We start from the raw sequence: 54,558 nt of genomic DNA, 5'->3' as shown, positions 1-54,558 counted from the left end.
ATACTATCTGTCTGTTTCAAACTCACACTGAGCTTGCGTAGCTCACCCCTTAGTTTTCCCTTCAGGTACTACCGCATTCTGAAGCTGGACTCGGCATGCTGGACGTCTCGGAATGATACGTTTTAAATCAAGCTAATAAAATGTTTCTTGAAATTTTAAAATTTGTAAACTGCTTTGGACTGTAAGTATTTATAAGGATTCTAGTATAACTTTAGTGTGGGTTTTCGTAAATTGATTTTGGACCGAATTTTAGAAACTGTAGAATTATATTTCTGAATGTTTTTAATGTAACTTAAATTTTCTGTTTTGAATCCAAAACAGTTTTGTTCGATTTTAGCAAACTGTGTTCGTAATGAGATTTTAACAATTCATTTTGTAAAATTGCTTTTAGATCACTTCGGTGGTTAATGTAACCTCCAGGATTTGGTCTAAACTTCTAGGCCGAGTTTTGGAGTGTTACATAGAGGGATTAAATCTGCACAAATCAATAAATGCAGGGACTAAACTTAGAATTTAACCTTTTAAAAATAATAAAAAAGTTGATGATTGTTTTTTGGTATAATAACTTATTTGGCCTTCTAACTTTATAAAAAAATTCATTTTAGCCCTCAATTTAATTTTTTTACTTCTTTTATCCTTTGAACTCACATTATTTGTCAAATCATCCCAAAATGGATGAAAAAGTTAACGAGAGTTAACTTTGCTGATGTGACATTCATGTGATAGTCCATATGTATGTCATGTTTGCAATTGATTAATTTTTAAATTTTTTTATAGTTTTTATACCTTTTTAATAATTTTTACTTTTTAAATAAATTTTATAATTTTTTGAACTTTTAAATTTAAAAATATAATTAATTATTGATGTGGTATCCATGCGGCAATCCACGTGTATGTTATGTTAGTAAAGTTAATAGATGTAAGCTTTTCCATCCATTTTTGGGTGATTTGACAAATAACGTGATGTGAGCTTGCTCCCATTATGTGAATCATCAACTAAACTTCTTCTTCAAGTTCTAAAAAGGCCAAGCTTTCCTAGTTCAATTTTAAGTATGCAACTGATTTTGATCAAGCCATTGGTCATTGGGCCATTTTCAAAGGCCAAGGATTCAATTCAAGCGTCAATGAATTAGTCTACAAGTGGGCCTATTTCAATTGGGTCAGCTCCAGGCCATTTCCAAGCTTAAAAAACCTTTACAAACGTCGGGTGAGTCGCTCACAAGTGCTAGGGCTAAATGGCCTAAAAAGGCCATCCACGGGATGCCCCAAGAAGATTGGGTCGAACGTGAGAAGCCCACTTCTAAGAAGACCAAGAAAAATGCGACATTCTAGATGTGGCCATTCAAATCCTAACATTTGGCCACTTAGTTTTCAAGATTCAGTCCGTTTACTTAATGCATTTATAAGTGTTTCAATGTCTTTATGTTTTGTTTATGTTTTCATGTCTCACTATTATATGTCTTAATGCTCTATTGTCTTAATATTTTATGTTTTAATGAAGTCTTTTAATATATCTTAGATACATCTCTATGGTTGGCCATACAAGGACATGCACCAAAGATCAATTGGCTTCCATTGATACAATGCAGCATGTGAATCCATGCACCACCGACTCTTCACCTTCATTGGGTTCAAGGTATGGCTAGTATGCATGAAAGACCAAGTATCTACCTTTAAGATTCAATGCATGTTTAGCCAAGCCAAGGAATATACATGCATGGCCGAATATTAATTTACAAGTACATTGCATGAGTGTTCAAATTAAATGCACATGGTATATTGAATGGATGGCAAGGAGGGGAGCATGTACATTTATGAAAGACTTTCCATGAACCTAAGATACATGTATGGACAACTAAAGGTGGATGAATGTGACTCTTCAACAATCTATTGAATGTTAAGGTTCATGTATTTCATTAACGGCCGAATTGCCCATTTCCATTCTTGTGGGACTTTTTTCATGTATAAATATCCAACCATAAGGTTATGCAAAAGACTAATGAATATTGATTAAATTAAGAGTTATTTCTTTGGTTTTTTTAAGAACTTTATCTGAGCTTATCAAGAATTATTTCTTGTGGCGTTCAACCTTTCAATCTTCCACTCACCTTCTACTTATCTTGAGTGTGGCGACTACCTTATACCTTTGGTTTTTATCTTTTTAGATAACGAGTCGGGGTCCTTCTTATACTATTGGTTCGTAACTTGTAATAGAAATTGGGTCAAGGTACTTATACCTCTGGTTCATTTTTTGATATAGCTATTGGGTCAAAGTCCTATTTTTTATTTATTTCGAACTTGTTTTAGACTATCATACAATAAATTATGCTCCAATAATTTGAGTTTGGGTCTCGTTGTTCTTTTTTAGGTTCAACACGATTAAAGGGTCATATCAAAATGTAAATTTAAAGGCTAAAAGAAGCTAAAAATTAAATGGAGGGTTAAAATGACCTTTTCTACAAAGTTGAAGAACTAAATAAATCATTGTGCCTTATTTTTAATACTTGTTATGTATTAGCACAACTTAAATTCAGTAGTGGGGTTTTCTTTCCTCCCATTCGAAGACGTATTTATATTTCAATGCTAAATTGATAGTACTGAGTCAAATAACATCTAATTCAATCATAATATTTATAATAATATATAAAAATAATTATAAAGTGATGTATTCTTATTATTATTATAGTTATATATGAGTATGGATAGATACTAATATGAAATACTATGAAAAAGGTAAAAAAGATAATCGTATTCATATAATACATTCTTGAGGATCAAAAAGAGGTAGAAGATGGAGGATGTCGATTTACATGGTGACTGTAACACCCTATTCTCGAATACGGTGTACTCGAATACTAAGGCGCTACATTAGGTCACCAGAGTAACCCGACCAAATTTTTAAATAATTTTAAAAATTGAAATACATTTTATATAAGAGAAAATACCATACATAGTTATACTGAAAATAGCAATAAAAGTAGTTATACAAAATATATAGAGCTCCAATATCATCGTATATCAAAATAGTCAAAATAAAAAAAATGATAAATGAGTTACAGACCTACAAAAAAAAATACAAGGCCTTAGGAATACAATGCCCATTAATTGATAAGGTACTATACTCTGAATACGTGATACTAGGAGTCTCTCGTTGATGATGTTCCTCGGACACAGACAAAAGTCTACAAATCTGAACATTAAGACAATTCGAAGGCTGAGCTTTACAAGCTCAGTGGCACACAAAAAATCTACCATACTTCAAGCAATTCATAAATAAAGCATGCAAATCAAATGTATATACAGAAACTTGACATGAGTATTGTCGAAACCCTTTTTTATTTTGAAAACAATGGGGATCGAATTTTGAAAACAAAAAAAATGTGGAGCCGCTACCAATCTCTTGATTTAGGTGTGATTGGGCCACCTATTATTCATGAAAAATCAAAAAAATGGGTTCGGGAGTCGGTTACGCATGAGGAAGGGTGCGCCCAAAAATTGGTACCTAATTGATTTGATGCTGTCCTTATACCAAAAGGTCTTAAAAGAAAAGATTTTCAAAGTATGATTTTTTTTAAAATGCTTGAACAGTTCAAATTAGTAGTCAAAAATATCTCGTTTCAAAGATATGCAGTATCATACCCAGCACGATTGGATACGATCCCCTATACCTTTAAAAACGCGATTAATTTTCGACTCTTATGTTTTAATGAAGTTTTTTAATATATTTTAGATACATCTCTATGGTTGGCCATACAAGGACATGCACCAAAGATCAATCGGCTTCCATTGATACAATGCAGCATGTGAATCCATGCACCACCGACTCTTCACCTTCATTGGGTTCAAGGTATGGCTAGTATGCATGAAAGACCAAGTATCTACCTTTAAGATTCAATGCATGTTTAGCCAAGCCAAGGAATATACATGCATGGCCGAATAGTAATTTACAAGTACATTGCATGAGTGTTCAAATTAAATGCACATAGTATATTGAATGGATGGTAAGGAGGGGAGCATGTACATTTATGAAAGACTTTCCATGAACCTAAGATACATGTATGGACAACTAAATGTGGATGAATGTGACTCTTCAACAATCCATTGAATGTTAAGGTTCATGTATTTCATTAACGGCCGAATTGCCCATTTCCATTCTTGTGGGACTTGTTTCATGTACAAATATCCAACCATAAGGTTATGCAAAAGACTAATGAATATTGATTAAATTAAGAGTTATTTCTTTAGTTTTTTTGAGAACTTTATCCGAGCTTATCAAGAATTATTTCTTGTGGCGTTCAACCTTTCAATCTTCCACTCACCTTCTACTTATCTTGAGTGTGGTGACTACCTTATACCTTTGGTTTTTATCTTTTTAGATAACGAGTCAGGGTCCTTCTTATACTATTGGTTCGTAACTTGTAATAGAAATTGGGTCAAGATCCTTATACCTCTGGTTCGTTTTTTGATATAGCTATTAGGTCAAAGTCCTATTTTTTTTATTTCGAACTTGTTTTATACTATCATACAATAAATTGTGCTCCAATAATTTGAGTTTGGGTCTTGTTGTTCTTTTTTAGGTTCAACACGATTAAAGGGTCATATCAAAATGTAAATTTAAAGGCTAAAAGAAGCTAAAAATTAAATGGAGGGTTAAAATGACTTTTTCTACAAAGTTGAAGAACTAAATAAATCATTGTGCCTTATTTTTAATACTTGTTATATATTAGCACAACTTAAATTCAGTAGTGGGGTTTTCTTTCCTCCCATTCGAAGACGTATTTATATTTCAATGCTAAATTGATAGTACTGAGTCAAATAACATCTAATTCAATCACAATATTTATAATAATATATAAAAATAATTATAAAGTGATGTATTCTTATTATTATTATAGTTATATATGAGTATGGATAGATACAAATATGAAATACTATGAAAAAGGTAAAAAAGATAATCGTATTCATATAATACATTCTTGAGGATCAAAAAGAGGTAGAAGATGGAGGATGTCGATTTACATGGTGACTGTAACACCCTATTCTCGAATACGGAGTACTCGAATACTAAGGCGCTACATTAGGTCACCAGAGTAACCCGACCAAATTTTTAAATAATTTTAAAAATTGAAATACATTTTATATAAGAGAAAATACCATACATAGTTATACTGAAAATAGCAATAAAAGTAGTTATACAAAATATATAGAGCTCCAATATCATCGTATATCAAAATAGTCAAAATAAAAAAAATGATAAATGAGTTACAAACCTACAAAAAAAATACAAGGCCTTAGGAATACAATGCCCATTAATTGATAAGGTACTGTCCTCTGAATACGTGATGCTAGGAGTCTCTCGTTGATGATGTTCCTCGGACACAGACAAAAGTCTACAAATCTGAACATTAAGACAATTCGAAGGCTGAGCTTTACAAGCTCAATGGCACACAACAAATCTACCATGCTTCAAGCAATTCATAAATAAAGCATGCAAATCAAATGTATATACAGAAACTTGACATGAGTATTGTCGAAACCCTTTTTTATTTTGAAAACAATGGGGATCAACTTTTGAAAACAAAAAAAATGTGGAGTCGCCACCAATCTCTTGATTTAGGTGTGATTGAGCCACCTATTATTCATGAAAAATAAAAAAAGTGAGTTCGGGAGTCGGTTACGCATGAGGAAGGGTTAGCACCCTCATGACGCCCAAAAATTGGTACCTAATTGATTTGATGTTGTCCTTATACCAAAAGGTCTTAAAAGAAAAGATTTTTCAAAGTATTATTTTTTTAAAATGCTTGAACAGTTCAAATTAGTAGTCAAAAATCTCTCGTTTCAAATATATGCAGTATCATACCCAGCACGATTGGATACGATCCCTTATACCCTTAAAAACGCGATTAATTTTCGACTTTTGAAAACTCATACATTAAAATTATAAAAGGTTATCCAAATATTTGGTTCACCGGAAAAGTTATACCCAGTACGATTGAGCACGACTTTCCGAATTCCCTAAATATTAGATATTGCCTTATTTCAGAATTTTTGAATGATAAAGGAAATTAGAAATTTGCTCAAAAACACGTTTATTTGTTTTAAAATAAATGAAATACTTAATGCATTGTAACAAGACATATATATATATATATAAAAGGGTTGATGAATATGAAATAATATACACAAAGTACAATAAACCTCACTTAATACATCTAACAATTATATACAATCATTCTAAGTATAATGTAACCAAAAATTCTTTAAGCATGGATATTGAATAATTAATACAAAAATAATATAGACGATAATTAACATGACACAAAATCAAATGATGCACAAAAAATATGTATGAAACAAAATGGAATTGGAAATCAATATAAGACATTTTTAACATAATGATGAATTAATGATCACATAGTATATATATAAGTTGACAAATTTGCATAAAAACTTGGGATACATGTTTATTGAAATAGTTATTATAAAATAAAAAGTTCAAATCAAATTGTATATGAAATATTTAAAACACAAATTCATTCAAAAATTGATAATTCACATGATAACTTAAATAATGTATTAAATATGAAGGAATGACAATACATGATATAAAATAATATATATAATAAATTTATGAAACATGTATATACAAGTAAAATTGGGTATAATTACTTGTAAAAAAATGAAATTAATAATGTATGAAAGAAACAAAGTAAATATATAAGTTATATATATGTAACAAAAATTTCTAAAAGACAAGGTCATATACAAAAGGCAAAACTATATTTACACACAAATTTAGTGATATATATATTTATAAGATTATATTTATAAAGGGAATTTGGAAGCAAATAATATATAATTTTACATGTAACAAATTGATTTAGAGTGATGGAATATATGAATAATACATACATAAGGATAATATGAGAGTATTCAATAAATAAATTATATAATTTAAAATATAATTCTTACAAGAAATGCAGTATACATATAAATAATTTCTAAAGAAAAATGTATATACATAGGGAAGAAAAAAATATTTACGTAAGGTTTTATGAAAATAATAATATGCACTAAAAAAATAATTTAATATGGGTAATGTATATATGGAGATATTTTAAAAATAATTGTATGTCAGAATATCATTAAGTTAAAATATGAATTTTAAGAACTTAATATTAACATAAATTATATATGTAACGAATTTAAAACATAATTATGTACAAATCTATTAAAAATTATATGAATAAAAACAATATGGCTTCAATAATGCATGAAAGTACTAAATATACGTTTAATAACAATTTAAATGAACATTAAAATATAAATATTAAAATATGCGAATAAAAATTTTTTAGGAAAGAATAAAATAACATAGAATTAACAGCATACATAAACTAAAATAAATTTTACCACCAATAACACACCAATTATTAAAATAATAGAATAAATAAAAAGATCATTATAATGTTTTTTTTTTAAAACGAAATTCAATTACCAAAGCAACAAAATATCACAATCAATAATCTAGCATGTAAAAGAAATTTTATGTGCAGTAAATGAAATAATGAGGATAAGACTTAATTGAAATAAAGTTAAAATAGGAGAAACAATTTACAAATAAATAATTGCAAAATAGGGTCAATGTGTTATGCGCACAAATATGCGGGGACTGGAATTGTAAATATCTCGCGCCCACACAATACTGCAGTGAACCGCAGATCAAAATGAAACAACACACAAATTAGAAGGCCAAATTTTAAAACATAAGGTAAGCAAATTGGGCGTCAATTGAATATTGTGCGCAAGGGAAAGGACCCGCCACCAAAATTCCCCATTTTTGAGTGATAATGCGCAGACTGGGCCTGTCAAATGAGTTGACACGTGGGCCTTTATTTATGCAAACATCACTGCTTTGTTAAAAGGTTATTTAAAACCTTTCCTTCCCCATTTCCCATCTCAAACGCAGGCCCATTTTTTAGCCGAAAATCATAGCCTTGAAAGTAAATTTCTAGGGTTTCTTTTGCTAGCAGCCAAACCACCATTGTTTTGGTGATCAACAGCATGCAGATAGTACCCATCCTCTTCATTGAAGGCGCTCGACCATGCCTAGAGAAATTTGGTAAGTATTTCTTCCTCCCTTTTTTATTTAAAAAAAAAACTTCAAATCTCACATTATTTTTTTAAAAAAAACGAAGATAGGTTCATAAAGCAAAGATTCAACACTATTTGTTCCCTCGCCTTTACCTCAGTATTTCTGAAGTATTCGGGCTTTCATTGGGATTGACTCACATACTAAAAAAAATCCGAACCAAATGAAAAAAAATAAACTAAAAAAAGAAATCATAAGAGAGGACAAAAGAAGGCTTGAAATCACCTTTGCTAATCTTAAATTGCTTTTTCTCTATTCTCTGTGCGTGTGTACAGATACAGTATGCGTAAGTCCTTTTGGAGTACAATCATCGGCTTTTATAGCCAAATTTATAGAGTAAAAATAAAAAATAAAATACATTTTATTTGTTGTCATCTGTTGTATTCTGTTAGCATTTCTTCTCGTGTATTCTAATGCAGGGATGGCCGTACGGAGGAGATGAGCCCGGGTGACGTGGAGTCTGAGCGCGAGGGTCTCTCGTGTGAAGCTGACCCTCTAGTTTATTCCAGAATATTTTAGCATTCTCTAGCTGCTAACATTACTTTTGGGTGTATTGGTCCTAGGGCAATGGGTTATTTGGGCTAATTTTTATTGGGTTTGGGGATTTGGAATTTGGGTAGAAAATGTATTTGGGCTACTTTTTTTTTCTTGGCCTGATGGTGTGTAAAATTTGGACATTTATTATAAATATTTAGACTTTAATTTTATTTTGTGTTTGTTGTTTTTCTTTTTTAATTTTTTTGGTGTAAGCCCGGATAAAAATTGGGCCTTACAAGTATCGAATAATTAAATCATGAGTCATTAAATCTACATAACCAAATCGCTTGCATATCAAACTTGTCATACTTGTTAGATTGCACATGCTGCTCAAATAATTGGGTATCCGGATGGCCCCGTGCCACTCATGGCCACTAGTTAGGTTAGAGCTCGAAGGCTGAGTGCAAACAAAGCATCAAACATATAATCATTAAAAAAATACATCCATGACATTCAAGCCTCATACTCGTTTCAACTTGCTTATCATTCCAGCTAAAATATTAACTAATGAGATGTGACAGTCTACTACCTTGACATTCTGACATTTTCTCATTCAAAAATTAATAACTATTAATATATACTCTAAATCGAGCACTTTTTGTTTTAAATTAAACTAGACTTCTATAAAGTTATAAAGATATAAGGCTCACTTCCTATTTTATCTTGTGAAATTTTTGGTGATTTTTCAAAGTCACTGCTAAATCTGGTTTATAAGAATTCTGCTGCCAAATTTTTATGACCTTTCAACACTCAAAAATTCATATATTTTAAAATACAAAACGAAATTGATCGCTGTTTGTTCTAAATGAAACTAGACTGACTCACGATTACAATAATATATAGATCACTTCTTAATTATTTTTACAAAATTTATGGTAAATTTTAAAACTTACTATTCATGTAATAATATGTTTCTAGCAGATTTCACAACTAAGTTTTTAGCTTCATTTTAAATCACCCAAAGACATATAACATGCATGTATTATCATACAAGCATCATATTTATGACTTATTAAGAAGTATAAGAGAGTTAGAGGGTACCACATTGATGGAAGAACACCAACAAAGTGACTTGCCTAGCTCTCCACCACTTTGTCTTTACCCTTTAGAAGATTCACCACCCTTTTTAACTAATAGCCATGTAAAACACAAGATTTCCCACAAAAAAAATAAAAAAAATAAGAGTTGATAGTATGTAAAAATACATACTTTAAATAAATAAATAAATAAAATATGAGAAGATGGGTAGAGACTTCCTCAAACTCAAACCCTTCCAGACACCCAAAAACCTCCACCTTCATCCTTGATGAACATAGATATATATATTTTTTCTTCCATGGAACTTTAAAAAAAAAATAGATCAAGACCCTTACCTTTTTTGAGAATTGGAAGATAAAAAAAATGGTGAGAACTCACTCAAATCTCTCTCCCTCTACATGACTTGTTAAGGAAAAATAGATGGGTGATTATAATAGATGAGGAAATGTAAAAAGAAAAAAAAAGCAATAGGGTGATTATAATATAATGAAAAATAGGGACAAATCCACTTTATCCTTTACCTTAATCTAGCAACCCATCTTTTCTCATTAATTGGGAGAAGATTTTTATTCAAAAATGGTAAAATCACCATATTAGCCATCCATCTTCCCTCTACTTCACACAAGCTTCCCAAAATCTTTAATTTCTTATAAAAAGGTCCAAAATTCACCCAAATTAATTCCAACAAAATCTAATTTGAAAATAAATTTATCCACCGCCAACCCAAGTCAACACTCGATCATTGACTCAAGAATTTGGGGCCGTTACAACTCTCCCTTCCTTAAAAGAAATTTTGTCCTCGAAATCTACCTAAATAAAAAATGTGCAGATACTGTAATTTCATGGACTCCTTTGGCTCTCATGTCGCCTCCTCAACTCTGTGATTCCTTCACAGGACCTTTACTAAGGGGATCTTCTTGTTCCTAAGTTCTTTAATATTTCGGGCCAAAATCTGAATTAGCTCTTCTTCATATGACAAGTCTGGGCTCACTTCAATCTACTCAAGTGATAAGATATGGGAAGGATCGAACGATACCTCCTAAGCGTGGACACGTGGAGCACATTATGAATACGCTCTAACTGTGGTGGTAAGGCTAACTGATATGCCACTAGTCCAACTCTTTCTAGAACTACATAAGGTCCAATAAACCTATTGTAATAACCCAAATTTGACCGGGCCTTGAAACCGAAAACCAAAATTAAAAAATAATAAACAAATGTTTATTTATTTAACAGTCCAGGTTACAAAGCCCAAATCATAGGCCCAAAACCAAAACAATTCAGCTAAGCCCGTTTACATCTTACCTAGATACATTAAACTAGCCCATATATACGGACCCAATACCCAACGGGCCCAGACCTAAACTAGACCCAATTGACCCAAGCTCTCAGAGGCCCAAAACCTAACACCATCAGCTGGGGTTTCTAACCCTAGCTCTCTCCCTACAGCGCCGCAACAGCTTCTGGAAGCTTCAGGGAGCGTCGGTTCAACTCCCCAGATCGAGGCCATCAAAGCGCCATCAATGCGTTCGTCCCTCTCGCGATCATCCAGTACCGCGATCTCAGGCTTCCCCTCTGGCCTTGGTACCACCGTTAACGCCGAGATCGTCGGAGTACCTGCAAAATAGAAAAGGAAACTCAGCAAATAATGGCCAAAGATACAGTAGACAAGAAATAGAAAGAAATCGGAGATTTTTTTCCTTATGTAACAAATCAATGGCTATAAAAAGCCCTTTGTAACCCTTAAAAAAGATACGCAGATAGAAATAAAAAAGGGATACAAACAGTTTCAAAGGTGATTCTTATTTTTATATTTTTGTCTTTCATTTCTCTATTTTCAGTATAGAAGCATATGAATATTTATATATATATGTACACAAAAATAACTTAAAAATAAAAAAAGGGTAACCTGACGGATGGCACGAAAAAGGAGAGGTTTTTCGAACCCTGGCTACCGTATACGGTGGTCCTAGGGAAGCGCGTGGGCGCGTGGGCGAAGTGTGACCAACAGAGGCCAAAGCCTAGAGCTCCCTTCCTCTCTCTTTCTTTCAGAGAGATTTTTTAGTTTTTTTTTTTAAAACGGGCTTCAAATGAACTAAAGGCTGAGGAATTGGCTTTTATAGCCTTGACAAAATGGCATCGTTTTGTGACCCCAAGGATCCGCTCGTTGACCCGATTGCCCGAGTAGGATCCGCACTTTTTTGCAAAATGGATTAATTATCCAATCGGTCCTCTCAACTTTTAATTTCTCATGATTTCACTTTATTTTTTTAATTTTACCCAAATATTCTAATTTTAATTCAATTGAGTCCCGATGGCTATTAAATTGTATTCTGGAAAACGTTGCCGTTTGGGAATAGGGCAATTTGCCCAGTGAGTCCCTTTAATTTTGCGCGCGTTTTAAATAGGTCCTTAATTCAGTTTTATTCCTTTCAAAATTTGCCCCATAATTTTGTTAAACTTTAAATTTAGTCCTATATTTATTATATTATTCTACATATATATATTTTATTTGTTTTATTCTAATTTTACTTTTATATTATTTATTATAAATTATTTTGTTATAAGTATTATTTTAATTATATATTATTATTACTTATTATATATTATTTTTCTTAAATTATTATTTTACATCTCTTTTATATATTATTATATTTTCATATATTATGTTTATTAATTACTTATATCTATATTGTTTATATGTTACTTCATATTATATCTATTATTTTTTTTCTTATATGTTTATATTACATTTTATTATATAATATTTATTATGTTTCATTTTTATATTATCTATTTGTTTTTTTTATATATATGTTATGTATATCATGTATCGCAAATTATATTGTTTTATATATAAAAATGTAAATTATTATTATTAAATCATATTTTTTTAACTCACATTATATACACATTTCATTTTTTATTTATTTACTATACATATATTATTTCATTTTAAACCAATATTGTTATATTATGAAATCTCTTACATACTTTCAAACCAATATATTATTATATAATTATTATTCTTTTATTCTTGTTACTATGTTATTGTATTATATATTAAATACTATTGATAGGAAATGTCTTGTTTTTAATTGTATGTATATTTTGTTAGCAATCAATCATTTTTTATTAGTTCTTCTATATGTTTTGTATTGTATGTATCATGTATGTGTTAATTTTTTTATTTATTTATAATTATATGCATATTAACATTACATTTATTCTATTTGTATATTATGCATTATTTGATTATGTTTGTTTTTATATCACGCATCATTTAAATATTATCTCATATGTTTATATATCTTGTTTATTCGTTCTCAATACATGCTATATATCTTTGTTTGCATTTTTTTGCTTTATATGTATTATTCTTTATATCGTAGTATTCATTTTTTATCTACCTAGTTCAATAATATATTATTACGATTTAATACAATTCTCCGCACATCATCTTTAAAAAGACAAGGCTCCAAAATTTCCAAAAATATAAAGGCAATGCTTGGTGTTTGGAAATTTCAGAAAAGTAGTGCCCTAACTTATTGGGTTGCAACTTTTCTCGTTAAGTTCGAATAGTTAAGTACCCTTCTAAGTTTTAAAGGTTTTCAAAATATAAGTGACTGTCTTGGAATTGCGAAGTGATATGTCCTAACTTATTGGATATAGCATTTTGTTGTTTCGAGATAGAGATTTCTAAAAAGGCTAACTTATAGACAATACTTTGATACAAGTGAACCCAAAATTTTCAAATACTTTAAAGAGGATTACATCTTAAAGTTTTTCAGATTTCTGACATTAAAGACATTTGATAATCAATTTGGTACCAATTCTTGCGCGTTACGAGGATGCTAATCCTTCATCGTACGTAACTGACTCCTGAACCCGTTCTTTTATTTCGTAGACCAAAACTAATGATCTTAAAACAAAATGTTTTAAAGGTGATCCAATCACACCTAAAAAGATTGGTGGCGACTCCCGTTTTCGTTTCTTTCGATTCCCATTTTTCAAAACTCGATTTTAAAAATGGTTTCGACAACTTGGCGACTCCGCTGGGGACTTTGAGAGAGTCAAGCAGTGTAATTGATTATCTCTTGTCTTAATGTCGGAAATTTAAAAAATTTTAAGATTTAATCCTCTTTGCATTACATGTGTTTGTATTATTGCATGTGTTGCTATATTGTAATACGCATTGCATTTGCATGACCGTTGTGGTCACACCCTTAAGTAGGAGTGAGAAGCTATGCCTTTGTGAGGTTTTCGCCTCCGTGCAGGATAGTGGATCACTTTCGGGATACATCCGTACCTATGGTTTCGTGAGATTTTCATCTCCGTGTAGCCATAGGGAAATGTATTCCCCTGAACTGAACTCGATTGAAATGAGCCTATAATGGGTGAGGATTGAGGAATCTGCTGGTTCAGGTACCTCAAACTTTAGAACCAACCTCATATAGAAAAAACTGTAAGAGCCCAACTTAGTTAGAGTTGAACTTTAAATATTACCCTTATAAATTATTGTTGAGATTTATTGATATCATATGATACTGACTATTTCTCTTCTTTTGTTTGCATGACATTTTGCATTTACAAAGGTATCGATTCACGGTAAGTGTCTAAATTAGAGAGTTTTATTATGGAGAACGGACTTCTTGATAGAGTGGAGGGCAACGCCAACGTCCATAGATGGTCTGAGCAAACTCAGTTAGAAAAGGGAGATAGTATAGCTGCGGGATATATGTCGGAGCTGTCAGGATATACTCGTATCAGTGTTACGCAGAATAATCTCCAAGAGCTTAAGGAGATTTGGGATCAATGGGGCAACGAGACTAAACAGTTATTCTACGGTAATTACGGAGACTTACCTTACTTGCTCGATGTTCAAATAGATGAGCACTTGTTCTGAGCCCTCGCTCAGTTTTGGAATCCAGCATACAATTGTTTTACTTTCGGGGAGGTAGACTTGGTGCCTACCGTAGAGGAGTACACTGCCTTGTTACGTTGTCCCAGGTTCTAGGTAGATAGAATCTATTCTCGAGCTGTTAATGTCCCTACCTTTTGGAAGAAATTGATGGCTATTACAGGGATAAGCGAGCAGTGGATTACTGCCATAATTAAAGAGAAGGGCGAGTGCAAGTGCATTTCATGGGATGCTTTGAAGGATCTGATTTTGACACACCCTGATGAAGAAAAGAGGGTAGATGTTTTTGCCTTAAGTTTGTACGGATTGATGGTGTTCCCTAGGGCTTTGGGATATGTGGATGAGGCAACCACAGATCTTTTTCATAGACTCAGTAAGAGGGTCACCTCTGTCCCTGCAATTTTGGCAGAGACATTCAGGTCCTTAGGCACATGTAGGAAAGCTGGTGCAGGCAGGTTTGTTGGTTGTGCACAATTGCTTCTAGCTTGGTTCTATAGTCATTTTCGGTTGATAGATAAGGTCGTTTGTTGGGTTTTCTTCGAGGATTACTCACCGCTGAAGGACATAGTCGCTTCAACTAGGAGAGTTGATGTTTCAGAGGAGAATTGGATGGCACTACTTCAAAATCTTCAGTCGAAAGATGTTGAGTGGAGAGCTCCGTGGATGATTCCTGGTGAGATTCTTTACCGTTGCGGCAGTTTCGATTGGGTCCCTTTATTGGGAATTTGGGGTGCCATTGGTTATGCCCCATTGCTCGTGTTAAGGCAATTCGGTTTGAGGTAGTTCATGCCAGCAACTCATGGGCTAACTCAAAGTGAGTTTGCATATAGAGGAGCCGATTACAAGAAAAGGGTCGGTGAGATCTCTAGCGCTTGGAACAAGACGTGTCGGTTGAAAGGGGTAGCTATTGGCCCTGCTACGACACCAGAATATGTTGAATGGAGAGGTAGAAGGATTAATGATAATATTCCCGAGCCAAATATGGAAAGAGCTCGACCGATGGAGGAATATCTGCAAGTGATGCCCTCGGAGTTAGAAATTATGAAGCAAGAATTTGAGAGGAAAAATCTGGAGCTCGAGGAAAGGATAGCAAAGCTTGAAGAAGAAAAGATGTACTTGAGTTTAGATATTGATGTCCAGAAGATGGAGGTCGAAAAAGAAAGAAAGGAAAAGAGGAAGATTGAAGAGGATAGAGATGACTTGAAGGAACATTACAAAAAGGCACAGGTATCCTTGAGAAGAGCGAAAGTAGGAGGATCTTCAGATCAGTTGCAGAAAGAGGTCCAAGAAGGCAAGGCTAGAGCTGAGTACTGGGAGAAGAAGTTTCAGGAGATGCAATCACGGAATTTGGCATTAGAAGAAGAGAATAAAGGGTTGAAGTCTAAAATAACTGAGCTTGGAAGATCCCTTCGTTGGTATCGCAACCATGATTCTACGGACGAGTTAAAAGAGCTAAAGAGTAAAGTTGAAGATTTGGAAGCAGCATTGCAGGAAGGTAAACTTCAGATCGAGCAACTCGAGACACAAGGAGATTATCTAAAGGGAGAGCTTCATCAGTCTAAAGGGTAGATTAGAGAAAGGGATCATGTCATGAGAGAAGCCATAGCTCAGATTTGAGAGGTTGCTGAATATGTGTAGGACTTGGCAGTACGAGCCGATGTATTGAGTATGATGTGTGGGTCGTCGTCAGACATAGGAAGAGAGTTAGCCCTTTTATTAGATAGAGTTAAAACTTTGGGCATTAGGGCGAAAGCGTACTTGTAATCCATTTATATGTAAATATATTCTTTTTCTAAATAAAGTTTTCTAAATGAGATTGAATCGAGATTGATGCCTTTACTGCATTCATACATTTGCATTACATCATATCATATACATTCAAGGTTATAGAAAGACCCTAATTAGTTAAGGTTTCTTTATAGAGGTAGAAAAGAAAAACTGGAAATCACACATCCTTACAGCACTCGCACTAAAACTAAGAACATGGATCAAAGGTTTGAGCAGTTGCAAAAGGATATGCAAGACCAGTTGCAAGAGCAGTTGGTTAAAATGCAGAATGAGATGAGGGAGAAAATGATGGAAGCTCAGAGGAATATAATGGCCAAAATGGCTCAGTTACTGAGGGCCACTGATAAAGGAAAGACTCCTATGGCCATCACTGAAGAGGAAAATGAGGGTCCTCCTCTAGGTTTTACACCGCCGCATGTATCATTGCAAACTGAGGCACCTCCTAGAAGGCCATCTACTACTGTGAGGCCTCAGCATGGGCCAATTGATGCTGGTGTCCATGTGAATTTTTCGGTTGGTTCAGGGCTTAATATGGGTGACAATCTTACTAATCCTCTTGTTCCCGATCTAGATATGGTGGAAAAGGAGGATTTGAAGGCCGAAGCTGCAAGGCAATTGGATGAACGCTGTAGGTGGTTAGAAGAAAAGTTCAAGGCTTTGGAAGGCACTGGCAATAATCATGGGGTTGATGCCAAGGACTTAAGTCTGGTCCCAAACCTAGTGTTACCTCACAAATTCAAAATGCCAGAATTTGAAAAGTACAATGGCACTACTTGCCCAGAGGCCTATATCACAATGTTTTGTAGAAGGATGACGGGGTATGTAAACAATGATCAGCTGTTGATCCATTGTTTTCAAGATAGTTTGATAGGAGTGGCAGCTAGATGGTACAATCAGTTGAGCCGGGCTAGAATAAGTTCATGGAGGGATCTTGCACAAGCCTTCATGCAACAGTACAATCATGTAACAGATATGACCCCTGACATGATTACCTTGCAAAACATGGAGAAGAAGCCTAATGAGAATTTTAGGCAATATGCACAGAGGTGGAGAGAGGTAGCGATGCAGGTTCAACCACCACTGTTGGAGAAGGAGACCACTATGTTATTTATTAATACTCTGAAAGCCCCATTTATTACTCATATGATTGGAAGCACTACTAAAAGTTTTGCAGACATAGTTATGGCAGGAGAGATGATAGAGAATGCCATAAGAGGAGGAAGAATTAAGGGGGAAGTAGTCAAAAGATCAGCCCCAATAAGAAAAGACAATGAGGTAAACAATACAAGTGGTTTTAATTCAAAAGCAGTCACAGTTAGCCAGCCCAAAGTAGCCACAATTGGGCAACAAGACTCTCAAAAGCAGGAATCCAACACTAGGCATGAGAGGATGCAATTTACACCTATACTTGTGACGTATAGGAAGCTCTATCAAAATCTATATGATGCGCATGCTATAGCCCCTTTCCATTTAAAACCATTACAACCTCCGTATCCTAAATGGTATGATGTAAATTCTAGATGTGAGTATCATGCTGAAATATCGGGGCACTCAATCGAGAATTGTACTGGATTCAAGAAAGCCGTAGAGAGGTTGATCAAGAATGGGGTTTTGAAATTTGAGAGTACCCCAAATACTGAGAATCCTTTGCCGAACCATGACAATCAGGGAGTAAATGCCATTGGTGAAGCCGGTGAAAAAAGGGAAAAGGAAAATGTTGATGAGATAAGGATGCCTATGAGGGTAATCTGGGAGGAGATGATGGAGAGAGGTATGTTGACCTCTAAAAATACGAAAGAAAGAACGTGGGACTTCGGTGAGTTCCATGAAGATTGCAATGAATTCAAGGCCTTGGTGCAAGGCTTCATAGACAACAAAGAGCTACAGGTTTATGAAGGTAGCTCTAGTGAAAAACAAGTATGTGTGCTGGAAAATGAACAGTAAAGAACTGGTAGACCAAGGATCATTATCTCCCTGCCAGGGAATAATGAAATGGGGACACCAACAGCGCCCAAGGTTATTATCCATACACCTACTCCTTTCCCTTACAAGGATAGCAAAAAAGTACCATGGAGTTATGACTATAGCGTGACGGTGCCGGGAGAAGGAAACATAGCCAGCGCATCTAAGGATGTACGAGATGAAGGTTCCCATACGCGGAGTGGGAAGCGTTATGATATGGGGGACGTCAGAGTGGAGCCCACAAAACCCAAGAATGTTGAAATTGAGAAAAAGAGTGAAGTATCTGTTAACGAGCCAGTGAGGGAGGAGGAAGCTAAGGAATTTCTAAAGTTCCTTAAGCATAGTGAGTACAGTGTGGTCGAGCAGTTGCGTAAGCAACTAGCACACATATCAGTTTTAGCCTTACTGCTAAGCTCTGAAGTGCATCGAGAAGCGTTGTTAAAGGTACTCAACGAGACATATGTCACTCATGATATATCTGTCAATAAGTTGGACCGGTTGATAAATAACATCAGTGCTGATAATTTCATCTACTTCAATGATGATGAAATTCCACCTGGGGGCATAGGGTCAACTAAGGCTTTGCACATCACCACTCATTGCAAAGGATACACGCTTTCAAGTGTACTCATTGATAATAGGTCTGCTTTGAATGTTCTTCCATTATCTACATTGAACAGATTACCCATGACAGTTCGCACATGAAGACATGTCATAATGTGGTAAGAGCCTTTGACGGAACTGAAAGGAAAGTAATGGGACGAATTGACATCCCTCTAGAGATTGGACCAAATACATATGAAGTTGACTTCCTGGTAATGGATATCAAGCCCTCCTATAATTGTTTGTTGGGGAGGCCATGGATACACTCGGCAGGAGCGGTGCCTTCTTCACTACACCAAAAATTGAAGTTGGTGACAGATGGACGCTTGATAACCATCAATGCAGAGGAGGACATCATAGCAGCTATCACCAGTAAAGCCCCTTATGTGGAGACAAATGAGGAGGCTATCGAGTGTTCTTTTCGTTCCTTGGAAATTGTTAATGCTACCTTCATTTCGAAGGGAAGCGAGGTGCCGGTTCCCAGAATATCTAGAGCAACAAGGATGGCCCTGCGAATAGTGATGGGGAAAGGAGCATTGCCAGAAAAAGGACTAGGAAAACAGTTGCAATGAGGGATTCAAGTCCCAAAATTGATGGAGAAGAAGGATCATTTTGGTTTGGGTTTTAAGCCAGACCATAAACAAAAGAGACAGGAGATGGAAAAGCGTCAAGCAAGAAGGAAGGCGCGTTTGAACAGAGGAGAAGTAGAGTGGGAACTGATGACATTCCCACCTATATCCAAAACCTTTAAGTCAGGAGGGTTACTAGTAGAAGAGAGTCATCAAATCGATGTTGTACATAGTGAGTGGTTTGGACAGGAAAACCTCGAGGGTATTCGCCCTTACGAACCGGGGAGCTCTCTAAACAATTGGACTGCGGAGGATCTTCCTGTAGTCTTTAGAAATTTTTCAGAGTAATGCTCGAAACATGTTTATTACTCTAGGGCCTAGGAGTAGTAAGATTTCATTTGTGAAAATAGGCTTGTGTTCATCTATTATTATTCAAATAAAACATAACTTTTACCAATTTAAAAGAGTATTGCCTCATTTTTATCAACCAATATTCCTTTAAATTCTAACAACTCTTATTCTTTTATTCATAGCACATAAACGATCATTCTTAAACTCATTCATTCTTTATATATTCTTTCATACCCCTCACAGGTCTCTAGATATCAATGATATGAGCGCTAATATTGCCGCTCCTGATTTCTCTTGTGAGCAAGACGTGTTTGGAGGAGCCTTAGGATTTTGAAGATGTTCAAGATTGTGGCGTATCTCTCGATCTATTAAGAATGGTAAAACAAGAGGAGAAACAAATCATGCCACATGAAAAAGAGGCAATAGAGAATATAGCCCTAGAGGAAGGGAAGGAGGTGAAAATTGGAACACTGATCACTAATGACACAAGGCGTAGCTTGATTGAGTTGCTTCAGAAATTTAAGGATATCTTTGCATGGTCTTATCAAGATATGCCCGAATTGAGTACTGACATTGTAGTACATCGTCTTCCGATAAGACAAGAATGTAGACCGGTCCAACAGAAGTTGCGAAGGATGCGGCCAGACATTGTCCTGAAAATAAAAGATGAGGTCAAGAAGCAATTTGATGCAGGATTTTTGCAGGAAGTGAAGTACTCTGAATGGGTAGCTAATATTGTACCTGTCTCTAAGAAAGACGGGAAGGTACGAATGTGCGTTGATTACAGAGATCTAAACAAAGCAAGCCCAAAGGATAATTTTCCTCTGCCACACATCGACACTTTAGTAGACAACACAGCGGGATATTCGTTGTTCTCCTTCATGGACAGCTTCTCAGGATACAATCAGATAAAGATGCATCCAGAGGATATGGATAAAACTACTTTCATAACATTGTGGGACACCTTTTGTTATAAAGTGATGCCGTTTGGGTTGAAGAACGCAGGGGCAACATACCAATGAGCCATGGTAAACTTGTTTCACGACATGATGCATAAGGATATTGAGGTATACGTTGGTGATATGATCGCCAAGTCGCGAACAGAAAAAGAACACATTGAGGTCTTGAGAAGATTGTTCTTAAGGGTGAGAAAATTTCAGTCGAAGCTCAATCCAGCAAAGTGCACCTTTGGAGCCAGATCGGGGAAGTTATTAGGCTTCATATTCAGTGAAAAGGGAATTGAAGTTGACTCAGACAAGGTCAGAGCCATACGAGAGTTGTCTCCACCACGTACTTAAAAATAAGTTCGAGGATTCCTAGGAAGGTTGAATTACATTGCTCGGTTCATTTCACAATTGACTGATAAATGTGATTCTATCTTTCGTCTCCTCAGAAAGCACAATCAAGGTGTTTGGGATGAAGAATGCCAGAATGCTTTTGAGAAAGTCAAGCAGTATTTGTTGAATGCTCCAGTGTTATCTCCGCCTAGTCCAGATAAACCGTTAATACTATACTTGTCAGTGTTCAGCAATTCTATGGGATGTGTGCTTGGTCAGCATGACGAGTCAGGGAAAAGGGAAAAGACAATTTATTATCTCAGTGAGAAATTCACTGACTGTGAAATGAGATATTCGCCAATCGAAAAGTTGTGTTGTGCGTTGATTTGGACCACACGGAGATTAAGACAGTACATGCTATATCATACTACTTGGCTCATCTCAAAATTAGATCCATTAAAATACATGATGGAATCAACGGCTCTAAATGGAAGAATGGCGAGATGGAAAATTTTGCTTTCGAGTTCGATATAGTCTATGTAAGTCAGAAGGCTATCAAAGGAAGTGCGGTGGCAGACTTCTTGGCCAGTAGAGCTTTGGAGGATTACGAGCCATTGAATTTTGATTTTTCAAATAAGGAGCTAATGTGTATAGCAGCAACTGAAGATTCTCCATGGAAGCTAAATTTTGATGGGGCTTCTAATGCAGTCGGAAATGGAATTGGGGCAGTCTTGGTATCCCCGAATGGCGACCATTACATGTTCACGTGCAAGTTGGATTTTGACTGTACAAATAATATGGCTGAATACGAAGCATGCATCATGGGGCTCCAAGGAGCCATAGAAAGAGGCATAAAAACCCTAGAAGTATATGGAGATTCTGGATTGGTAATCTATCAGCTAAGAGGTGAATGGGAGACAAGAGACCCTAAATTGATCAATTATCGAATGGTAGTTTTGGGGTTACTAAGAGAGTTCGATGACATCACCTTCAACTATCTCCCACGAGATGAGAATCAGATGGCAGATGCTTTAGCAACCTCGGCTTCAATGATTAAGGCAAACAAAGAGGAAGAGATGAGACCAATTCAAATGAGTGTCTATGAATTTCCAGCTAGCTGTTGTAACATTGAAGAGGAAGAAAAGGATGACAATCCTTGGTATCAGGATATATTGCGATATGTAAGAGATCGTAAATATCCAGCACAGGTATCCGAAAATGACAAACGAACCCTGAGAAGATTAGCTTGTGACTATGTTTTGGACGGGGATGTTCTGTACAAGAAAAGGAAAGACCAAGTACTTTTGAGATGTGTCGATGCTGTGGAAGCCAAGCTAATTCTAGAAGAGGTTCATGAAGGTGTATGTGGTACGCATGCAAATGGGTTCACAATGGCAAGACAAATCATGAGGTTGGCTATTATTGGGCCACTATGGAAGGAGACTGTATCAACTACGCCAAAAAATGCCATAAGTGTCAGATTTATGGGGACAAAATTCATGTACCACCCTCACCTTTACATGTCATGACGTCTCCATGGCCATTTTCAATGTGGGGCATGGATGTCATCGGACCAATATCGCCGAAAGCTTCGAATGGACATCGGTTTATTTTCGTAGTGATTGACTACTTTACAAAATGGGAAGAGGCTACTTCTTACGTAAATGTTACCAAGTCAGCAGTAAGTCAATTTTTGAAGAAGGAAATCATTTGTCGGTATGGAATGCCTGAGAGGATCATATCCGACAATGCATTGAATTTGAACAACAAAACGATAGCAGAGGTTTGCGACCAGTTCAAAATCAAGCATCACGACTCTTCACCCTATCGTCCAAAGATGAATGGGGCAGTGGAGGCTGCCAATAAGAACATTAAGAAAATAGTGGGAAAGATGACTGAGACTTATAGGGATTGGCATGAAAAGCTACCGTTTGCACTATTGGCTTATCGAACATCTGTTAGAACTTCTACTGGGGCAACTCCGTTCTCGTTAGTTTACGGGATGAAAGCAGTTTTACCTATTGAAGTGGAAATACCTTCTCTCCGAATTTTAACAGAGATAAGGTTAGATGAAGCTGAATGGGTTCAGTCTCGATATGACCAGCTAAACTTGATTGAGAAAAAGAGGCTGAAGGCTATCCGACATGGTCAGATGTACCAGAAGCGTATGATGGAGCTTATGATAAAAAGGTTCGTCCAAGGGAATTCCATGAGGGGGGCCTTGTGCTAAAGAAAATCCTTCCCATTCAGAAGGACTTTAGAGGAAAATGGATGCCAAATTGGGAGGGGCCATACGTCGTGAAGAAGGCTTTTTCTGGTGGTGCATTGATTTTGACAGAAATGGATGGAAAGAGTCTACCCAATCCGGTGAACTCAGATGCAGTCAAAAAGTACTTTGTCTAAAAGAGAAAAGAATCCAAGGTGAAAACCCGCAAAGGTCGCCTTGAATTTTGAAAAAAAAAAAAGAAAAAAAAATGGAGAGGCCAAGGTGAAAACCCACAAAGGGCAACTTGTGACCAAAGGAATTTTGAGTTAAAAACCCGAAAGGGCAGCTTAAATTTTGAAGGGCACCCAGCAACCTTGCTATATTTGACTTGACAGAGAGTGAGGCACAGTGTACATTGGGGCATCAACAAAGTACTTTGGATCTTTTAAACACATGTCGAACTCAAGAAAGGCTTTGGGGAACTAATGTATAGATGCTCAAGCGGCGATATTTAAAGCATCTGATTTTTATCTTGTTTGCTATCTTTAGATTCTATTTCTTCTTAAAGATATGCTATCGGACTTATTTCCTTTGTATTGTTAACAATTCAAATCCAATTATTCTCAAAGATTTACTCATCTTCCGATATTTTTAAAGTATGTTGCATTGAAATAATGATAGATGAACTAAAATATTTTCACAAACGAAGTTTTGCACATTACTTTGGAATTTCTAGATAATACAAGAAACTAAAACAGGATAATTGTTTGAGAAATTCACGTAAGTAAGGGATGAAAGAACTCGAGGGATTTTTTTTTCTTCCAGTCCAAAAATGGATGATTCAATTCTTACAGACATCCTCAGTAGATCATAGCATTGGAAGAGGGCCTACAAGCTGAGTAAGAATAAAATCTTGAGAAAGACAAATGAAGGAATGAATGATGACACCTGAGATAGGGGTCATATTCATAACACTTTGCCTCATAACATGTTAAGGGTATTCGATTCATTTCAATCATAGCATACTTAGGCATAGGCACATACTCATCTTACAGGTCATGAAGATCAAATATTTCAACATGGCAGCCCTATGCTTGTGGGAAATAAATTGAAGACAACAGATCTAGACTTCAGACATTTATGCTGAAGCAGATCCAAGATGATTTGGTATTCTTGTGTTTACAAGAAACAAGTCGAGGACATAGCAGATTTGACTCTCAGACATTCTCAAAGATAGCAGATCTAACCTTCAGATGTTTATACTGAAGCAGATCCAAGATGATTTGGTATTCTTGTGTTTACAAGGAACAAATCGAGGACATAGCAGATTTGACTCTCAGACGTTCTCAAATATAACAGATCTAACCTTCAGATGTTTATACTGAAGCAGATCCAAGATGATTTGGTATTCTTGTGTTTACAAGGAACAAATCGAGGACATAGCAGATTTGACTCTCAGACGTTCTCAAATATAACAGATCTAACCTTCAGATGTTTATACTGAAGCAGATCTAAGATGGTTTGGCATCCTTGTGCTTACAAGGAACAAATCGAAGACGTAGCAGATATGACTCTCAAATGTTCTCAAACAGACTCAAGATGGTTTGGCATCCTTGTGCTTACAAGGAACAAATCGAGGACATAGCAGATTTGACTCTCAGACGTTCTCAAATATAATAGATTTAACCTTCAGATGTTTATACTGAAGCAGATCCAAGATGATTTGGTATTCTTGTGTTTACAAGGAACAAATCGAGGACATAGCAGATTTGACTCTCAGACGTTCTCAAATATAATAGATCTAACCTTCAGATGTTTATACTGAAGCATATCCAAGATGGTTTGGCATCATTGTGCTTACAAGGAACAAATTGAGGACGTAGCAGATATGACTCTCAAATGTTCTCAAACAGACTCAAGATGGTTTGGCATCCTTGTGCTTACAAGGAACAAATCGAAGACGTAGCAGATATGACTCTCAAATGTTCTCAAACAGACTCAAGATGGTTTGGCATCCTTGTGCTTACAAGGAACAAATCGAGGACATAGCAGATTTGACTCTCAGACGTTCTCAAATATAATAGATTTAACCTTCAGATGTTTATACTGAAGCAGATCCAAGATGATTTGGTATTCTTGTGTTTACAAGGAACAAATCGAGGACATAGCAGATTTGACTCTCAGACGTTCTCAATATAATAGATCTAACCTTCAGATGTTTATACTGAAGTAGATCCAAGATGGTTTGGCATCCTTGTGCTTACAAGGAACAAATTGAGGACGTAGCAGATATGACTCTCAAATGTTCTCAAACAGACTCAAGATGGTTTGGCATCCTTGTGCTTACAAGGAACAAATCAAAGACGTAGCAGATATGACTCTCAAATGTTCTCAAACAGACTCAAGATGGTTTGGCATCCTTGTGCTTACAAGGAACAAATCAAGGACGTAGCAGATTTGACTCACAGATGTTCTCAAAACAGACTCAAGTTGATTTAGCATCCCCACAAATCGAAGAAGCAGATTTGACATCTCTACGATCGGCGGGGAGCAGATCAAAGATATCAACATAGCAGTCATAAAATTGAATTCCATTATTTAATAAGGCCGGTCAAATTGGGTCTTTCTATTAGTCTTTACTTGATTCCTGTTACACAGCAATAAGCAAAGAGGGGCAGCTGTAATAACCCAAATTTGACCGGGCCTTGAAACCCAAAACCAAAATTAAAAAATAATAAACATATGTTTATTTATTTAACAGTCCAGGTTACAAAGCCCAAATCATGGGCCCAAAACCAAAACAATTCAGCTAAGCCCGTTTACATCTTACCCAAATACACTAAACTAGCCCAAATATACGAACCCAATACCCAACGGGCCCAGACCTAAACTAGACCCAATTGACCCAAGCTCTCAGAGGCCCAAAACCTAACACTATCAGCTGGGGTTTCTAACCCTAGCTCTCTCCCTACAGCGCCGCAACAGCTTCTGGAAGCTTCGGGGAGCGTCGGTTCAACTCCCCAGATCGAGGCCATCAAAGCGCCATCAATGCGTTCGTCCCTCTCGCGATCATCCAGTACCGCGATCTCAGGCTTCCCCTCTGGCCTTGGTACCACCGTTAACGCCGAGATCGTCGGAGTACTTGCAAAATAGAAAAGGAAACTCGGTAAATAATGGCCAAAGATACAGTAGACAAGAAATAGAAAGAAATCAGAGATTTCTTTCCTTATGTAACAAATCAATGGCTATAAAAAGCCCTTTGTAACCCTTAAAAAAGATACGCAGATAGAAATAAAAAAGGGATACAAACAGTTTCAAAGGTGATTCTTGTTTTTATATTTTTGTCTTTCATTTCTCTATTTTCAGTATAGAAGCATATGAATATTTATATATATATGTACACAAAAATAACTTAAAAATAAAAGAAAAGGGTTACCTGACGGATGGCACGAAAAAGGAGAGGTTTTTCGAACCCTGGCTACAGTATACGGTGGTCCTAGGGCGGCGCATGGGGGCGTGGGCGAAGTGTGACCAACGGAGGCCAAAGCCCAAAGCTCCCTTCCTCTCTCTTTCTTTCAGAGAGATTTTTAGTTTTTTTTTTAAAACGGGCTTCAAATGAACTAAAGGCTGAGGAATTGGCTTTTATAGCCTTGACAAAACGGCATCGTTTTGTGACCCCAAGGATCCGCGCGTTGACCCGATTGCCCGGGTAGGATCCGCGCTTTTTTGCAAAATGGATTAATTATCCAATCGGTCCTCTCAACTTTTAATTTCTCATGATTTCACTTTATTTTTTTAATTTTACCCCAATATTCTAATTTTAATTCAATTGAGTCCCGATGGCTATTAAATTGTATTCTGGAAAACGTTGCCGTTTTGGGAATAGGGCAATTTCCCCAGTGAGTCCCTTTAATTTTGCGCGCATTTTAAATAGGTCCTTAATTCAGTTTTATTCCTTTCAAAATTTGCCCCATAATTTTGTTAAACTTTAAATTTAGTCCTATATTTATTATATTATTCTACATATATATATATTTTATTTGTTTTATTCTAATTTTACTTTTATATTATATATTATAAAATTATTTTGTTATAAGTATTATTTTTAATTATATATTATTATTACTTATTATATATTATTTTTCTTAAATTATTATTTTACATCTCTTTTATATATTATTATATTTTCATATATTATGTTTATTAATTACTTATATATATATTGTTTATATGTTACTTCATATTATATCTATTATTTTTTTTCTTATATGTTTATATTACATTTTATTATATAATCTTTATTATGTTTCATTTTTATATTATCTATTTTTTTTATATATATGTTATGTATATCATGTATCGCAAATTATATTGTTTTATATATAAAAATGTAAATTATTATTAAATCATATTTTTTTTAACACACATTATATACACATTTCATTTTTTATTTATTTACTATACATATATTATTTCATTTTAAACCAATATTGTTATATTATGAAATCTCTTACATACTTTCAAACCAATATATTATTATATAATTATTATTCTTTTATTCTTGTTACTATGTTATTGTATTATATATTAAATACTATTGATAGGAAATGTCTTGTTTTTAATTGTATGTATATTTTGTTAGCAATCAATCATTTTTATTAGTTCTTCTATATGTTTTGTATTGTATGTATCATGTATGTGTTAATTTTTTTATTATAATTATATGCATATTGACATTACATTTATTCTATTTGTATATTATGCATTATTTGACTATGTTTGTTTTTATATCACGCATCATTTAAATATTATCTCATATGTTTATATATCTTGTTTATTCGTTCTCTATACATGCTATATATCTTTGTTTGCATTTTTTTGCTTTATATGTATTATTCTTTATATCGTAGTATTCATTTTTATCTACCTAGTTCAATAATATATTATTACGATTTAATACAATTCTCCGCACATCATCTTTGAAAAGACAAGGCTCCAAAATTTCCAAAAATATAAAGGCAATGCTTGGTGTTTGGAAATTTCAGAAAAGTAGTGCCCTAACTTATTGGGTTGCAACTTTTCTTGTTAAGTTCGAATAGTTAAGTACCCTTCTAAGTTTTAAAGGTTTTCAAAATATAAGTAACTGTCTTGGAATTGCGAAGTGATATGTCCTAACTTATTGGATGTAGCATTTTGTTGTTTCGAGATAGAGATTTGTAAAAAGGCTAACTTATAGACAATACTTTGATACAAGTGAACCCAAAATTTTCAAATACTTTAAAGAGGATTACATCTTAAAATTTTTCAGATTTCCGACATTAAAGACATTTGATAATCAATTTGGTACCAATTCTTGGGCGTTACGAGGGTGCTAATCCTTCCTCGTACGTAACCGACTCCCGAACCCGTTCTTTTATTTCGTAGACCAAAACTAATGATCTTAAAACAAAATGTTTTAAAGGTGATCCAATCACACCTAAAAAGATTGGTGGCGACTCCCATTTTCGTTTCTTTCGGTTCCCATTTTCCAAAACTCGATTTTAAAAATGGTTTCGACACCTATGACTCAATTTCCCCTAGCGTCCAAAGCGTAAAACTTCCTTCCAAGGTGTAACCTTAAGGAAGACCTTATCGCCTACTGCAAAGTCTATCTCTTTGCGCTTCAAATCTGTATATGACTTCTGACGATTGAAAGCACTCTCAGATTGTCCTAGATCATCCGAACCTTATCCTCAGTCTCCTTGACCAACTCTAGACCAACAATCTTCCTCTCATTAAGTTCTATCCAACACAAATGAGTCTTGCACTTACGACCATATAATGCCTCAAAAGGAGCCATCTGAATGTTGGACTGATAACTATTGTTGTATGTGAACTTGACCAAGAGAATGTGCTCCTTTCAACCTCCTTGAAACTTAATGATACAATAATAAAGCATATCCTCGAGAATTTGAATGACTTACTCTGACTAACCATCAGTCTGCAGATGAAAAGCTATACTAAAATGCAAGCGGGTACCCAACGCCTCATGAAGGGTTCTCCAAAATCTTGAAGTGAAACGTGGATCTTTATCTGAAATAATCGAAGTCGGCACTCTGTGAAGCTTCACTATCTCAGCAATATACAATTTAGCCAGCTTCTCAAGAGTAAAGTCCGTGCGCACTGGTAGGAAATGTGCAGTCTTCATCAATCTATCCATGATTACCCAAATTGCGTCGTGTCTGCACCGAGACATAGGTAACCCAGTCACAAAATCCATAGTGATAGTATCCCATTACCATTGTGGAATCTGAATAGGCTGAAGAAAACATAAATGAACTTGATGTTCTGCCTTCACTTACTAACAAGCTAAGCATTGAGTCACAAACTCTAACACATCTCTCTTCATCCTTGGCCACCAATAAAATGGACGAAGCTTCTGATACATCTTATTACTACATAGGTGCATAGTAAATAGACTACTATGTGCCTTACGAAGATCTTATCCTTTATTTCACCTGCTGGAACATAAAGTCGCCCTCTAAAATATAATACATTGCCATCTTGTAATTCGAAGCCTGATGCTTTTCCTCGCCTTACCCTATCTACTCTGGCAACCAAACTATCATCAGACTTCTGTGCCTCTTTTACCTTTAGCACCAACATCAGTTCAACCTGAAGCTTAGCTTATAAACCACCATACTCTAACAAGCTCAAGTTTGCAAACATCGCTCGCAATGCAGCCACTGATTTAAGACTCAATGCATCTGCTGCCACATTAGCTTTACCCGGATAGTAGTCAATGATTCAGTCATAGTCTTTAAGCAGCTCGATCGATCTACGTTGCCTCAAATTTATCTCTTTCTGGGTGAACAGGTATTTAAGAATCTTGTGGTCGATATAGATATAACACTTCTCCCCAAATAGATAGTGCCTCCAAATCTTCAATGCGAAAACCACTACCGCTAACTCCAAATCATGGGTAGGGTAGTTACGCTCATGCGACTTAAGCTACCTAGATGCATAAGCGACTACCTTACCTTCTTGCATGAGAATGCAACAAAGTCTATTCAAGGACACATCATTGAACACTACATAGTCCTTACTTGACTCCGGCTGGGTCAAAACAGGTGCCTCTATCAAAATTGTCTTAAGCTGATCAAAACTCTGTTGGTGCTTCTCATTCCACTGAAATGGAACTTCTTTATGCAATAACTTGATCAATAGAGCAGCAATCATAGAAAAACCTTTAACAGATGGTCTATAATACTCGGTGAAGCCTAAAAAACTACGAAGTTCAGAAATATTACGCGGTGGCTTCTAATCCACCACTGCCTGAATCTTCTGCGGATCTACTTGGATACCATCCGCCACAATAATGTAACCCAAAAAGGCCACCTTAGAAAGCCAAAATTCACACTCTAAATTTGGCAAAAAGTCGTCTCTCTCGAAGGGTCTGAAGCATAACTGGAAGATGGTGATCATGTTCATTCTCAAATCGCGAATACACGAATATATCATTAATGAAAACCACCATAAATTGATCTAAGTAGGGATGAAAAATACGGTTCATTAAAACAACGAAGGCTGTAGGAGCATTTGTGAGCCCAAACGGTATCACCAAGAACTCATAATGGTCATATCTAGTCTTAAAAGCTGTCTTTAGGATATCCCCCTCCTTAACTTTCAACTGATGATATATCGATTTTAAATCAATCTTAAAAAACACACAATCTTAAAAAACCCATCCTTCTTTCAGACGAATAACACCGGTGCTCTCGATGGCAACATACTAGGGCGCATAAAACCGCACTCAAGCAACTCTAACAAATTGAGTCTTCAATTCTTCCAACTCAGTCAGTGCCATGCGGTACGGGGCAATAGATAGTAGAGCCGTACCAGGAAACACCTCAATCTTAGATTCTAAGTCTCTGTCTGGGGTAATCTTGGAAATTCCTTAGAAAAACATCTAGAAACTCCTTCACAGTCCTTAGGTCCTCCAATGTCAGACTTTGGACCCTTGTATCCACCACATAAGCTAAAAAGGCTTCGTAGCCTCTTTTAATCAACCTTCGAGCTACAGTCGTAGAAATGACATAAGACGAGAATTCACTAGTCTCATTAGTCACTAGGACTCTGGTTCCGTCCAACCCACGGAGCTTAAGCGGCCTCGCTCTATAACTTAAACTTGCATCATACTCGATCAACCAATCCATGCCCAAAATTACATCAAGCTCTCGAAAGGGCAACTCCATCAAGTCTGCCGGAAATAGCTAACCCAGAATCTCAACTGGGCATATTTGATACACCTTAACCACCAATACATCAAGTCCTAACGGGCTATATACTAGAACCCCAACTTCCAACTCCTCAACAAGAATACCTCTCTCTTAGATAATCTCACTGCAGATATATGAATGTGTGGACCTGGAGTCTACTAATGCAGTAATGGGAATGGAGAACAATGTGAAAATACATGTAATCACATCAGCGGTGTTACAGTCCTCCCGAGCTTTCACAACATACTGCCTAGATGAAACTCGAATATAAAATATGGCTGCAGATCTGACCGTACCTCTACTTCGTTGGCCTGAAGTGACATTATCACTACAATACGTTGAAAAGAAGGTGTTGATCACTAAGTCTGAGCAGGCGAAGCACCGCTGGCCTTAGGGCAATCTTTGACAAAATGCTCGGTGGACCCACACTGGAAACAGGCTCTAATCCTCCAATAACACTCCATGGGATGTCTCCGGCCACAGAAATTACAAACTGAAAAAGTTGGGCTCTTGACTGATCCTCCTGAACTCGCTAGTGACGAGGAAGTCAACGGTATCCTATGAGCCCCTGGTCCTGATCCTTGACCTAATCTCTGAGACTGTGTCGATGGAGCTCTCCTGAATCCTCTAGAATCCCGAATCTTTTTAGCTGCTATCTGAGATGGACAAGCCCTCTTACTCTGGATGTTAGACTCGTTTGACGAGCTCAATCTTATACTTAGAACCCTTTCTATAGCTTTAGCTTGTCGTACCAATTCTAAAAATACCTCGGGCGGGTCTGCTGCCAAATAAGTGTCAATATCAATGTGCAGCCCCTCGTGGAATCTCCTACACCTAATACTCTCAGAAGCCACTAACTTAGGGCTGAAGCGACTCAATCACAGAAAATCCCTCTCGTACTCATACACCGACCGTTTGCCCTGAACTAGTCGTGAAAACTACATTCTCAAGTTATCCATGTGTTCCTGACCAATGTACTTCTCTCAGAACTTGAACAAGAATTGATCCCATGTCGGCTACTCTAGCTGTAAAACCATCTCGATCGTATCCTACCAATCATACGCATCACCCTTCAACAATGAGATGATGCACTCTAAGTTACCCTCAGGGGTAAAATGGAGTGACTGCAAAGTCCATAATGTGACCCTCAACCACTAACCAGCAGCTATCGGGTCATCTTTGCTGGTGCCATCAAAGTCCTCTACCTTACATCTGTAAAATCTCTCTATTGGAGTCTCCTGCGGAGCAACAGATAGTGGTGGAGCAAGTGGGGTAGGCTGAACCCTCGGGATCACTCGAAAGATATGATGCAGTGCAAAATTAAGATTCTGGAAGTATGTTGCATCATCCACGCCCGGGCCCGCTGGAATGTCAAAGTCGTCAATGTTCAGGACAAACTCATCTCCCATATCATCCATCAGAAAAGCATGACTCTCCTCCCTAGCCTCATGGCTACGATTTGAATCGTCGGGCATGTTGAATCTAAAGACAAAACAGAAAAGAGAAAGTATCATCAGACTTCTAATCTTAGAAGAGTACACTCTTAAACTTAGGGGCATGTATTCATCGACACCTTATTACAACTGACCAGCTGGTCTTAGAACCGACTAAACCTTACTCTGATACCACTAAATGTAACACCTTAATCCTGAATACGGAGTACTCAAATACTAAGGCGCTATATCAGGTCACTAGAGTAACCCAGCAAAATTTTCAAATTATTTTAAAACATTAAAATACATTTTATATAAGAGAAAATACCATACATAGTTATACTGAAAATAGTAATAAAGTAGTTAAACAAAATATGAGGAGCTCCAATATTATCGTATATCAAAATAGTCAAAATAAAAAAAATTATAAATGAGTTACAGACCTACAAAAAAATACAAGTAAGGCGTTAGGAATACAATGCCCACTAATAGATAAGGTACTGTACTCTGAATACATGATGCTAGGAGTCTTTCGTCGATGATTTTCCTCGGACACGAACAAAAGTCTACAAATCTGAACATTAAGACAATTCGAAGGCTAAGCTTTACAAGTTCAGTGGTACACAACAAATCTACCATACTTCAAGCAATTCATAAATAAAGCATGCAAATCAAATGTATACATAGAAACATGACATGAGTATCGAATAATTAAATCATGAGTCATTAAATCTACATAACCAAATCGCTTGCATATCAAAGTTGTCAAACTTGTTAGATTGCACATGCTGCTCAAATAATCGGGTATCCAGATAGCCCCGTGCCACTCATGGCCACTAGTTAGGTTAGAGCTTGAAGGCTGAGCGCAAACAAAGCATCAAACATATAATCATTAAAAAAATACATCCATGACATTCAAGTCTCATACTCGTTTCAACTTGCTTATCATTTCAGCTAAAATATTAACTAATGAGATGTGACAGTCTACTACCTTGACATTCTGACATTTTCTCATTCAAAAATTAGTAACTATTAATATATACTCTAAATCTAGCACTTTTTGTTTTAAATTAAACTAGACTTCTGTACAGTTATAAAGATATAAGGCTCACTTCCTATTTTATCTTGTGAAATTTTTGGTGATTTTTCAAAGTCACTGCTAAATCTGTTTTATAAGAATTCTGCTGCCAGATTTTTATGACCTTTCAACACTCAAAAATTCATATATTTTAAAATAAAAATTGAAATCGATCTCCGTTTGTTCTAAACGAAACTAGACTGACTCACGATTACAACGATATATAGATCACTTAATTATTTTTAAAAAATTTATGGTGAATTTTCAAACTTACTGTTCATGTAATAATCTATTTCTAGTAGATTTCACAACTAAGTTTTTAGTTTCATTTTAAATCATCCAAACAAGATTTCTACCCAAAGGCATATAATATGCATGCATTATCATACAACCATCATATTTATGACTTATCAAGAAGTATAGGAGAGTTAGAGGGTACCACCTTAATGGAAGAATACCAACAAATTTTTTTTCCTAGCTCTCCACCACTTTGCCTTTACCCTTAGCTTTAGAAGATTCACCACCCTCTTTAACTAATAACCATGTAACACACAAGATTTCCTACAAAATAAAAAAAATAAAAAAAAGTTTACAGGATGTAAAAATACATACTTTAAATAAATAAATAAATAAAATATGAGAAGATGGGTAGAGACTTCCTCAAACTCAAACCCTTCCAAACACCAAAAACCTCCACCTTCATCCTTGATGAACATAGATATATTTTTTTCTTCCATGGAACTTTTAAAAAAATAAATAAATCAAGACCCTTACTTTCTTTGAGAATTGGAAGATGCAAAAAAATGGTGAGAACTCACTCAAATCTCTCTCCCTGTATATGACTTGCTAAGGAAAAATAGATGGAGAAAAGAAAGAAAAAAATGAAGAAATGTAAACAGAAAAAAAATAGGGTGATTATAATATAGGAAAAAATAGGGACAAATCTACTTTATCCCATACCTCAATCTACCAACCCATCTTTTCTCATTGATCGAGAGAAGATTTTTATTCAAAAATGGTAAAATTACCATATTAGCCATCCATCTTCCCCTTACTTCACACAAGCTTCCCAACATCCTTAATTTCTTATAAAAAGGTCCAAAATACACCCAAATTAATTCCAACAAAACTCAATTCTAAAATAAATTTATCCATCACCAACCCAGGTCAACACTAAAACATTGACCCGAGAATTTGGGGCCGTTACAGTGACGAAGCGTAGGGAGTCGCTAGAAGAAGAGCGAGGTATGAAACTTGGGGTTCCAAGCTTGAAAACCCTCTTGAAGTAAAGGATGTATATTTATAGGTGAGACCGATCATCCTTGGTATTAAGCTTTGACACGTGCCTGATGCTAGTCTTATCTTGGTTGACTACTTAAGGAATATAATAGTCTTCTAGATGAACAGCAATGAGTTTGATATGAATCAAGCAAGATCTCTTAATTTATGTATAAAAAGATCCACTACATGTACTTGATAAGGTAGATAAGAGGCGCTCCACTTGCTAGCAAAGTGTTGTCTGTAAATAAAGTTGTAGCTAACGAGATTGTGGTTGGATGAAATGAGGGTGGTGAAGCCCAATTTGATGAAGCACTAACAACGTACATACTTGTATTGTACATCAACTTTTGAATCCGTAAACTATAATTATCTTGCATTTTCTCATCCATCTTAATTGTAGCTCGAACTTGGCTTTGTTGAATGCCAACTCTTAAAGAGATGAAATATGAGTGTAATGGGCCAATTTTGGCCTGGCAAAATTATAAAATAAAAACCAAATAAATAAACCAAATTCCAAATATTTTTACAGTCCAATAAATGCCCATTTACATATTAAACCTAGGCCTAAACTATCTAAACCCAACAAGCCCAACAAGCCTAAAAGTCTAGAAACCCTAGCCCAACTACACAAAACATTTCAGCAACCCTAGCCCCTTCAAGCTTCAGCCGCCGCATGCCCCTTTCACCCTTGGCAGTCGCACGCCTCCTCGCATGCGTCTGGCTGTTCACATCACCTGCAAAAAGAGACCAACACGCAAGCAAAAGAAAACAATGAACAAAAAGACAAAAAACGATAGCAAACAACAAAGAAAAAATATAAAGAAATAGACAAAGAATAGAAACAAAAACGAGCGTGTATTCGGCTATAAAAGCCACATTCGATCCCTTTGTAACTTTTTACACACGCAAGAAATAAAAGAGCAAAAACAGAAGTTAAAAAGAGGTTGATTTCGCTTTCTTTTTTTCTTTTCAATTTCCTATTTTCTTATTTCTATTTCAAATCGATTTTGAATAAAAGAATAAAATAAAAAAGGAAGAGGGGAAACTTACCCGAAATCTCCCATGGTCGTGTCGCCGGAGACCCTTTCTCTGTCGCCGAAATCAAACCCAAAAGGGGAGGGGAGAAACTCTCTTCTCTCGATCGGCAGGCATGGCGACAGCGCAAAATGGGTTCTTGAAACCCTAACAGAGAACATGGGGAGACAGAAGGGGTGTTCTCTCTTCTTTTTTAAAAAGAAAAAGAAGCAAATGAAAAACTGAATTTTTTTTTACTTAAATAATAAGGCAAAACGGTGCCGTTTTGCACCTGGGACATCAACGCCGAAACAACGTCGTTTTTAGCATACCCGCGCGCGACCCGACCCACTCCGGGGGGATCCGCGCGTTTTTCCCTTTGGGGATATTTATCCCTTTGGTCCCTCTACCTTCACAGTACGCTGTAATTTAGTCCTTTTACTTACCTTTTATTTTCTTTTATATTTTGCCCAAATACCTCTCGCATGTTTCGATTTAGTCCCGAGTATTCCAAGCTGGGGAAGGAACGCGTGTCCTAAAATTGGACTATTTGTTCATTTAGTTCCCCACTTGTTTCAGCGCATCTCATATTGATCCTCTTTAGTTTTTTTTTATTTTTTTATTTTCAATTTGTACCCTAAGTTTGAGTTCGATTTCAATCTAGTCTTTAATCTTTTTTGTTCATTTCTTTTTTTCTTTATTTACTCTTTTTAATAAAACTGTTTGTAACTATTATTTATTCTAAGTTTTTTATATCACTCATTTTAAATCGTTCTATTATTATTTACTTTAAGTTTTTTTTTGTGCAAATTGTGTATTTTAAACCATTTCAGATTATAACCCATTTTAAATTTTTATATATTAGTTATATAAAATATTTTAAATTCTTTTATTATTTATTGTAAACCTTTTATCAATATTTATTTTAACATTTCATATATTACTTACATTAAATTGTTTTATATATTTTTTATATATATTATTTACTTTAAATTTATTTTTCACATATTATTTATTTTAGACTTTCTATGTTTTCTTTTAAATTGTTATATGTTATTCATTTTAAGTTGCATTATTTTATTTTGAATTATTTTGTGCATTAATTATTTTAGATTGTATTTACTATTCCCTTAAAATTGTCTTTTTTATAATATCTGTCGAAACTATTTTTTATTTTGAAGGAAAAAACAGGGATCAACTTTTAAAACAAAATGAGGAGTCGCCACCAATCTTTTGTTTAGGTGTGATTGGATCACCTACTAAAACATTTTGTTCCGTTTAAATCAATGTTGGTCTACGTAAATTTAAAAATGGGTTCGGAGCCGGTTACATATGAGGAAGGGTTAGCACCCTCACTACGCTCAAAAACTGGTACCAGATTGATTAAGTGCTGTCCTTATGTCTAGGTTTTTTTAAAAAAAATTGAAATATGGTTCCTGTTAAAACATTTGAGTGGTTTAAGCTGGTCGTCAAAATTCTCTCGTTTCAAAGGTGTATAACATCACATCCAGCACGATTGGACACGGTTCTTTATACCTTTGAAAACATGTTTGATTTTTAACTTCCAAACGCTCTTAGGTTAAAAATTACAAAAGGATGTCCAGATATTTAGTCCAACGAAAAATTGAAACCCAGCACGGTAGGGCACGATTTCTCGAATTTCTAAATATTGAACATTGCCTTGTTTTAAAAAATTTTAAAATAAATGATTATAAACTAGCTCAAAACGCCTTAATCTTATTTGAAATAAAATGGAATAATTGATTTTAACGAGTTGGAAATTATAAAGCAACATTTGTAAACCAAAAGAAAAATAATAATCATGGGATAATATGCATGAATAACGTACAATACTTGATGCATGAAGATAATATAACCTTATTTAGCCAACTTAACAAAACAAACAATTACATACAACTAATCTAAGAAAAATGTAACCCAATTTTCAAGCATGGATGGAGAACAATTGATATGATAATACAAAAAAAACGAATAAATAATATGCAACAATAATATACACGGAGTAATATATAAAAACACATGATATGCAAAACAATATGGAAACTTGAAGCTAATTCAAAACAAATTAAAAATTATATGAAAAAAATTTACAAATGAATATTGCATGCCAAAATTTGAAATAATTTACATGTATATAAAAAATTAATATATATAAATGATTATTAAAATATATATTATGTAAGAAGAAATTTAAAATAAATAATGCATAACATAATCTCAAATAAAACAAATTGATTTAACTAATGATATGTATAAGAATGAAAAATTAATGTAAATAGTGTATATACAAAGATACTAATATATGAAGGTATTCAAAATAAATAAATATACAACTAAAAAATGAGTTTAGAAAGAAATTTATTTACATAAATAAATTTAGAAGAAAGTATATATATATACATAAATGGATTTAAAAGAAAATATTTATATAAAACATATGCGAATGGGAATTTAAATTTTAGTGTAAATTATGTGTATATGTATATATAATAACAATGTATAAAATAAATATCCTAAAAATCTTTAAAACATAGAATTATATAAAAGAAAATTACAAAGTAAAATAATTTTTTTTAAAAATATATACATGGAAACATGAAAATAATGAACTAAGTTAATTCAGAAATCAATGGAATAGCATATTAAAAAAATGAGTAATAAATGGATTAGAAAGAGTAAAAGAATTACAAAAAGTAAAAAGAACTCAATTGAAACAAAAAATAAAATCCAGAGGCTAACCTTAAACAAATCAAATTATTTAAACAGAAACAAGGACTTGAATTAAATGTGCACAAACAAATAGGGACTAAAAATGAAAATGTCCCAAGTCCCAAAACACAGCAATAAGGCGCGGACTAAGTTGAAATGACAAGCAAATTCCATGGAAAAACTTAAAAAGCAAGGTAAATATAAACAAGTCTTAATTAAAAGCCGACGCAAAAGAAGAGGGATCAAATGTGAAATTTCCCCAAAACAAATAAACGCGCTGATCCTCCCCGGGTCGGGTCAGTTTGCATGCGGGTCAGCATGAAAGGGTACCGTTTCGGTACCCAGGCTTCAGAGATCAAACAGCGCTGTTTTATTTTGTAATTAAACCCTAAAAACGTTTGAATGGTACTCTGCCCCTTTCTTCAGAAAATGAAGCATATCTTTCCCCATATCCATCTTCCTTTGGCCGAATAAGAAACCAAAACCCTAGCCTCTCTTCATTTTGCCTCCACCGATCTTAACACCCCTCTCTTAAGCACTGTCTGCCTCTATCAATAGTGACGAACAGATTCGGGCTTCAAGGGACAACAATCTCGACCACGAGATTCCTTCTACGCTCCGATTTCAACGAAGAATACGGAATCTCTTAGCACATTTGCAAGGTAAATCTCTTGTTTTCTCTTTATTTTCAAATGCATATAAACTTTACTGAAAGACTAATGGAGTCGAAAGAAAAAAGAAAAATTAAAAATATTTGAATCCAAAATCACCTTTTCAATTTTGATTGCTTTTTCAATATCTGTATCCCCTAAAATCAGTGTTTACAATGGCTTTTTATAGCCAAAAATGAAATATAATATTTACAAATTTTCCCTTTTTCTCCTCTATTCTATTGCTGTTATTCGGTTATCTTTGCTGTCATTTGCTTTTATGATTTTCGTTTGTTGCAGGTACAAACGGAGCCAACTAGAGGTGGTGACACACATGGGATGAGGCGTGAAGATGCATGTGGGGCTGACCCGGAGACAACAGTAGTGCTGGAGGCTACTGGAAGTTGCTGCAGCGCAGGTGACCTAGGGCTTCCACCGAAAATTCCATAGGTGTTTTGGGCCTGGGGTATTTTGGGTTATTTGGGTTAATTGGGTTAGGTTTAATTTAGGTTTGGGCTTGTAATGGGTTTATTTGTAAAATGGAATATAATTTAGACTATAATTTGTATAAAGACTGTATTTGGACTTTGATTTTGGGTCTTTTTTATTTAGTTTATTTTTTTGTTTTTGCTTTTTGTATGGGCCTGGGCGAAATGGGCCTATTACAATATCTATTTTAAAGCTTATTTTTTTTATGAATTACTTATTTAAAATTGTTTCATTATTTATTTTAAATGGCATTATGTTATTTATTTCATTCTTTTGATTATTATTGTAGATTTCTAAATAATATGTGTTGTGTGATTTTTGCTGTTGTATTATAATTCGTTCATTCGTATTTTCATATTATTGTCATTTGCTTGTATAATATTGTATTCGTGTTGTATTATTCCATGCTCTATGTTATATTTTTGTTTTATCTAGTTTAAATCATATCGTACATTAACCCAACGTATTTATTCAACTTGGGTCGCTTGATTTTATTTCAAACAAAATAAATTATGTTGTTAAATATCATACTCGCAATATTTCAAAAAGAAAATTTTCTAAATAAAGTAATATTTTGCGTTTTAGGAAATTCAAGGAATTGTGCCCTAACTTACGGGGTTTCAGTTTTCTCGTTAAACCTAAATGGCCAAATATCCTTTTAAGTTTCAAAACACATGAAATTCAATTAAAATTAAAGATAAACTTGCGCTCGGGAGTTCATGGTATCGCATCCTAACTTACGGGATGTGATACTCCGATATCTCGAGACGAGGAAATCTTTAGCAATCGTTTTGGTCTAATTCAAGCATTTTTAAAATCGACGTTAATAAAAAAAGGATCATATTTTAAATCCATTCCCGATCTTCAACTTTCGACATTAAGACATTGACTAATCAATTCAGTACCAATTTTGGGCGTGACGAGGGTGCTAATCCTTCCTCGCACGTAACTAACTCCCGAACTCGTTCTCTCGAGTTTTGTAGACCAAAAACACCGTTTTAGTAAACTAGAACGTTTTATTAAAACAAAGGTGATCTGATCACACCTAATAAAGATCAATGGCGACTCCCGTTTTAATTTTCATTTTCAAACAAAGTCGATTCCCGTTTAAAAAAAATGGTTTCAACAGCTTGGCGACTCCACTGGGGACTTTGAGAGTCGAGCCATAAGTTGGTTAATTTTGTCCTTTTGTCGAAAATTGAAAATTTGGTTTAAATGTACGATCCTTTCGTTGCATTTCATTCGTCTTTATTACGATCTTCATCATTATGGTTTATAATTACTGTGTTGATTTAAATTTTGGTATCTTTTTGCACATTTCATTGCATGATCGGTTGATCTTACCCTTTTAAATGGGAGTGAGAAACTAGTCCTTCGTGAAGTTTTCACTTCCACATGGGATAGTGGATCGCTTTTGGGATACATCCGTACCTATGTCTTCTTGAGATTTTCATCTCCGCATGGCCATAGGGAAATGTATTCCCCTGAACTGAACTCGATCCATATGAGCCTATAATGGGTGAAGATCGAGGAATCAGTTAGTTCAGGTACCCTTTTCTTTAGAACCAAACCACATATAATGAGCCTTAAGAACCAGCCTTAGATAGAACCACTCCGAACCCCTAGTGGTCACCCGGATATGTACTCTATTTTGTTTATTTCTCTTGTGCTAACATGTTTTTTTTTATTTTAATTGCATTGCATTTTCATCATAGAAAGGAGGTGTTGATTCACATTCGATTGCTAAATAGAAAAGCTTGTCATGGAGAATGGATTCCTTGATAAAATGGAATATGATACGGCCGTCTGAATATGGCTCAATCAGACACAACGAAAGAAGGCTGATAGTCTGCGGAGTGATACAAAACTTTGCTTCATTGCCCAAGGATTCAAGCCGACGAAGATTGATCAAGAGCCGTCACGTCTTTACTTTCTTAAAGGAGCTAACGTGTATCGCGGGATAAGTGAACAATGAGTCATGGCCTAGATCAAGCAAAAAGGAGATAATAAAGGCATCTTTTGGAAAATTTGCAAGATTTGACCATAACACTCGGATTTAAAGAAAAAGATCAGTGTCTTCACTTGAAATATGATGACAAAGCCGCATATGTAATCCGTTTTACGTAAAGAAATTTGTTTTCTAAAAAAGTTGTTCTAATGGAATTGAATTCAGAATTAACGCCTCTCTTTCTTTTTGCATGCATCTTTGTATTTGCATTGCATTTTATCATATGCATTAAATTTTCCAAAAAGGACCCACCCTAATTAGGTAAAATTATTTCAAAATCGACAAAAGACATGGACCAAAGGTTAGAGAGAAAAAATGCTAGAATTCCAAAGAAATATGATAGGCCAGTTAACCCAGTTACTGGCAGGAAAAATTGAAAAAATAAGTAGCCCAGTGGTCAACTGTGGGGATGATAATGAAGACCTCATCTATTCCCCAGGTTTTACTCCAATAAGCGTCCTGACTCGACCAGACGCGTATCCACAAGGGGTACCCCTTATTATCAGACCCTAATATCAGATTGGTACCTCAACACTGTTAAACTTCACGATGGGTTCAGGTTTTAACCTAGAGGATGATCGAGCCAAACCTGTTGTTCTGGCAGAAACAAATGAAAGGGGAGAGTGAACTTTAAAAGCCCCGAAGAAGAAGAAAAAAGAAGTGAATAATAGGAGTAGGTATAACAAGGGCCATTTGGAGCTGATTACAGTAAGCCAGCCAATGACAATAACTGCCAGCCATCAGGTTTCCCCAAGCCAAGAACCCAATCCAAGACTGAACTCAGAAAAACCTCAGTTCGCACCCATCCCAATCACATATGGGGAGTTGTACCAAATTTTGTTTGACGTTCATGTTGTATCCCCTTTCTACGTAGAACCAATACAGCCTCCATACCCTAAATGGTACGATACAAGCAGCCAATGCGAATACCATGGGGGGATCACAGTGCATTCGATCGAGAACTATGTCGCTTTTAAAAAAATGATCGAAAGACTCATCAATTTGGGTATCGTAAAATTCGATGATCCCTCTGGTGCAGAAAATCTATTACCCAACCTTTCTGTTAAAGGGGTAAACATTATGAGTTCCATGATGGATAGGGGCATGAGATCTAAGGATGCGTCGAGCTCAGGACTCTAGTGGAAGACCTAATATTGGGGAATCTGAACATTAACGACATATTCGAAGAAGGAATCGGGGAATAGACTTTTCCAAGCTTTTACCCTTACACACTTAGGGTGTTTTGAGTAATGGAACTGTAGAAGAGATCTTTGTATTTTTAGAGCTAATTTAAAGTAAGTTCAGAACACGCCTATTGCTCTAAGCCTAGAAGCAATAAGAGGCCTTTTGTGAAATAGGCTTATGTCCAAAATCTTCATTTTAATAAAACACATCTTTGCTATCATTTTGAGCAAATATTCTTTATTTTTTTCATTTCATTTAGATAATTATTCTTAGATTCTTTCGTTCTTTGAATTTTATCTCAAATATTCTTTTATTCTTCATTCTGATTATACCATACAAATAATCATCCTTAGAATCATTTATTCTTTGGAATCTGCCTTCGTACCTGCAATAGGTCCCCAGATATCAATGACGTGAGTGACGCTATCACTAACTCCGAGTCTCCTTTCAAGAAAGATATGTGTCTAGAGGGATCTTAAGACCTTGAAGATGATAGAGATTGTAGTCTATCTCCTGATTTGTCAAGGATGGTAGAACAAGATGACAAACAGATCCTACTATGAAAAGGGTCAGTGGCATTACAAGCCTAGGAAAGAAGTGAAGATCAAAGCCTAGCTTACCACAAAGACAACGTGAGACATCATTGAGTTATTCCCAATTCAAAGATGTTTTCGCATGATCGCATCAAGATATTCCTAAGCTACTAAGATGTGAGGATGCTATCGGGTGTTCGAAAAGCACATGATAATGGTTTTTCGATGGCCAGACTAATCATGAGGTTCAGGTACTGCTGGTCCACCATGGAAGGGGATTGCATCAGTTATGCCATAAATGCCAGATTGAGGAAGACAAGACTTTTGTGCCTCCTCCATTTCTTCATAGATTTTTCCATGTGAAGCATGGATGTTATAGAGCTGATCTCATCAAAAGCTTCTGGCCAACATCGATTCATCCTTGTGGTCGTCGATTAATTCACTAAGAGGGTGAAGGTAGCTTCATATGCCAATGTTACAAGGTCGACAGTTATCAAATTCAAAAAAAAAACAAAAATAAAAAAGGAGGGAAAGAGATCAAGTGCCGGCAAAGAATGCCAAAAAGGATCATGTCTAACAATGCACAACCTCACAATGTCAAAAGTTTGCAGTCTATTCAAATATCAGACACCATATCACAGTGCAGCAAAGGCAGAAAAAAATTAAGGAAGATAATCGAAACTTGTAAAGATTGGCTAAAGAAGTTACCATTTACCTTTTATACTTATTAAATGTCGGTCAAGATCTTCATCGGGGCAATACATTTCTCATTAGTTTATGGAATGGAAGCGATTTTGCCCATTAAAGTCGAGATTCCTTTTCTTTGAGTCTTGTCAGAGCCAAAGTTATATGAAGCTAAATGGATCCAATTTTGATGTGATCAGTTGAATTTGATCAAATAAATAAGGTTGAAAGCTATCTACCATGAGTAAATAACAAAAAGGTTCATCTCAAAAGGGAAAACTAGTATTGAAAAAGGTCTTTCCTATACAAAAAGGACTTTAAAAGAAAGTGTACGCCAAACTGGAAAGGACCTTATATGGTAAAGAAGGCCTCCTCTAGAAGAGCGTTGATACTGACCAAAGTGATGGCAAGAACCTTCCTAATCTTGTGACTTTGGATTCAATCAAAAAAATACTTCACAAAAAAAAGAGAAAAAGGAGAGGCCGAGGCGAAAACCCGCAAAGGGCACTTTGAGACCAAAGGGGATTTGAGTTGAAAACCTGGAAAGGCGGCTCAAATTTGGATCAAAGTAGGGCATACAGTAGTCTTGCTATGCATGAATTAACAATGAAGAAGTATGTTACATTTTGGGGCATCGACAAAGTACTTCGGATCCCCTAAACACAGATTGAGCTCAAAATGTTCCTCAAGAAGTTGGTATAGAGAAGCTCAAGCTACGATATCTGGGGCACCTAGTTTCCCATTTTACCCATTTTGAATTTTTTATCTTTGATTACCTTATTCTTTTCAAGATACGTCCCAATAAATTTCCTTCTTAATTGCATTTGCTATCCTAGATTAACTTACTTGCTTCGAGCTATGCTCCTGATTAATTTTCTTCTGGTCTATTGTTATGATTTTTTTCAAGCATTTTGCATTGAAATAACGATTGATAGACCAATAATACTTTCACAAAAGAAGTTCTGCATATTACTCTGGAAGCTTCTAAATAGTATAGGAACTTGAAACATGACCATTATTTAGAACTCACCAAGCCTAAGGGTTGGAAATATTTGAGAGAGAGGAGTCTAAAATTGTGGCTATCTCTCAAGATTCTTTGTTAAAGATATCATTGCACAAAAAAATTAAGGTATTGTTTCGGTGACGCGACCTCAAAAAATAACGAGCAATACCAACCCAAGTATAAAAGGGGATCATTCTCGGGAAAAGAAAAACGATACTCTGTGTTCATGCAACTATCAGGCGTATACATCTGGTCATTACACCCAGGGAATGATGTAACAGATCAAATTGATTGAAGATGATACAAATCCTATACCTCTAAGTTGCAGCAGGATAGATAGTGAACCTTATTCCCCTGAAGTTGCAGTGGGAGGTACAAACTTTATGTCTGAGAAGGTATAGTGGAAGGGACTTTGAAATTACAGCGAGGCAAGCTTGCTGAGTAGAATGTGATTGTTTCTTTGACTTTTCTGTCAAGAATACTAACCGAACAAGATGGCAGCGTAATATGTCAGTGATAATGCCCTGATGAACAACGAGCGATGATACCTTAAGCATTTAAAAAAGGATCATTCTCATTTCTGCATTCATAGATCATTCATAACCCATCTAGTTAGGAGCATTTGATTCATTTTGATCATAACATCCTAATCATTTGGCATAAGTATAGGTACATAAATCCAATTCTATAGACCATGTCCCTAGAGGACGGTGTAGTAACATCGGTAAATTCACAGATCTTATCTTCCTAAGCAGTAGTGGAGCAGATCGAAGACGACAAATCTTGTCTCCCTAAGCAGTAGTGGAGCAGATTTAAGCCACCATCCTATCTCCCTAAAGCAGTAGTGGAGTAGGCTGAAGATTGTAGATCTTGTCTCCCTGAAGTTACAGTGGAGCAGATCAAAGACGGCGAATCTTGTCTTCCTAAGCAGCAGTGGAGCAGATTTAAGCCACCATCCTATCTCCCTAAACAGTAGTGGAGTAGGCTGAAGATTGTAGATCTTATCTTCCTAAGCAGTAGTGGAGCAGATCGAAGACGACAAATTTTGTCTCCCTAAGCAGTAGTGGAGCAGATTTAAGCCACCATCCTATCTCCCTAAAGCAGTAGTGGAGTAGGCTGAAGATTGTAGATCTTGTCCCCCTGAAGTTGCAGTAGAGCAGATCGAAAATGGCGAATCTTGTCTCCCTAAGCAGTAGTGGAGTAGATTTAAGCCACCATCCTATCTCCCTAAGCGGTTGATACGAGCTCGTTTCGGATGTAAAGACGAGTCGTAATCTTTCCCGATCGAAATTAGGTAGTGTCGGAATTGAATCAAATTCAAGTCTTGGTGTTTGAAGTTGGATGGCTTTAGGAACAAAGGAGTTTGATGGGTTGTTGTTTGCTGGGTAATTCGATGAAACAAGATCGAACCCTTATTATCAAATAAGGACCCGGGCTTAAGGTTTCAAAGAAAGAAATGGAAATAGGATAAAAACCGAGACCCTCTATTTAGCAAAATAGGAACCTACGGTATGAAGAACGCCACACCAATGGGTGATAAGTTCGAACAAAGTCAGATTGACGCCACTCGTTGAAGATAAGTCAATTTGAGCTTTGGAGAATAAAGAGAGTGAATTTCTCACTAAAATTATATTTCATTCAGAAATTTGGCAAAAAGTCCTTTTACAAGAAATTCAGCAACTATTTATAGCTTGAGTGACTAGTAGCCGAATAGACAAGTTCAAGACTTAATATCTAAGCAAACATTGAAATAAATTCAGCTTAAATCCATGTATATTGGCCAATGTAGATTCGGCTGAATGGTGACCAAAAATTAAAGCTTCCAAATTGATCAAATGAATTTCGGAGATTCATGTAGCAGCCAAGTTCACCTAATGAGTTTAATTGACTCATTCATTAGGCAACTCTTGATGAAAAACGACCAGCATTAAAAGAGGACTTGAGCAGCCTTTTTGGGGTGTGAATGGAAGGTTTTGAAGAGTCCCCATGGTGTGAACATGGCTGAACCGAACAGCCATGGTGTGAATAGCCTTTATGCTCCCTTGAGAAGAGAATCGGCCAAGCTTGGAGGGATGAACAACTTGGACACTTTTGGCCGAATAGTTGCCTTGAAAAACACTAAAATTAATCAACTTTAATGCATTAAACCAGCTGCACATGCACCTTCACATTCATTGAATCTACATGCATGAATCTGCCCAATGCATCTTCAAATTCGGGTGCACCTACATAACACAAATGAACTTAATTAAAAACATAATGTGAACATCCTAATTATCATTGTGACAACTTGAATATTCATAAACATGACACATAAATTCGGCTGGACAGATTTAATGCATGTATAAATTTAGACAAACTAAATAAAATCAAGACATCTTTAATTTAACTAGATCAAGACAAATTAATTAACTCAACTTATTAATGCCGAAAATAATAAGACACATTAAATGACTTAAAGGCACAATTAACACCTAGTTAAATTAGTTAATTAGCTTAAACTAAATTAACTAAAATTTATTCCAGCAAAATAAAAAAAATGCAAAAACTAAAAGAAACTAAAATGAGTTTATTGAGCTAGTTCGAGCTCATTGAGGTTGTAAAGAGCTGGAAACAAGCTAATTGAAGCTCCACAAAATAAAATTGAGCTACGTCCAGCTTGCAAACACGATGAGCCTCGCTTGTAGGCTGAAACAATAGCCGTTCCCGGGGGCGGGTCGTATCAGCGGTAGTGGAGTAGGTTGGAGATTGTAGATCTTATCTCCCTAAGCAGTAGTGGAGTAGATCGAAGAAGACAAATCGTGTCTCCCTAAGCAGTAGTGGAGTAGATTTAAGCCACCATCCTATCTCCCTAAGTAGTAGTGGAGTAGGCTGAAGATTGTAGATCTTATCTCCCTAAGCAGTAGTGGAGCAGATCAAAGACGGCAAATCTTGTCTCCCCAAGCAGTAATGGAGTAGATTTAAGGCACCATCCTATCTCCCTAAGCAGTAGTGGAGTAGGCTGAAGATTGTAGATCTTATCTCCCTAAGAAATAGTGGAGCAGATCGAAGATGGCAAATTTTGTCTCCCTAAGCAGTAGTGGAGCAAATTTAAGCCACCATCCTATCTCCCTAAGCAGTAGCGGAGTAGGCTGAAGATTGTAGATCTTATCTCCCTAAGCAGTAGTAGAGCAGATCGAAGATGGCAAATCTTGTCTCCCTAAGCAATAGTGGAGCAGATTTAAGCCACCATCCTATCTTCCTAAGCAGTAGTGGAGCAGATCCAAGACGGCAAATCTTGTCCCCTTAAGCAGTAGTGGAACAGATTTAAGCCACCATCCTATCTCCCTTAGTAGTAGTGGAGTAGGCTGACCATGGCAAATCTTGTCTCCCTAAGCAATAGTGGACAGATTAAAGCCACAAGTCTTATACCCCTGAAGTTGCAGTGGGACGGATCGAAATTATCATGGTGAATCTTATCTCCCTGAAGTTGTAGTGGAGCAGATTGAAGCCGCAAATCTTGTCTCTCTGAAGTGCAGTGGAGCAAGTTGAAGCTACAAGTCTAGTCTCTTTGAAGCTACAGTAGAGTGGAGAGAAACCCTAATCCTTATACCCCTGAAGTTGCAGCGGAATGGTATGATACTATTTGAGAAAGAGAAATACCAAAGAAATCAAGTTTCGACAAGACTAGGTAAAATTGGCCCTTTTGAAGTTTTGCTCCATTCTCATTACACGACAATGAGCAAAGAGGGGCAGCTGTAATGGGCCAATTTTGGCCTGGCCAAATTATAAAATAAAAACCAAATAAATAAACCAAATTCCAAATATTTTTACAGTCCAATAAATACCCATTTACATATTAAACCTAGGCCTAAACTACCCAAACCCAACAAGCCCAACAAGCCTAAAAGTCTAGAAACCCTAGCCCAACTACACAAAACATTTCAGCAACCCTAGCCCTTGCAAGCTTCAGCCGCCACATGCCCCCTTCAGCCTTGGCAGCTGCACGCCTCCTCGCATGCGTCTTGCCGTTCACGTCACCTGCAAAACGAGACCAACACGTAAGCAAAAGAAAACAACAAACAAGAAGACAAAAAACGATAGCAAACAAAAAAGAAAAAACAATGAAGAAACAGACAAAGAATAGAAACAAAAACAAGCGTGTATTCGGCTATAAAAGCCACATTCGATCCCTTTGTAAGTTTTTACACACCATCAAGAAATAAAATAACAAAAACAGAAGTTAAAAAGAGGTTGATTTCGCTTTCTTTTTTTCTTTTCGATTTCCTATTTTCTTATTTCTATTTCAAATCGGTTTTGAATAAAAGAATAAAATAAAAAAGGAAGAGGGGAAGACTTACCCGAAATCCCCCGTGGTCGTGTCGCCAGAGACCCTCTCTCCGTTACCGAAATCAAACCCAAAAGGGGAGGAGAGAAACTCTCTTCTCTCGACCGGCAGGCATGGCGACGGCGCAAAATGGGTTTTTGAAACCCTAACCGAGAAAATAGGGAGAAGAGAGGGGTGTTCTCTCTTATTTTTTTTAAAGAAAAAGAAGCAAATGAAAAAATAATTTTTTTTAACTTAAATAATAAGGCAAAACGGTGCCGTTTTGCACCTGGGACACCAATGCCGAAACGACGTCATTTTTAGCATACCCGCGCGCGACCCGCTCCGCTCCAGAGGGGATCTGCGGATTTTTCCCTTTTGGGATATTTATCCCTTTGGTCCCTCTACCTTCGCAGGACGCTGTAATTTAGTCCTTTTACTTACATTTTATTTTCTTTTAAATTTTGCCCAAATACCTCTCGCATGTTTCGATTTAGTCCCGAGTATTCCAAGCTGGGGAAGGAACGCATGTCCTAAAATTGGACTATTTCTCCGTTTAATCCCCCACTTGTTTCAGCGCATCTCATTTTAATTCTCTTTAGTTTTTTTTTTATTTTTTATTTTTTATTTTCAATTTGTACCCTAAGTTTGAGTTCGATTTCAATCTTGTCTCTAATCATTTTTGTTCATTTCTTTATTTCTTTATTTATTCTTTTTAATAAAACTGTTTGTAACTATTATTTATTCTAAGTTTTTTATATCACCCATTTTAAATCGTTCTATTATTATTTACTTTAAGTTTTTTTTTTTTGCAAATTGTGTATTTTAAACCATTTCAAATTATAACCCATTTTAAATTTTTATATATTAGTTATATAAAATATTTTAAATTCTTTTATTATTTATTGTAAACCTTTTTTCAATATTTATTTTAACATTTCATATATTACTTACATTAAATTGTTTTATATATTTTTTATATATATTATTTACTTTAAATTTATTTTTCACATATTATTTATTTTAGACTTTCTATGTTTTCTTTTAAATTGTTATATGTTATTCATTTTAAGTTGCATTATTTTATTTTGAATTATTTTGTGCATTAATTATTTTAGATTGTATTATACTATTCCCTTAAAATTGTTTTTTTTTATAATATCTATTTTAAAGCTCTTTTTTTTTATGAATTACTTATTTAAAATTGTTTCATTATTTATTTTAAATGGCATTATGTTATTTATTTCATTCTTTTGATTATTATTGTGGATTTCTAAATAATATGTGTTGTGTGATTTTTTCCATTGTATTATAATTCGTTCATTCGTATTTTCATATTATTGTCATTTGCTTTTATAATATTGTATCCGTGTTGTATTATTCCATGCTCTATGTTATATTTTTGTTTTATCTAGTTTAAATCATATCGTACATTAAGCCAACGTATTTATTCAACTTGGGTCGCTTGATTTTATTCCAAACAAAATAAATTTATGTAGTTAAATATCATATTCGCTATATTTCAAAAAGAAAATTTTCTAAATAAGGCAATATTTTGCATTTTACGAAATTCGAGGAATTGTGCCCTAACTTACCGGGTTTCGATTTTCTCGTTAAACCTAAATGGCCAAATATCCTTTTAAGTTTCAAAACACATGAAATTCAATTAAAATTAAAGATAAACTTGCGCTCGAGAGTTCATGGTATCGCATCCTAACTTATGGGATGTGACACTCCAATATCTTGAGACGAGGAAATCTTTAGCAATCGTTTTGGTCTAACTCAAGCATTTTTAAAATCGACGTTAATAAAAAAGGATCGTATTTTAAATCCATTCCCGATCTTCAACTTTCGACATTAAGACATTGACTAATCAATTCGGTACCAATTTTGGGCGTAATGAGGGTGCTAATCCTTCCTCGCACGTAACGGAATCCCGAACCCGTTCTCTCGAGTTTCGTAGACCAAAAACACAGTTTTAGTAAACTAAAACGTTTTATTAAAGCAAAAGTAATCCGATCATACCTAATAAAGTTCGGTGGCGACTCCCGTTTTTTAATTTTCATTTTCAAACAAAGTCGATTCCCGTTTAAAAAAAAATAGTTTCAACAATGAAAGTGTAAGGATAAAGAAAGCCAAATGCCAACATTCAGACGTAATTATTAAAGGTAACATTTTAAGAATGATAGCCTAAGTATTAAATTCATTTTGATAATACTAATATACACTTATATGATATATAACAATATAATCTTCTAGGTGTGCTAAGAGAAATTAACTGATTTTTTAATTTGAATATGATATATAATTTAATTAAAATTCATTATAAACTAAATCTCGAAAGTTAAAAGTTGAGTTCAAATAACTAAATTCGAATTTAAAATTTAATTAAAAATAATTAAAATTGAACTAAATTGATTTGAAATTTGAATAATATAAAATAGAAAGAAAGTGCTTACCTCTAATGAACAAATTTCAAAGCAATTTAAGCATAGTAAAGTCATCTTGGGAAGAAATTGAAAAGGACTTCAGTCGAGGAGAGATGAAGCTTACCAACTCAATAATGGAACAACAATGGCTCATTGATGGTAGTAGGCGCCATCTCTCCTGTGACAGGAGTCCCTCTCTATCTCTCTTGCTGTAATTATCACGTAATTCCCAACTGCACACCATCTTTAATGGCTCTAGAGATAGTTGGATAATCTCTACAGCATCTAAAACTATATATACCATTTCTAGTTTCTTCCTTCATATATGCAAATAGAGAGTGGCAATTGAACGGCTGATTCTTGGTTTTTGGATTTCCTTTTCAATTACTCTAAGAGTTGATGAAAAGATCCTAGTAATAAACTACAATAAAAAGTGACAGCTGATTATTTATATTGATTTCTTTATTATTGTCAACCCTAAACAGCTAGACATAACAATGATTAAAGCTACCAAAGCAGCTTAATTATATCATAAATTGATGTCATATTGATGATAATAATCAATTTGTTATTGCATGTGAATCATCAGTTTGTGTAAACTATTTCTCTCTTAGATATCATATCCAATAAAATACCTTCTTGAATTTGGTGGCAATCCATATACCATAGCTAAGATATTCTATGCCATGAGCACTATTTTGCTTCAGATTTTTCAAACTTTTGAATTTGAGAGGTATTTAAGCTAAAAAGAAAATTGGGTTAACTTTTTTTTTATATCAAAACAATTATTTCTTTTGTTTTTAAATAAATTTAATTCACCGTATATTAATTTTGTTCATAAATTAAACGTTGTATTGTAATTTGAGCAGACCAAATTTTTACTTATTGTTTAAATATTAGAATATTTTTATTTCAATTTAATTATAAATATTAATATAAAAAATTAAAATCAAGGTATTTATTATCCACAACAATGAGTAATCTTTTAATATGACAATTTTTATGTTATGAAACATGTGATTGAATTTTATAATTAAGATTAATTAGCTAATTAATGGAAGTGGTGGATTAACAGAAGAAAGCAATTAAATAGGTATCTTTTTAGGGGTCCCAACTGATAATTGAGCTTTTACTTTCTTTCTCTTCTTTTTCCTTTTATTGTTGTTAAATTAGAAATTTGTGAGGATTTGTTTGTGACTATTACAAATTTAATTCTTAATATTTATTTATTTTACTTTGTTCATTAATTTTTTTAATTTTAATTAAATTTCTTTTTATGAAAAATTTTACTGAACCATTAGAATTATTTTAAAAATTCAAAATTTTTCATAAAATTATTTTAAAAAAACTTATCTAATTAACAATGAAATACACATGAAGTACCATCTAAGCCGCTACATCGGCACTATTAAAAATTTAATAGTCTAGTTAATTTTGTCATAAAAAATTGACTAGATTTAATGGTTAAAGCTAAAATAATAAAAAAGTTAAAGACAAAAGTAACAAAAGGGGTAAAGATGAAGGACTAAATTTTTTTTATTATGCAATAAAAGAAGAAAATATGGTTTTATATCATATAATTAATGTTAGTCCAAATCAATGATTTAAGAATAAATTCTACTTTATTTTAAAAAAATGGTTAAGATGCAGTTTAGTATCATCCCTCAACATGGTATCTATAATTTCTTTTCTTGATTTGGTACTAGTGGTTTTATTCCATCCACCTCTTTACCCAAGGTGGTATATTGGACCAATTAATAGTTGATGAGTGGCATAATTCTTGTTAAAATTTTGAATTTTCACTTTGTTTTTAATATTTAAATGATAGGTTTGGCAAGAACAAGGGAGACTACCATGTGCATTGTTTTCCTAATTTGTTTAATAATATTAAAACTCGATTAAATTAGAACTGTGAGATTAAAAGTGTTATATTCATTCTTCTCTTATTGAATAATTCTAGTAAGGGTTAATGTTTCATAAATAAGTTCCTACCTAGGGCCTCACTCATAAGTAAGTTATGTGTATAAAAGTTAACAAACACTTGACATTCATTATCAACCGAACATGCTTCAT

The 54,558-nt window shown here is 35.0% G+C and overlaps 3 long non-coding RNA genes across 3 annotated transcripts; 2 read left to right on the top strand and 1 right to left on the bottom strand.

The window, feature by feature from the left end:
• The first annotated feature begins 7,923 nt into the window (after positions 1–7,923).
• LOC107955549 (uncharacterized) lies at positions 7,924–8,859 on the top strand. Its single transcript, XR_001700017.2, has 2 exons — positions 7,924–8,122; positions 8,572–8,859. It is a non-coding gene; the product is annotated as an uncharacterized lncRNA (long non-coding RNA).
• Positions 8,860–35,936: 27,077 nt separating this feature from the next.
• Positions 35,937–37,235, bottom strand: LOC107956893 (uncharacterized). Its single transcript, XR_001700299.2, has 2 exons — positions 36,505–37,235; positions 35,937–36,188 (listed from the first exon to the last, which is right to left on the bottom strand). It is a non-coding gene; the product is annotated as an uncharacterized lncRNA (long non-coding RNA).
• Positions 37,236–39,141: 1,906 nt separating this feature from the next.
• On the top strand, positions 39,142–40,569 carry LOC107955548 (uncharacterized). The gene is made up of 2 exons (XR_001700016.2): positions 39,142–39,860; positions 40,149–40,569. It is a non-coding gene; the product is annotated as an uncharacterized lncRNA (long non-coding RNA).
• The last annotated feature ends 13,989 nt before the right edge of the window (positions 40,570–54,558 follow it).

The sequence above is a fragment of the Gossypium hirsutum genome, chromosome A07, assembly GCF_007990345.1.
Source record: "Gossypium hirsutum isolate 1008001.06 chromosome A07, Gossypium_hirsutum_v2.1, whole genome shotgun sequence".
In the NCBI taxonomy this organism is placed as follows: domain Eukaryota; kingdom Viridiplantae; phylum Streptophyta; class Magnoliopsida; order Malvales; family Malvaceae; genus Gossypium; species Gossypium hirsutum.
This window is presented reverse-complemented; position numbering and strand designations above follow the sequence as displayed.